Here is a 61,612-nt window from a genome sequence, read left to right as displayed (position 1 = left end):
CTCTTTTTCTCTTACCTGTTTATAATTGTTGCAAATATTGGCATTGCTGCTCTTGTTTTGATAGACAAAAACCTTCATCAGCCCATGTATCTGCTTTTTTGGAACCTGTCATTCAATGATGTGCTTGGAAACTCTATCATGGTGCCCCGTTTACTTGTAGACATGCTGCGTCCTCCCTCTGAACGTCTTATCAGTTACTATGAGTGTGTGGTTCAAGCTTTCACCATACACATGTATGGCACCTCTGCTCACACTGTGCTCATGATTATGGCCTTTGACAGATATGTGGCCATCTGCAATCCTCTGCGTTATGCCACCATAATGACCAACAGGATGTTAGTGAAGCTGACGGTTTCTGCCTGGGGAGTGGCCTTTGTTCTGGTCGGGATTCTGCTGGGTCTGACCATAAGACTGAACCGATGCAGGACTCTGATCAGAAGCCCTTACTGTGACAATGCTGCACTCTTTAAACTGGCCTGTGAGAGTGCATTTATCAATAATATATATGGCCTCACTTTCACTGTAGTCCTGTTCACAGGGTCTATAGGCAGCATGGTTCTCACCTACACCAAGATTACAGTAGTCTGTCTGACCAGTAAGAACAAGTCTCTGAACAGTAAAGCTTTGAAGACCTGCAGCACTCATCTGGTTATATATCTGATAATGTTGCTCAGTGGAATGCTGATCATTGCTCTCCATCGTTTTCCACAGTACTCAGACAGCAGAATATTTGCTGCTATTTTGTATCATATTATCCCTGGCAGCTTCAATCCCATAATTTATGGCATGCAGTCGAAGGAGATATGGAAATTTTTGTCCAACTTGTATCAGTCCAAGAAAGTTTAGTCTTTATAATAAATGGCTATATGAATAGTATCACCTCTTTATTCCATATTCTTGGGATTGTTCCTTGTTCTTAGGATCATTATTGTTGTTTTTCATGTGTTTTTCATTTAGATATTATTTTTAATGCTGAGGTTTCCTATGTGAGAGTTGTTTAATTTTGTAGGTATTTTTTGTAGCTTTGCAAAGTATCAATATTGATATTTAATAATTTAGTATATAAAATGTACTGGTTGATTTAACACTTCTTAAAGAACCCTTAAGGTGTCAATAGAACAGTGATAAAGACATGGACTGAGGATTGATTAATTATTTTCTTGTGGACTAACTATATTTATTTATTTATCTATTTTTTGTAATTACTTTATTTGCATCATTCTAATATACAACATATCAGACACAGAACCATTTTACATCCTAGATTTATTTCTATGTTCTCTGTTTCCAATGTCCTCCAAAGCAGACAAGGTCAAATGTATCATAGACATGCATAAAAAAATCTAATCCTCAAAGACAACATTAGTAGCTTTACTCATTATGAAGTAAACACTGGCTGATAAATGTAAAGGCTATAGAATAATGACACCACCCGTGGTTGGAATGGTTCCCATCAGCCTCAAGTTTGTGGAAGAATTAAGACTTGTTTCAATAGCACTCTTCCCAGCACATGAAAATATGAGCTGTGTTATCTGAGGGATCAAGGAAGAAGATGAAGCGTTGAGACAAGATTTTTCAGTTAATCTAAAAGAGATAATCACTTGATGGAGAAAGCTCTCGGATATGAGGAGGTTCAAAATCAATATTTGCAGAATTTCAACTAGATCATTTGTATTTTGCCAGACACAGTGGTTTGAGTTCTGTCCAAGAGTTCAAGTTCTGTTTCATTAAACCAGAGACTGCACTGTTAGCCTTTGCTGTAAAACCTACAGTTAAATACTTTAAAATGTCCAATAAAATACCTAAAAAACATTGAACAGTATAAAACTGTAACATGCATTGCATCATGAGAGTTTTGTTATAATCTTGAGTAGGGGTGCAACGGTACAGGTAGCCCACGGTACAATACGCACCTCGGTTTTTGGCCACGGTTCTCGGTACGGTTTCAGTGTGTGTTTTGTAAAGAGAACTTTTTTTTCTCCCAAAATAATGTTTAAAATTGTATTATTTCTAATATTAGGCTACTACTATTTATAGTATTTCCTTGTAGCCCTCCTCTCTCTCTCTCTCTCTCTCACACACACACACACACACACACACACACACACACACACACACACCTGAACTGTCTGAACAGCCCCTAGCTCCTCCCTCTGCACACTGCTTTAGTCTTTCAGTAGTCTTTCAATTATATATTTTTTATTATTTTTCAAAATGCACTCCAAAATCCCCACAACAAATATAGTCTTTCAGTAGTCTTTCAACAGAGATCGCGCTATATTGCCGTTGCTATGCTGGCAGCCACAGTCTCTCACTGGGAAAGAAGATGTTAGTCTATTGTGTTTTTTTTTTTAAACAGCCTTTACTACATCTCTGTCGGTTACATGCTGCTATTCCGACATGCCACTATTTCGACATTGTCGACATTGTCGGAATAGCGGCATTAACATTATTTTTCAATCGTCCCACTATTCCGACATTTTTTTTTTTCATTGTCAGAGTAGCGGCACTTTACTATTTTTCAAACATTCCGCTTTTCCGACATTGATTGATTACGTTATAGTCAGACGTGTCCTTCTGATTTTTCATCTGAGACACTGTTTCTCATACACAAATACATAGGCCTATAAGAGAGAAGAAAAAACAAACCCGCCAAGTTTAAAAACACACCGGCAGCAGCGCACACTGATCTGCAGCTACTGAGACTGTTTGTGTATTATTCTGTCACCTGAGTTAACGAGGTGCACGTGTGTTTGGAGCTGACGAGAGAATAAAGAGTGAGACAACGCGGCCCTGAGGAGGAACTGTGAAGGACTCAGCTGTAATGGAAAATGACCTAAACCGAGTCCAGTAGAGCTGTAACTGTGTAGTGGAAAGGCGTTCAAAGTAATGGTAACTATTGTCCTGCTTTGAATTGTTTTAACATAGGTAAAAGAAGAAAAAAAAGATTTTCTGGGATAAAGGGGCAGATAACATATGATTATTCTTCTTTCTGCTCCCTTTTGTTGAGATTTTTTGTTTTTATTGTAGCTTATTAAAATGCAAGATCATTTTTCTGACTGATTTATTGCCCGATGCCATGTATCTCGCCTTCTCCCCCCCCCACCCCCGCCCGTTGTCTTCCTTGTCACGTTGTTGTCACTTTGTAGCCGCTCCACAGGCCCAGAGCCCAGACGCTCACAGATGCAGCTTCTCCGCGGCGCTGTCCGTGGTGCTGGAGGTGACAGGTTAACTTGACAAACAAACTGCAGCATAGTTCTGTTTGTTTATCATGTGTGTCAGTTTTGTTTGCGACTTGATAGTTGAGTTGTTGAGATTAAGAACATCACTCCCTCATCAAACCAGTGATAGGCATGCTGAAAAGAAAAAAAAGAGAGACGCGCCTGGGTATCGCAGCTGTAAAAAAAAAAAAAAAAAAAAAAAATCATGTGTCGGAATAGCGATACCAAAAAGTGTCGGAATAGCGGCATGTCTAGATAGAGGGATGTCGTAATAGCGTGATGTCTAAATAGAGACATGTCGGAATAGCGGGATGTCTGAATAGCGGGCAGACCCCATCTCTGTCAGTCAACTCCTCCTGCTGGACCTCGGTGTTTCTATCGTGCGCCGACACGCGGGCACGCGACCGCCGACCACACACGTGCAGTGTGCATGGACAGAGTCCTGCTGGAACTCTAATAATAGCTAAATGTGCTAAATCGCGCTAATAACTAATTAATTTTCCCCACGACTGCTCATGCTGCCGCCTGTTTGTTTTCTTTTTTTTCCCCTCTTCTGTGTGTGAGCTGCTGCACTTTCAGTGTGATAGGGGGGAAGTCACTGTGAGTGTGTGGAGGCTCAACAGTGATTGGACATCAACTCGCGGGGGCGGGCTTTCGCCTTAAACGGCCAGGCACACACATACACGGCACAGCTGTCTGTAAAGCAGTAAGAACTGATGCAAGCTGAATCTGAAATACCGCGGTCCAAGAGCGTATTGCACCGTGCAGGCCGTACCAAACGGTTCGGTATTTTACCGAGAACCGTTGCATCCCCAATCTCGAGTATATTACTGTATAATTTCAAAAATGCAGTAGGATACTGTTAGCATGGGTCCTCCACAAAACAAAACTGTTATTTACAGGATTACTTACAGTAAACTACATTTGGGTATTTTCTAGTAAGGTACTGTAGTCTGGATTAGGCAGGACAAGTGATAACAAGTGACAAGTGATTTTCTGACTCAAGCACAGGTCAGCTGTTGTCAAATATTTCACAGACGGGACAGGCATGCTGTCCTTCAGCACCATGTCAGTCAGTGACAACAAATGACACCAATATTGGAAATGTGTGTGCAATAGCATCAAATTTGACAGTTATTAAGACATTCAATTCTACCACTTATATAATACACTGGGGATTTAAATGGTTGTAGATGCTGGGTTAAATCATCTGTCAAATGGCGCATTTCCACTAGCACGGCTCGGCTCGATACGGCTTGGTTGTGTTTCCATTACAACTGAGTATCACTAGTGCCTCCTCGACGTGGGCGGGGTCGTCATAACACGGCGCCGAGCAACGCTCTAAACTCTGTAAATATATAACTTTAGCAACATTTGAAACATTTTCAGGCGAGAAAGTAGTCGTTAAGATTCCCAACGTGTTTACAATTTTATTCCGACGAAGTCGGCGTCAGTAAAGCTAGCCGTAGTGAGCAACGCACGGTTATTTTCACAAAATAAATACCCGTTGCCTTTTATCATAAGGAAAGCCATTACAATAGAATTGGTGCTTTTACTTTGTAAACAGGAAGTGAACCTACCCTCGCTGTAGCTATAGCTTTAAACCGCCGTTTTGACTGCTCTCGTCCCGTTAACGGCATTTAACCGTTCAATATGCCTTACCGGAGAGTCTTGCCAGCTCTGAGATCGGCCTGGTTCATTGTAAAACATTTATTTATTGATGTAAATGTGGTGTTTTCTGTGCGTACAGACGCCAAGGCAGTGCTGCTCTTCTGTCTAACCATGTTTTTTTATTCAAACAAACTTCTTCTACAGCCACAATTGTTAGATTTCATCAATGAGACCAACATTTATCCGCTAAAAAGAGTTTAACCAGCCGGTGGTAAACCTCTAAAAGCCATCGGTTAAGTAAATTAGCGGTCGTTTTTTCCCCAGGGTGACGATCGTAGGCTGGCCGGCGTAGCACGTCAGGAGCCAGGCTGCTGCCTCTATGATGTCGCGGTTGCTGCTCGGATTTGGAGCTTCACTTCTCCGAAAAACATCGGGGCAAACTTCTAAACAGCCGTTGTTTGGATAAACTAACCGCACATTGGGGATCTAAACAGTTACTTTCTCGCATGAAAAAATATTAAAACTTAATAAAGTCACGTAATAACAGGCTTCAGCAGGAACATTTCTGTTGTCGGTGGTCGCGCAGTTATGACGCTTCCAGTGACGACACTCATCGGCCAATCAGTGGAAGGCAGTCGGCTGACGTCACGTTTTAGTTACGCTTCGGCTCGCTTGGAACCAGGGCTGAGGTGATACCAAAAGTGTACCTGGTTGCAGGTACTGCGTGCTAGTGGAAACACGCAAATAGCGCGCCGAGCCGAGCCGCGCTAGTGGAAACGCGCCAAAAGTCATTTACTGTGTAATTTAGCTCTGTGGTCTGTGGCCTCCTCTGCACCCCTGACCCATTGTTTTAAGTATTTGGTAACACTTTACACTAAGGTACACAAAATTAGAGTAGTTAATGAGTAACTAATGAAGAACTAATGAGGAACTAATGAGTAGTTAGTGAGGAATTGAGCTACACAAAATTACAGTAGTTACTGAGGAACTAAGGTACACAAAATTACAATAGTTACTGAGGAACTACTGATTAATTAACTATTAGTTAATGGTCAGTTCTTCAGGAACCCCTGATCAAATTTCAGAGGAGTAGTTAATGAGGAACTAATGCGTAGTTAGTTAGGGAACTGAGATACACAAAATTAGAGTAGTTACTGAGGAACTAATGATTAACTAACTATTAGTTAATGGTCAGTTCTTCAGGAACCCCTGATCAAATTTCAGAGGAGTAGTTAATGAGGAACTAATGAGGAACTATTAATGATCAGTTCTTCATTAACTCATGATCAAATTTCATAGAAAGTTAATCACAACTTGATGATTAGCGAACTAGTTACTTCATCAGTACAGAATCATTACTCAATAAAATGTCCAGTAGTTAACCCTTATGACCTAAAGTGACACATAATGAGTGGTTTTTCATTTCTTCATCTTCATCTTTACATTAGTAGTTCCTTAAAAAATCACAGACAGCAGGATTCTTTAGAAGATTTTATTCATTAATTTCAGACCACATACACATCAATATGACCATCCATGTTGCCTTCGAAATAAATATGATAGTTTGTCACATGTTTGGTAGACTAAATGAATGTATCATGGGGCTGTGTAGTACTGTATACTGATCACACCGTGGTTCACAGTAAAGTTGTTTGAGGTGCACAAAATTTAGAGTAGTTATTTACTATGAAACAAATTTGGAATGAATGAGGAACTCACTATTAGTTAATGGTGAGTTATTCAGTAACTCCTAATCAAATTACTGAGGAACTAACTATTACTTAATCATTAGTTACCCTTTTTGTGTACCTTAAGGTAAAGTGAGACATCAAAATGAGTAGGTAATGAGTACTGAATCATTACTTAGTCATTAGTTACCCTTTTTGTGTACCTTATAGTAAAGTGAGAAATCAAATTGAGTAGGTAATGAGTACTGAATCATTAGTTACCCTTTTTGTGTACCTTATAGTAAAGTGAGACATCAAAAGGACTAGGTAATGAGTACTGAATCATTAGTTACCTATTTTGTGTACCTTATAGTAAAGTGAGACATCAAAATGATTAGGTAATGAGTACTGAATCATTAGTTACCCTTTTTGTGTACCTTATAGTAAAGTGAGACATCAAAATGACTAGGTGATGAGTACTGAATCATTACTGAATCATTAGTTACTCTTTTTGTGCACCTTATAGTAAAGTGAGACATCAATATGAGTAGGTAATAAGTACTGAATCATTACCTAGTCATTAGTTACTATTTTTGTGTAAGGTACACAAACATTACAGTAGTTACTGATGAACTAATGAAGAACCAAAATAATCATTTGCCTCTATGTGCACCAAAATAACTTTTGTCTTCACGGGCACCAAAATAAGATTTTACCTGCACAGGTACACCAAAATAACATTTTTTTTATGTCCACACACAAGAAAATATGATAGAATGTAAAAAAAAATAATAATAAAAAGAGAAAGAAAAGAAAAGAAAAACCTTTGTAGCTTTCTTGTTTTAATAATAGCCTAATAAAAAATAACAAGTGTGTAGCGTCCCCAGCTAAATGATGGTCACAAATGATGAAACTGATGGTTCACATTCCTTCATTCCATGGACCGTATTCAGTTGCAGACACACCGTAAGAGCTATGAGAAGAAAATAAAATACAGTTACCTTTCCTTTTACATAAATGAAATTATTTTGAACTGCTTTTATCACATAAACAATCATAATAATAATAATAATAATAAATTTAATTTGTAATGCACTTTTCATCGGCACGATCTCAAAGTGCTACAATTGTTAAAACAAGGTAGGGAAAGTAGAGTTAAAAACAGGGTAGAAGGAAGAGTTAAAAATGTTAAAAACAGGGTAAAGGAAATAAAAACATGCTCAATGTAAGTTGACTCCCTTTTTATCTATTTAATCAAAAGACAATATCCAAATGGAGTGCTGTATTACCATGAAATAAATATTTTTAACCGTTTGTTTTTAATCCAATAAACTGTTTTTAACCTTACCAGACCACACATCAAACAGACAAAACAGTCCTGTTGCATTAATAAAACAATCAACGAGTTAGCTTAGCTTTATCTCACTTCAATGTATTGAAGTGAGATGGAGCTAAGCTAAGCTAACTAAGCCGAGCTGGCCAATGCTAATAGCTACCGCTAACCACAACATGTTCCATACATGAGACTATCAACGGCGACCAAACTCGAGCCGGACATAAATATAACATGAAAAGGTAACAAAAACAAACCTTGTGCCCCTTATTAGCCAGGTGCTAGGGCGTTTCATGTAAGTTAGGCACACTTTTAGCATTGAAGACACTCTGGCCTTGCAGAGTGCAGACACACTGCCGGTAAAATCCGTAGCACCGGAAGTTTATGAGGTCTCGGCGAGACGCTTTCAAAATAAAAGCACTGAATATAACGTCGGCTTAATATATAAGAAATAAAGCCCTGACCTTGACTAATGTTCAGAAATTAAATAAATAAACATAAAAACAACAAATGAAGTAATGTTCTTATCATAAAGGTCATTTACAAAGTGTCATTTGTCTTTTATTTTGGAAACGAGATCATCATTTCCTGTGCATCTTTACTGTGAGGAGCAGTGAATTCACTTGGCACAAGAGAAGCAATTGACCATGCCACAAGAGAAGCAATGGACCATGCAGGGAAAAGCAAAAGAAGGAAAATCCCATTTCGACGATATCTCGAGGATGAGGGTGTGACCGTACAGTGATATTTTAATGGTATCTGTCTTTTTTTTTTTTTTTTGGAAGATGTGTAAGATGACTCCTCAAATTTTACTATGCTAACTTTCTCCAAAGTGACCTAGCATAGCATCGATGCTATGGTCGGTTAACAGAATGTAGCATTGATGCTACACTTGCACACGTTGTACAAAACATTAAATAACCTGTTAACTGCATCTGAATCGCGGGATTCTTTGCTTTCCGAGGGTCCTTCAATGGTGCCTCTATGAAAGTATGCTCAAGTGTTGCATTGATGCTAGCTCGGTTTAGCTCTGTTCCCTTACCATGTGGTTACATGACGCATATCATCCCTTGTTGTCATAGGTGCACCATTCAAAAAATCCAGTGATTCAGATGCTGTTCACAACTCGTCTCTATCATATACGGTTCATAAGTTATTAAATATTGACAAAAATGTGCAACCTCAGCATCAATGCTATGCTCGGTTTAGCTTCTCTTCCAGTGTCACGTGTTGTCGTAGAGGCACCATTCAAGGACCCTCGGAAAGCGGATAACCCCCCCGATTCAGATGCTGTTCACAGCTCGTCTCTATCATAAACGGTTCATAAGTTATTTAATGTTTTGTAAAACATGTGCAAGCGTAGCATCAATGTAACGTTCGGTTAACCAAACTACGGTCGGTTTTAGAGGGCTAAATTCACTTTGGACAAAGTTATCTTACAGTAAATTTGAGGAGCAATCTTACCGAATTTGTATATATATATAAAAAAAAGAGAGAGATACCATTAAAATGTACTTATACTGTACAGTCACATCCTCATCCTCGAGATATAGAACGTCTCTGATATAGTTGAGATGGGAGCTTCTGCTCTTCCTTGCTCTGTCCATTACTTCTCTCATCGTCGTCAAATGAATTCACTGCTCCTCACAGTAAAGCTGCACAGGTGAGCCACCGGAATTGAAGATCTTGTTTCCAAAATAAAAGACATGACTTTTTTTAAGCAAGTAAGTTACACAGGTTTTTGTTGTTGTTTTACATTCTATGTCATTTTGGTGCACATGGAGGCAAATGATTATTTTGGTTCCTCATTAGTTCATCAGTAACTACTGTAATGTTTGTGTACCTTACACAAAAAAAGTAGGCTAACTAATGATTCAGTAATGATTCAGTACTTATTACCTACTCATTTTGATGTCTCACTTTACTATAAGGTACACAAAAAGAGTAACTAATGATTCAGTAATGATTCAGTACTCATTACCTAGTCATTTTGATGTCTCACTTTACTATAAGGTACACAAAAAGGGTAACTAATGATTCAGTACTCATTACCTACTCAATTTGATTTCTCACTTTACTATAAGGTACACAAAAAGGGTAACTAATGACTAAGTAATGATTCAGTACTCATTACCTACTCATTTTGATGTCTCACTTTACCTTAAGGTACACAAAAAGGGTAACTAATGATTAAGTAATAGTTAGTTCCTCAGTAATTTGATTAGGAGTTACTGAATAACTCACCATTAACTAATAGTGAGTTCCTCATTCATTCCAAATTTGTTTCATAGTAAATAACTACTCTAAATTTTGTGCACCTCAAACAACTTTACTGTGAACCACGGTGTGATCAGTATACAGTACTACACAGCCCCATGATACATTCATTTAGCCTACCAAACATGTGACAAACTATCATATTTATTTCAAAGGCAAAATGGATGGTCATATTGATGTGTATGTGGTCTGAAATTAATGAATAAAATCTTCTAAAGAATCCTGCTGTCTGTGATTTTTTTAAGGAACTACTAATGTAAAGATGAAGATGAAGAAATGAAAAACCACTCATTATGTGTCACTTTAGGTCATAAAGGTTAACTACTGGACATGTTATTGAGTAATGATTCTGTACTGATGAAGTAACTAGTTCGCTAATCATCAAGTTGTGATTAACTTTCTATGAAATTATATCATGAGTTAATGAAGAACTGATCATTAATAGTTCCTCATTAGTTCCTCATTAACTACTCCTCGGAAATTTGATCAGGGGTTCCTGAAGAACTGACCATTAACTAATAGTTAGTTAATCATTAGTTCCTCAGTAACTACTGTAATTTTGTGTATCTCATTTCCCTAACTAACTACTCATTAGTTCCTCAGTAACTACTCCTCTGAAATTTGATCAGGGGTTCCTGAAGAACTGACCATTAACTAATAGTTAATTAATCAGTAGTTCCTCAGTAACTACTGTAATTTTGTGTAGCTTAGTTCCTCAGTAACTACTGTAATTTTGTGTAGCTTAGTTCCTCACTAACTACTCATTAGTTCCTCATTAGTTCTTCATTAGTTACTCATTAACTACTCTAATTTTGTGTACCTTAGTGTAAAGTGTTACCAAGTATTTTTCCTGGGAATTTTGTTAATGCAGTAGTGCCCAAATTCTTGACATTTAGAAAAAAATTACTGCTGTTCATATTGCGTTTGTGAGGAAAAGTAATGTCGAGGTTTTATAGTTTTAAACATTTGTAAGCACTATGAAATATTTTTTACTTGAATTTTGATACTAAAAAAAAGGAGTATTTCAAAATTTGTACTGTTTTGTGTTTATGTTTTTTAAATAAAGAACTTCAATTTACTGCATATCACTGTCAATATTTTTATTTTACAGTAATCTACAGGCCACTGCAATTCAATAATATACATAAATATTAGACTTGAGCCGGATACTCGGCTGAAACGAGTATCCGGTACGGATAAAGCACTTTTGCCAAGTACGAGTATTAAACGAGTAATACGAGTCAATATCTGTGCTCGAAAAAAAAAAAAAGATTCAATGAAAATCCTAATTGGGTAGCTGACTGTGTCAGCGTTCTGTGATAGGCTACAGCCCCTCCCCTACACACATGCAGGTGTGTTGCTGTGTCCCGCTCTGATCACTCACACACAGAACAGCTGACAGCTGTCTGTCTCTCCCTCAGTCACTCAGGTTCGCCGGTCTTTTCTCTTAATGTTTAGTGTTTCTTCAGCTTCAGCTTTGTTATTACTTTAGTTACTTATGAACCAGTAGAGTTCTGGTAAACGTGGGTTCGTTCAGGAGTGGTGCCGACTCGCGTTGCGTCTCTGCCTGTCGGAGATTTTTTTTTTTCCACACACGCTCTCTCTCTCTCTGCCGGTCGTCGGAGTTTGTTTTGTTTTTTTAACCGTCAGCTGGCTCTAACCAGTTTTTTTAACTTCACGCACTGAGTGTCTGACACTTTCTTGCTGTATTTCATAAAAAATAGTAGTGGTATAAATTACAAATTAAGCTATTGTAAATAATAATAGCTATGTTATTCACTACACATAGATCATGTGACCATAGGCCTGCACATCAGCACACGTCAGAGCTCACATAGACCATCACAGTAGTCCACGCCTTGCATGCTGGGAGGGACCAAACCCACAGCGTGTAAGACGGAACAGAAACATACACAGACCAGATCGTTCTCAGCTCTTCCTGGTAACACTGTCTTTGTGTGCTGTATGATCTCCGCTCTCTGCAGACTGCGATTAAATACTTATCTGATTCAACCTTCGCCTCCTCCACTTTGTGTCTTGCCTCCCGACCTGGGTGAGATCCACACTAGCGGATCTCAACACTACACTCTCCCCCCCCCTCCCCTCTCTCTCTCATGATCAGTGATACAGAATAATGAGTGATACACAGAGAGAAGCTGACACTTAGCTGTCTCTGTCTCTCTCTTAGGCTACTCACTCACACACACACACACACCTGGTGTGGAAATAAAATTTAAAAAAAAAAGAAGAAAAATCACACTGATCATTAAAAAAAATGTAAAGTTAAAAAAAAAAGTTGTTGAGTATGAAAACTCTTGTTCATTACATTTTCCTTAATAATTGCAACGGCATGTGTTGTATTGTCCTGTAAACAGTTTTCTAATCAGCAATAACTATAACAATTTCTGATCAACCCATGTCAATTGCATGCTTAAAATAACATGCCGGTTAAAGCCTCGCCCATTTCAAGACAACCCCGACCCACTTCTGGGTTAAACCCCGCCCACTTCCGGTTTAGGCCCCGCCCACTCAGAGTAGAGATACAGATACAGATAATTCATATGGTTAACAGATACAGATACAGATAATGCTGTACTCGCTCATCCCTAATAAATATATTTAGTAATACATTTGTTACTGTAAACCATATTAACGGTAAAGATACTGTAAGCAAACAGTACCTTATTGGTAACACTGTTGCCTGCTTAAAGCAGAAGTAAGCAATATTTTTGTGTTAATATAAGTAACACGGGTCTCTCAGTCCCTCTGCTCTGCTCTGAGCCGAGGAGAAAACTTTTCTTGTATCCTACAATTTTTATCCAATGAGGAGAGAGAACAGTATGAAGGGCTGTGTGTGCAGCCAAGGGATGCGCGTGAATGTGGTGACGTAGGGACGAAGACCAATAGATCCATGATGAGGGCAGGGGCTGCTAACTCCATCGGCTGACAAGACGTTATGGCGCGTTCAAGGCAGCCCGTAACTCGTGTTTTTCCGACCTGTGAAGTCGACCATAACAAATAAAGCTGAAAACAAATAAACTATCATCTCTCACAGCAAACCACAATCAGCCTCGGCATCAGATAGTGAGCAGATATTCACATCTCCCATCTCAGGAAAATTCTAAAGAAAAAAGAAAAAGAGAGACGCTCCGTGATGCCTCCTTTACGCACAGCTGTTTGTTTATGTTGTGATCTGTGCACACGGGTTTAAATATAGGTTACTAAATATGAGTGTCTTTATTAATGGAAAAGGGGTGTGTTTGTGTTTTTTTGTTTAGTTTTTTTTACTGGGCAACAGCTCTCAATATGTCAGAGCAAACCTGGATAACAATATCAGTAACCTCCTCCCAGACTACTTTTGCATCATCAGCCCGTGAGGTCTGTTCGCGCGACCATACTGTATATTCGGACACTGCGAGCTTGGACCGGACCAGACCTAGAGACTTCATTAAAATTCTAAGCTGTAGACAAACTTTTTAAGTGCTTTAGAAGAGTGGTGACATCGTCAGCCAGAGTGGAGAGAGCCAAAAAAAACATTCTAGAATTTTTCTGGCTAAACTGTCAGCACGGCCACAAATTAAACTGTAGACACATTATTTTCTCCAGTTTTGTAGCCACACTTGTCTTCTTGCTAAAAATCTCGTCAAAAACACAAAGACACTTAGAGAATAATTTAAAATATTTGCAATGCATTTTTTTCACAGCAGCAGTAGAAGGAGCTCAACTTTGTAACTTCCTGTTAATTGTTTTTTAAGTCGTTTTAATTCACCAAAAAATAGTCACAGGTCACAAAAAAGTCCTCTTCTTACTTGGTGTGGCTAATTTCTGCACTTTTCCTTACTTTTTTTTTAAGCAGAAGCCAGTGATCCTCTTATTAAAGGTTTTCTTTTGCCCCACACATACTAACTGTGGCTTTAGCCAAGTGGGTAGCTCACTGGGCTGAAGACCTGGAGGTTGCTGGTTCAAATCTTGCCTCAACAACAATTATAGTGAATTATTTTCCCAGTCGACTTGCTTCATGTTGAAACTGCTGCTCTCATCCTGAAATTCACAGAAACTTTCATTGTAAGTCATTCATAAGTTCTGCTTGACTCTCAAGCTTTCTTGGTGTTGACAGTGTGTTTCCAACAGGTGCAGCTTTGGGCTCGTTAACTTCAGAGTGAGACAGAGTGCAGCTCATTAACAGACAACAGTCTTTGCAACTGTGGCATTATACTTTGTTTAAATTCACATAAAATAGTCACACCTTGCACAGAAGCCCTCAATTTGTACTTCTTGCTGTTTTTTCTACTATTCTGCATTCAGCTATCATTAAATGATCTCACATTCATCAAAGTCCCAACCCACGCAAGTGTTGGCTTAGTCCAATGGTTAAGGTACTGGCTATCCAACTCCAAGATCTAATCGCCCCTCAGCAGTTTTGTTAGTGTTTCAGTCTCTTCTAACTTTAAAGGGATAGTAGCATTTTTTTTTAAAGTGGGGTTGTATGATCTACAAATAGCCCCCAAGTACTTTAATTGCAGTAGAAGACTCTCTGCACTCCTCCCGTTAGCCCATAGCCCTGCCCAGATATTTACAACATACATTGTTGTGAATGGACCCAAAGAAACGGCCTATTTTCGTGGCCTAAAAGACCTGAAAAAATAATACACAGTTCCATTGTTCGCTATAATATAATTTTTTCCAGCACGTCAAAGTGCAGGAAAAACGCAGTTTTTATTTGGAGCTAACCAACTACTGATCGGCGGGCGTTAACCCTGGGCGGAGGGATACGTAAGTTGGTTAGGTCCAAATAAAAACTGTGTTTTTCCTGCACTTTGAGGGGCTGGAAAAAATTATATTATAGCGAACAATGGAACTGTGTATTTTTTTTCAGGTAAAACCTCTTTTAGGCCACAAAAATAGGTCATTTCTTTGGGTCCATTCACAACAATGTATGTTGTAAATCTCTGGGCAGGGCTATGGGCTGGCGTTGCTAACGGGAGGAGTGCAGAGAGTCTTCTACTGCAATTAAAGTACTTGGGGGCTATTTGTAGATCATACAACCCCACTTTTAAAAAAAATGCTACTATCCCTTTAAAGTTAGAAGAGACTGAAACACTAACAAAACTGCTGAGGGGCGATTAGATCGGTTACACCCCGCCTTTCCGAAGCCCCGCCTTTCCGACAATAGACTTCCATTCATCGCAATAGCGGGGTTTTCTATTTTTTCTAAAGACCCCGCTATTCCGAAAAGGCTATTGGGGAAACCCCTCCATTTCGACCCCCCCCCACTCCGAACGGACACAATCAGAAAGGAAACGGAGGCTGCGCATTTATCCTTTTTTCCTTTGTGGGTTCAAATAGATCATCTATAATCTTAACCGCAAAACAAGCAAATAGTCTACTTCATATAACGCTCATTATGCTTCAGCTGATCCAATGGCTGGTTATGTTGAAATTAAATTACTTGATCATGCTAAATATCCGAAATTGTATGAAAATTGCTCCAATGCGTTATACCGATCTTCGTGCATAATCACACAGCCTGATCTGAGCAAATGTGTCTCTTTTCTCCCCCGGTCTGTTGTCAGCAGGAGCGGGGGCTGCAGGCTCGCGCCTGGGTGAAGTGGGTTCAAGCCAGAGTTCAGTCGCGCTCGAGCCGAGCAGAGAGAAAAAAATGTTTTGCTCTGTGGGAGATGTCCCACAACAGAGTGGATGAGAAAGCAAGTGGGACAGATCTGCCCAGCAAACACCAGAGTGCAGAGTGCAGTCTACTTTATCTGTCACCTCAGCACCCTGGACAGCTGCCTGCGTAACTGGATGTGGGAATGTGATGCATTTGAAGCCGCAACATTTGGTCAGAAACGTCACATTGTTTCAAGTCGTAAACAGTTCTGTAAGTGGAAGAAATAAGAATCAATTAGGCTATTAGTCTTTCTTAGGTGTTGTGTTACAGTCGAGATTGTGTGTGTGTGTGTGTGTGTGTGTGTGTGTGTGTGTGTGTGTGTGTGTGTGTGTGTGTGTGTGTGTGTGTGTGTGTGTGTGTGTCGGCAGATCGACAGTTTATTTCAGCACAGGGATTTCAGCACCACTGATAGCGTCTGTAAAAAGATTTGACAAACGTTTAAATGTGTTTGATACAAGCGAAAATATACATAGCTAATAGGCTAAATGAAGATAGTGACATAAGCCTATTAGCAATAAAAAAACAAAACAATGAGTTGCATGAGTGCGGCCGGTGAGCGGACTGCAGTGTTTGAAGTAATTTGAACTTGAAAATCAATTTCGGAGCCGCGGTGTTTCTGGAGAAGGGTCGGAACAGCGGTGTTTCGTAGTGGGGGTGTTTCGAAATGGAGGTGTTTCGAAATGGGGGTGTTTCGAAATGGAAGGCTGTCCCCGATTAGATCTTGGAGTTGGATAGCCAGTACCTTAACCATTGGACTAAGCCAACACTTGCGTGGGTTGGGACTTTGATGAATGTGAGATCATTTAATGATAGCTGAATGCAGAATAGTAGAAAAAACAGCAAGAAGTACAAATTGAGTCAACCCCACTTTAAAAAAATGCTACTATCCCATTAACTAATACCACTTGGTCTGGCATATTTTTAAATCTTGCGTACTAATGCATACAATGACAACATTCCTATGTGTGTGCTCTCTGTGGCAAAGCGCCAGAGTAAAGATTTAGTGATTATGATGTCATGGGTTCGATTCCTGCCTCAGTCATGTCACAACTGCTTGCCTTTTGATTCCAACTAGAGGTCTTCACGGGTCCAATTTGACGGACCCGAACCCAAATGGACCCGTGAAAATTGGACCCGGAGCCGACTAGCCCCGAGCTATTATTGTAAATATGAGTTCCGAGCCGAAATGGACCCGTGAAAATTGGACCCGGACCCGACTGGCCCCGAGCTATTATTGTAAATATGAGTTCCGAACCCGAGCCGAACCCTTAAAAACCCATGGACCCGAAATGCCCGAGTTGCTTTATGATGTAATACAAGTTGTCTAGCGTTAAATAAGACTTGTTTTTATTAGCTACTACTTTATGTTTCTTACCTAAACGTAGTCTTCTTCTACCTGGTTCCGGCTGCGGCCGCTGCCAGCCCCCACCCCTGGCCATAACGTGATGTAAACAGAAATAAATCCACATCGTCATTTTCTTGTTTAGATGGTCATTGTAATCCTTCTTCTTAGCCATTGCTAACGCCAATCCACCGCTCATTTCCTCTTGTTTAATTAACGTTATCATTTTGGAGTTTCCATGTGCTTTGCGGAGCGTACCGCGGTAACAACACGCTACGGCAACTCGATTGTTTAACTATTTTGAACCATTAACCATAACGTTACGTTAATAAACAAACTTTTTAACTGCCCCGAGTCCTGACCTAGGCTCTAACTTTAGCTTGAACTGTCACCTTTGACGTCATCATCAGAGTCGTGTAGTTGTTTTGATCACGTGACATAAGTCACACAGGCAGCTCGCAGCCTCGCATTGGACGGAAGGGGGAGGGCGGGGGTGATTGACAGTTGTGACAGCCAATCGCCGGGTCCTCTCAGGTAGTGTAGGACCCGGCCTTTCACAATAAGAGACCCGAGCCCCGAGGCAAACTCCATCGGTTCCGACCCGGCCCCGGCGTCACTTCTTGTGAGTGGACCCAAACCCGAGCCGGGTCGGGTCGGAACCTCGGGTTTTCGGGTTGTCGTTTTTTTCCGAAGACCTCTAATTCCAACTATTCAGCTGTCATTGGTAGGGATGGGTATCGAAAACCGGTTCTTGTTGAGAACCGGTTCCGACTGTTTTGATTCCTTGGAATCGTTTGCCAGTTTTGCAAACGATTGCATATCGATTCCGAGCGGGCGCGAATGATGTCACCACGCACGTTGCGTAGCTTACGCAAGATAGGTACGCAACGTGCGTAGCGACGTCCAGTGCAGTGCAGCCGGCAACATGGCACCCAAGCGGTACAAACGCTCGAAAGTGTGGTTACATTTCACGAGAAAGGGTGACAACAGGGTAACTTGCAATATTTGCAAAGTGGAGATTTCATCAACGGGAGGAAATACTACCAATATGCAGAAACATTTGCGCACACAGCATGCGATAACTTTGAATGAATGTCGCGTTTTCGATACGCTCCGGAGTGATTCTCAACCCAGCAGCAGCAGCAGCAGCAGCAACGTTAGCATGTCCTCCTCTGCTGTTAATACCGCAGGTAACAACACTGCCTATCATGTTAGCGCCATTTGCCTCGTTGTAAAACCTGCTATTACTAACAGTTAACATTAAATGAATGCCTTCTTCTCATGCATTTAATTTAGAAAATGACCGTGACAAGGGGCTGACTGGCTCAGAGGCTGGCAGTGCATGTCTACCTGTAGCCCCTCTTTTCACGGAGGCAGGGAAAGCTATGACCCAGGCGAGGGTAGATGAATGTCACCGAGCAGTGACAAAGTTTGTTGTCAAAGGCTTGCACCCATTTGCCACAGTAGATGCCCCTGAATTTCGGTAGGTGTATGTGTTCAATTGCATGCTAAGTCAGAGAATGTCAAAGTTGAATTTTGTCCTCTAACCAGATGTTTCACTCAGTCATTCCCATTATATATTTTCTAGGGAGATGACAAAGATTCTCAACCCTAAGTACAAACCCCCAAACAGAGACATCTTAACTAACAACTTGGTCCCTGCTTGGTATGCTGTTGAAAAGGGAAATCTGATCTCTGAGCTGAAACATGTGTCGAAGGCAGCCATCACTGCTGATGGCTGGACAAGTTTTAGTCAAGATCATTACCTCACAGTGACGCTGCATTATGTCAGGAATGGCCAGGCTCAAGAAAAAGTCCTGAAAACCAAAGCAGTGTACCAAGCACAGACAGGGACAGCTGTAGCAGAGGAGATTGATGAGATCTTGGAGGAGTATGGTGTCAGACAGAAGGTTGTGGCAGCCACAGTTGATAATGCGGCAAACATGGATGTAGCTGTGAAAAAGTTACAGATTGTCAAGTTTCCATGTTTTGCCCATACCCTGAACATTGGAGCTCAGAAGCTGTACAAATGCACTGCAATTTCCAATTGGGCAGCAAGAATTCGCTCTGTGATTGTATGGATGAAGAGGTCCCACATGGCAAAAGTGGTCCTTAAGGAGAAGCAAGAACTACTCAGTAAGATACTTTCTTTACATTGCAGGCAACATAGAAATGTATACATGTAAATTATTAGATCATGATCAAATTAAATTCATAATATTACATAAGCATTTAAGTTGTGTATGTGTTACCCTTCAGAGCTGCCCAAGCACATGCTCCTCCTGGATGTTAAGACCAGATGGAACTCTCTATATTTGATGATTGAGAGATTCTGCGAGCAGTTTCCTGCCATCCAGGCTGCAGCCATAGACCCACGGATAAGAAAGCCCATGGAGAAGGAAAGGTGAGAAATATTGAAAAATAATGATAATGTGGCTTATTTTAAACTTGGACTCAGGTTTTGTTTTTGTTTGTTTACGCAACATATATCTTTTGTGTTTTTGTTTTGTTTATATTGCAGACTGGCCAAAATGGGCAATGAGGACTTAAGAAAAGCAGAGGAGTTTGTGCTGCTCATGCGAAAGCATTACACTTCCACACTAGCAGTCTCCAGTGACAAAAGTCCAACCTGTGGTGAGATTTTGCCCATCCTGCAAAAGCTACAGCAACACTACACCGTGCAGGAAGATGACTCTGCCTTCATAAGGAGCATCAAGGAGAACATTTGGAAAGATCTTTCCAAACGCTACTAGGTACAATTGATGATTTATTTATCATAAATAAAATGACAGTTATAAATACTTAAGGGTGATGATATATTTTCCTCCTTTTTGAAATTTAAGGAAGCTGATATCCAGAGATTCCTGGAGGAGGCAACCATCTTAGACCCCAGATTTAAATCCAAAGTGGATAAGGATGAAGCCTGGGACAGGATCAAGGAAGCAGCAGTGGCAGCAGCAGATGAGGTATCTGAATTTGACAATGTCGTTGATTGTAGCACATTTCCATTGTGAGAGTGAGACCTTTCAGCTATGGCTCTGTCGTACTAAAAGTTAATTGTCACTTTCTTCTCAAGCTCCCGGAGCAAGGAGAGACACAGAGGGAGGGGTGCGAAGATGAAGAGGAGAAGGAGGAAGAAGAAGAAGACTATGTAAGTTTAGCTCATTGAGATGATCATTTAGATGTCATGGATTATTGAGTGATTTTTTCCTTTTATGTCCATTTAATTTCAGGCACCAGTAAAGCAGAAAAAGACAGCCTTGGAGGAACTCTTTGAAGAGGAGGACAACGAGCTGCAGGCATTCCAACAACGACAGCCCCTTCTTTCCCTGGCCCAGAGAGTGGATCAGGAGCTCCAGCTGTATAGAAGCCTGCCCCCCGTTCCCTGCAAAGATAACGCCACCCTATGGTGGTGGAACAAGAGAGACACTCTGCCCCTGCTGTCAAGACTGGCCGAAGGGTTTCTGTGTGTGCAGGCGTCCTCCACCCCGTCTGAGAGGGTGTTCTCCACAGCTGGAGACACCATAAGTCCTGAGAGATCACGCATTCTGCCTGAAAAAGCAGACATGCTCATTTTTCTGCAGAAGAATTGTTAATACGTCATAGCTGTAATAATGCACAGTTCCATTGAGTTTGACTGAATTCGTCACTGGCTATTAGAAAAATGTTACTGGATGTTACTGGCCATTCTTGTATTTGCCACAGAATAACTTATCTTGTATTGTAAGTTGTTCATTTCTACATACAAGAATATTTATTTTATTATTATTATACCTCAAGACAGTTTGTAAAGTCATCATGTTACTTCTAACTGAACTAAAGTTGATTCTAATTGACCTGTTTGTTCTCCTTTTTTCCAAATGAGAATCGATAAGAGAATCGATAAAGAACCGAATCGTTTAGCAGAATCGAAAATGGAATCGGAATCGCAAAAATCTTATCAATACCCATCCCTGGTCATTGGACAGTCCTTGATTCCTCATAGTATAAAGCTCATTGTAACTCAGGTCCTCTGTGGCTATACGGTTAGTGTGTCAGGTTACCAGTCCTGAAGTTGTGGGTTCAATTCCTGCCTTGGACATGTTTGTGTGTCATTCAGCATGTCTTTGTCAATTTATTCAGCATGGTTCAGCAATGGCTTTCAGCATTCACACGTATTTCCTTCAGGAAATACCAATTCTAGTTAATCCTATTATTTATTTTCATGTTTCGTAGACATGAAAAGTGTGGCAATAACATTTAATAAAAGCCATTATTACTGAAAATAAAAAATGTATTTAGATTTAAATTTAGCATTTTTAAATAATATTCTTTTGCTGTACCTCATCACAGTCTTCAGTGCCCAGACTGCTCACAATCTCAGTGGTGAGGTCACTGTATGTCCTCTGGCATAGTGCAGGGTCCATGTGAGACAGGGACTTGAACCTCACGATTTTACTTGAATGTTTAATTGTTTTACTTTTTTGTATTGTATTGTAAATTAGGCATTTGTATTTGCTATGTTCAATGCCTTTGGCCCAGATCATCATTGTCAATGAGAACTTGTTCACAATTAATTTACCTGGATAAATAAAGGTTACTACTACATTTGTCACAAATTCAAACTACAACTACAAAAGTGAAGGGGTTTGAATGGTTTCTGAAATGACTTTATTATTATTTATTATTACTTTTATTCTCTCTGTTGAGTTAGAGGGGTGGCCCCTTGAAAATGGGAAAGGATCCAACAGGAGGATAACCCTAATTTGTGTTACCAAGAAGTGAGACACTTTAAACTGAACAGCAAGTAGGTACATGTGCTTCTAGCAAAGGTCCAAGCAATGCTGCTGTCATGACCTTTCTGCAAAAGCGAGATATCAAGTTCATCCTTATTTATGGGTTAGAAGAGTGTCATTTACTGTGTTTCTTATTGGACTCTTGGGTTGAGAATTACAAAATGCCATTAACACCAAATATAAACCAATATTATTTGCACTGATGTTAAAGAAGAGTAAAAGTAAGATGCAATGCTTGAGCCAGTTTTTCTTTTCAAATGTCTGGCCAGCAGCATCAAGATGGTTAGAGACAGAAACATGGGAGAGACTCAGCCTCAGTCCAGCCAGACCTAGACTAAGATGAAGAGTTGCAAGCCATGAACAATAACATGATGTCATAATGTTGCATTACAAACAATGACAATGAATGAGGCCCCTGAGAAAAGAACTGTGACTATATAACATTTCAACAAAGGGAGACATCTTCTTTGTTGGATATCAACTGCCAATAAAGACACGAGATAGAAAAGAGAAGGGCAGATGAACCAGAGGACTCAGAGAGCAGGTATTAATGAATGACAATATACAGTATAATGACAATCTTGTTACTTCTGTTTGTGACATCTACTTTCATTGAGCATATTGATTATCTTTTATGTTTGTTCTTTCAGAAGGATGGAAAACTACACTTACAACAGCCTCACTTTGCAGCTGGAGGGGTTGAACGTGTCGAAGGACTCTGTGTACCCTGTCTTTCTCTTCTTGTTCTTCTCCTATTTGTTTATAATGTTTGCGAATATTGGCATCGTTATTCTAGTTTTTATTGACAAGAACCTTCACCAGCCGATGTATCTACTTTTTTGCAACCTGCCATTCAATGACATTCTTGGAAACTCTATCATGGTGCCTCGTTTGCTCATAGACATGCTGCGTCCTCCCTCTGAACGTCTCATCAGTTTTTATGAGTGTGTTGTCCAAGCTTTTACCTCACACATGTTTGGTACTACCACTAATACAGTGCTCATGGTCATGGCCTTTGACAGATATGTGGCCATCTGTAATCCCCTGCGTTATTCCTCCATAATGACCAACAAAATGGTGATCAATCTGACGGTTTCTGCCTGGGGAGTGGCCTTTGTTCTGGTCGGGATTCTGCTGGGTCTGACCATAAGACTGAACCGATGCAGGACTATGATCACAAATCCTTACTGTGACAATGCCTCTCTGTTCAAACTCTCCTGTGAGAGTGTGTTTATTAATAATGTCTATGGCCTCACTTTCACTGTGGTCCTGTTTACAGGGTCTATAGGCAGCATGGTCCTCACTTATACCAAGATCACTGTTGTCTGTCTGACCAGTAAGAACAAGTCTCTGAACAGTAAAGCCTTAAAGACCTGCAGTACTCATTTGGTTGTGTTTCTGATTATGGTGTTTAGTGGAATGTCACTCATTGCTCTGCATCGATTCCCAGAGTACACAGAATACAGGAAACTCAGCAGCATTTTGTTTCACATCATCCCCGGCAGCCTAAACCCCATCATTTACGGTGTGCAGTCCAAGGAGATACGAAAATTCTTGACAAAGTTGTTTGAGCCCAAGAAAACTTTGCCATTATAATAACAAACACTGATTTTTATATTGGATGTTTTTTTCTCCTGCAGAAATACTATAACCAAAGTGTAAATTATGTCACTGTGAATTGAGTTGATCTGATCTGGCTGAAGAACTTGATTGGACATTAAATGCATAAAAAGATAATGAGATTTATTTCTTTGGAGATTTAAATATCGACTGGAATATGCCCTTCTGTCCGCTTAAAGAGAAGTTAATGTCAATAACTAACGCAAGTAACTTAGTACAAATGGTTGATAAACCGACAAGAATATGTATGAGGAGAGATGGAACTAAAAGTTCAACTCTTATCGTTCATACATTTACAAATAGGAGTAATTTATGTTCCAATTCACTATCGATTCCAGTCGGGTGTAGTGACCACAATTTGGTGGTGCTTGTCCGGAAAGCAAAGGTTCCAAAAGTGGGGCCTAAAGTAATAGTTAGGAGATTAATGAGTCATTTTTGTGAAAGGTCCTTTTAAGATGATGTCTACAACATGTCTTGGGAATGTGTATTACATGAGAACAATCCAGATAATGCACTTCAAATTTTTATTGAATATTTTTTTAGTGTGATTGAGAAAAACACACTGTCAGGAGTTGTAAATCACCCTGGATATATGTTGAATTAAGACAACTCATTAAACACATGGAGGATGCAAAAAAGGTAGCAGTAGCATCATGTTATAAGTCAGACTGGCAAGTGTATCGGAAAATGCGAAATTATGTGACAATAGTCAACAGAAAGAAAAAAAATCTTGAGTTGTTGGATTGTGTATTTGATGAGGAAAACCAAAAAAAAAAACATGAGCGTCCATAGAGAGCTCTTGGCCCTGCTCAGCCATTCTAAAAATAGCTTGCACCGACAATTAAAGGTAACAAACCTACTGCTATGATTATGGCAATAGGCCAATATGTCAAAATGTTGAACTATCCCTTTAACTGGGAGTGTCATGCCCTAAGTTTGCCGCCACACAGTGGCTCGGTTTTTTGTTGTTGGACTCTTAGTTTCTGTGTTTCCCTGTTTAGTTTAGTTGCTGTTTTATTTTGAAGTTCTGTGTTGTGTCATGGTCTGTGTCTTCGTCCTAGTTTCCTGTTTTATTTTGAAGTCCTTGTCCTGTCTTCCTGTGTGCTCCCTGCCCTTGATTACCTAATGTGTCTCACCTGTGTCTAATTGCACCACCTGTGTCTCGTTCCCTCATGTATTGAACCTCAGTGTCTCCCTTTGTCTTTGTCGGTTCATTGTCTTTCGTCCACGTCCTCATCCATGGTGTGTTTCCCTCATGTACCTCATGGTCCTGTGTCACGCCAAGCTAAATAAAGCCTGTGTTCGTTAAAAGTCTGCATTTGGGTCCTGCTTCCCTGAAAACCTGACAGGGAGTAATGCAACATTGTTTTTTTGTTTGTTTTTTTAAGTGTTTTATTTCACACCAGTACACAGTAACCAGACAGAACAAACTCACACATCAAACTCAGACAGCAACAACACAAAAAACAACAACATCTAACAAAGTAATTCTTGAGCCAGAAGCACCCAAATCAATGTTGTTTCACCTCAAAATACTCAAAGTATGTGACAAGGTAGACATGTGTAACAACAAAAGGGTCAATATTTGAAATTATTACACGGCTCTATTGAATGTTGCTCTCTGATTGGTCCATCGCTGTGTTCTACGGTCCATTATTTCTGTATAACAGACCGTCATCAAGTAAAACAGACTGTTGCAAGGGATGCCGCTTTGATCAGGTGTAAAAAATTAATCAAAGTAAAAATGCAGCATAGCCACAGGAGAAATCCTGCTTAGTTCCTCTTTAAGATATGCTTTCTTTCAAACTGTGCCTGAAAATCGGCAGTACGGCATCAACACAGCACCAACACGACAGTAACCTGCCTGGTTAGAAAATAAAACACTGCACCAAAGTGAGAGAGTGCCCCCCGGAGGACGTTAGTCAGTAAAAATCTATAAATTAACCGCATTGTTGTATAGGCCGCAGGGTTCAAATCGTGTGAAAAAAGTAGCAGCTTATAGTCCAGAATTTACGGTAATATTGATTTCTCAGAGCAACATGATTAAAGGGACTAAAGGGAATGTATAACCTTCTTGGCCCTGCCCTTAATCTCAGCAGAGGGAGAGGTTGCCACCAGGTGGGACATAAGCTGCAGTGTAGCAGCATACTGCCGCTGTCTTCCTGCTCTTCTCCACCTTATTTGAGCAGAACATGCAAGGCTTAACAGTAAACCAAAAACAATACTGTCAACTCAAATTACAAACACCATTCACTTAAAACTAGTATGACCAAGACGGTCACAGACCATCTGGGTTTTTCTTTTGTAAATGACTTTTGTTACATTAAAACTACAGGTCAGGCTCCGGGGCGCTGCAAACTGTGTTACCCAGTTTTGTTGTTTTTAACTTTTTATTCGCTTCTACTGTGTCGAGTGTGTGTTTAATTCCTATTTGCGGTTGTTTCTACGTCCGGGACTCAGTATGTGGACCAAGAACTCGGTTGCACAGTTATATGGACTTCTATGCGTGATAATGCTATCGCTAGCTCTCTTCTGGCAAGAGGTGGCTCAATGGAACACAATGGAAGACCCAGCAGCCGCGTCACTCTCAGCTGAGAGCGCCTTCTCTCCATGCGGACCTCCACCAAGGGAGATATACCGGTGGAATTCCAGCTGAGCTGATGAGCTGTGGTCACCGCACAGTCCGGATAACACACTCGCTGACCCCCCGCTGGAAAAGAGGAAGGAGAGGTGGTGTGCAGTGGAGACTGAAAAGGCTTTGCTTGGACAACCGTTGCCGGCTTCCTCTGCTGCCTACCGTCCTACTCTCGGTTACACCCCGCCTCTCCGAAAATAGACTTCCATTCATCGTAATAGCGGGATTATCCATTTTTTCTAAAGACCCCACTATTCCGAAAAGGCTATTGGGGAAACCCCCCCACTCCGAACGGACAGACGGACGTAATCAGAAAGGAACCGGAGGCTGTGCAGTGCGCAATGCGCATTGATCCTTTTTTCCTTTTTGGGGTCAAACGGATCATGTCCATAATTAACTGCAAAACAAGCAAATACTTCATATTAATGACATAATGTTAATTATGCTTCCAGCCTGTCTAGCCTCTACCTGGTCTTTTTACTAAACTTAACCAACTCCTTTCTTCATTGCCTAAGCCCAACCAGCATCTCCCTCAGTCAGCTGTCAGCAAGAATGGCGGCTGCAGCAGCCTCGCGCCCCTGTGAGCTCAAGCCGCGCTCGAGCGGAGCGGGGGGGGGGGTGTATTTCTTTTACTGTGTGGGAGATCTCCAACAACAGAGTCGGGGAGAAAGCAAGTGGGACAGATCTGCCCAGTCTCTGAACAGCGCATGTTTCACAGACAAGCCGCAACACAGAGTGTAAACAACGTCACGCGGTTCAGCACCTTGGACATTGGACAGCTGGGGGGGGGGGGGTGTCGGAACAGTGGTGTTTCGAAGTGGGGGTATTTCGGAACAGCGGGGTGTCGGAGTGGAGGTGTGTCGGAATGGAGAGCCGTCCCCCCCTACTCTCCAATGTTCAGTCAATGATTTTCTTGACTTCTTTGTCAACAAAATCCTTGCTCTGTGGTCAGTACCGCCTCCTGTTGCACCTGACCCCTCTGCCCCCCGTTGTGCCCTGCCATTTTTGACCAGTTTAAACCTATATCACTGTCTCAGCTGTTGGATGTAGTGCAGAAACTATGTCCCACAAACTGCCTTTCAGACAGCATTCCTTTGGGAAACCAGGGTTTTTGAGCCAGTGGAGTGATGAGGTGATGGGTTGCAGCTGTGTCCCCTGCGCACCTGTCGCCAAAGGGAGTCAGTCAAAGGGAGAGGGAGGGACACACTGGGTCAGAAGTAAGCTGTTTCTCTAATAGCTTAATTTTCTCTTCCGTTTCTCAGCTTAATTTGTTTTTTGGCCAGTTCAATTTTCTTAAGAGGCTCCATTTTGATTTCTCATAGGCATCCTCATCACAAGCATGTCTCTTCCGTCTCCGTCTCTCTGGCGCTGGCTCTGGCTCTGGCCCACGTGCCTCATGTGGTGGATCGGGTGGAGCAATGCTGGCACTTGTTGATGGTTCACCAGCCTCCACAGGTGTGAGAAACAAATACTCAGCTGAGAGGTTGAGTGGCTCGTCTGGCTCCCCAACACCGGCTGGCAAAACCCATGGAGGGCATGGGGACATTTGATATAAGACATGTGGCTCATAATGCTTCACAAAAGTGACATGAAATTAGTACATTTGCCATTAATGTAACATAATATGGGATATAAGTGCACTGTAAAAAAGGGAAAGTATGAAAACTCACAAACTTAATTAGGAAACTAGCTGTACAGCCTTATTGAGTTCACTCAATTGGTTGTGTGCAGGGGCGATGCGTGGCGCAGTGGTTTTCAGTCAACTCCATAAGGCTGTGCAGCTGTTTTAAATAGCCTAAATTGGTGACAATTTAATACCTGTAGATATTGTAGATATGTGATATGTGATATTACATCATAATTTAGAAGACAGACAGTTAAGTCTTACCTTTGAAGGGCTTGTTCCCAGTTTGGGGGTTTTTCGCCTCTGGCTGGTCCTTGGTGGCTTTTTGTTTTAAATTCTTCCATCAAAGGTTCACCTGCTCCACCGACCTTAGTTGGCCACTGCCAGTGGCATTTATTTGTGCTGTGATAGCAGCACAAATCTCTCCTTTACCTTTCGCAGACACACTGGTCTGTGCCAAACAAACTATTGTAATGTAACCACACCCCATCGAGCAATGCATGGGTTTCAGCAGCCATAAAATTCAACCCCTTACTTTTTTGGGCCTCCATGTTGTCTGGAGGTTGGTCAACCAGTCACTCTTGTACACAGACACTGACACCGACAACAAAGGAGAAGGTATAAGCCACGACACTATGCTGAGCGCCCAAACCTGCTCGAGCATTACTGGTGCTATTTAGCATAGCCATTGTTGTTTTTCCGGTATGAATTTTTCCAGCCTTGTGATTAGCTGAAATGGCCTTCCTGTTAGGAGTGCTTTCGCCACCTACTGCTTTGGCATGTACATGACATTGTTTGAGGCGGATTTTGCGGTTTCATGTGGACGGAGATATTTTTAACATACCCATGGTGTGGACGGGATTTTTTCTTTAACCGGGGGCCATAAAAGTTTGGTTTCAAAAATACCTGTGTTCATGTGGACTAGCCCTAAATAACCTTTCAAAATGGCAAACCTTTTTTCAGGTTTGGAATGGCCCCCTTTTTCAAAGAAAATTAAGGGCCAGCATTCCAAAACATGAAAGTAAACATTCGGAACAGCAATAAATAAATAAATGTTTTACAATGAGGCGATCAATTCATCCGTGGTCAGTTTATCCAAACGACGCCTAAGGAAAGGAAATTTGCGCCGACGTTTCCAGCGGCTCCTCAGAGAGGCAGCAGTCAGTGTGCTGACCTGCCCGAAACACCGCTGTTCTGAGCGTCCCCCCGAAACACTGCTGTTCCGAACGTCCCCCCGAAACACTGCTGTTCCGAATCCCCCCTGCAGCTGTCCATGGTGCTGAACCGGGTGGCTTGTGCCCACTTCACAGGCGCGAGCTTGCTGCAGCCACCGCTCCTACTGACGGCAGACTGGGGGAGGAAAAAAACATTTCTTTGCTCAATGGTTTGGTTAGGTTTAGGCAATGAAGAAAGGAGTTGGAAGACCAGGTAGGGGGCGGTGTTTAGCTCAGTTGGTAGCTCAATGTGTTGAGGCTATACTGCCCTACAAAGCAAAAAGGCAGTAACTGCATTTTTGGTCGAAATTTTCATGACATTCAAGGCATCCTTTGTTATGTGACAAAATATCTTATCTCAAATGTGTGTCGTTTAGGAGAAAAATGGTAGTCGTTTTTACAGTAACTGCAAAAAGCCCTAGTGAAACAAAGCAAGAAGACAGTAACTGTCAGTTACTGTACTTTTGCTTTGTTTTACTTAACGTAAAAACAACCGTGTTGCCACAGAGTGAAGTTACTGTTTCCATGTTTCCCATACCCCGGTTTCCTCTTCAGAATATAAAAATATATTTATGATTTCCAATATTTCCTCATTATCATTACTCAATCAAAATTATTTAGTTCTGCCCTGTTGAATTGGAGTTAGCCTAACTTGCCTATATTGCTTCAAAGTGGAGTTGACAGTGCTTTAAAGTTAATGTGATTTGTTGTAGATATAGGCGATACGTTAGATAAACACACCCAGATACACATTAATCTAATATTCACACATAAGAATGTGGTACTATTCAAAATAAATTGTGGAGCCTTGATACAGCTTAGGAATGTGAGACACTTTAAGCAGCAATTTTAGCACCAGAATTTCCGGGTGGAAAATATTGGCCTAAAATGGTCAGATTACTTTGGGTTTGGTATATCCATGTTCAGGGAAACAAATTGTTCCAATTAGTCCAAATACAGTGTATCTAACACACCTAGAGCACAAGTTGTGACAGAATAGTTTTTGAAGAATCTGCAGTTACTGCCTTTTTGCTTGGTATGGTGCCACATTTTTGGCAAGTAATACAAAGCAAGAATACAGTAACTGCAAAATAGGGGTAAAACATCAAATCAAATATGAGAATTAATATGTACAAAGAATAAGCTAATACAAAGTAACAAAACTGCCTCATGTCCAATAATCTACCTACAACTACTTAGGCTGGACAACAGGATAACTTTAAAGTCATTTTTCTCAGTTCAGAACTCTGCGTAGTTACTGCCTCTTGCTTTTTTTAGGGAAGTATAGTCCTCACTGCAGACAGCCCCGGTTCGAATCCCACATCAAGCGGCCCTATCCTGTGTGTCACTCCCCCTCTCTCTGCCTCCCATTTCCTGTGTCTCTCTCAACTCTCCTGTCCATTAAAGGTGAAAAAGCCCCCCAAAATATACTGTCCTTTCAGAGTCGGGGGGTTTCGGAATAGAGGGTTTTCCCCAAAAGCCTTTTTGGGGTCTTCAGAAAAAATAGGAAAACCCGCTATTACAAAGAATATAAGTCTACGTTTGGAAAGGCGGGGTGTAACTGCTGATCGCATTGCCTGGTCAAACTGGGGAGGAAATGAGGCGAATCAGTAAGACATGTGGAAATTTTTTTTTTTTCATACTGCAGATTGTGCTTTTGTTTGCATACTACATACTATAATGTGACCAAATCAGTAGGCTATGTATTAGCAGCATAGTGTGCTATTTCCAATACAGCCACAGTGTCAAAGCATCAGCTGCAGTGCTGTGGAGAGTTCATGTGCACTCCCACACCAGCTTGGCTAATGGCTGCAGTTACCCTAATGGCCACAACAGTTGCTGTGTCTTATTTCTTGATCCTGCCCCAAGTTTCTTTAAAGATATATGTATATTATTACATTATGTATTGTTTGTGTTTTGGATGACTTCCATAGATGTGCATTTGAGAGAGGTAGGTTTGCTTTGTATACCAGTCAGCCTGTTATGAGCCAATTGCCATAATATGTACCCATTTCTCAACATAGTCTTATGTCAAATCATACAATTAAGTACAAGACAAAACATAATAAATCCCTGGAATATGGGTGAAGCTTGCCTTCTGATACATGTAAATAAACATTACAACTACCATGAGCAAAAGCATGTATTTATATTGTACAGTACTTCCTTCAATATACCTAAAACGATTAGTAAGTCATACCTAATATTTAATGAATTGCACAGAAAGTTGCTGCGAGCTATGCTATAAGACTGAAGAAAGTTGGTTGGAAATGACCAGGAGTTACACTGGAAGTCCAGGAGACAGGAGGTACACTCTAAGACGCGACCCAGTTATACAATTCTATTAAAGTCTCATGGGGGCCCGGGTTGTTAGCGAAGCTCCTCCACAGTGCTGACCGGCCCCGGCAGATTATGGGATGTGGGTTATGGTTAGGATTAGGGTTTGCTTAGGGACAATAATGTTGTATTATGTATCAGATATTGGTGGTTCGGGTTAAAGTTAGAAACATTGAGATTTCGGAATCTGAACGGGACGTCAGAACAGTGGGTTTAATATGGTCGGGACAATGGGATGTCGAAACATTAACATCTCGGAATATTGTCCACATGCCCACCAAGCACACAGCTGATGCAGAGAGCCCTCCTTCCCCTCACCAAGAGCAGACCAACTGTACAACCAATCCACCTCAGAGATTATTCTGAAGAATATTCTGGACAGTATTTGTCCTTTGTGCAGATTGTTGCAATAATAATCAAGATACATTTGCAAAAAGCAAACATTTTTGTCCACTCACATATTGATAAGAGTATTAAACACGTGAAAAATATCCCTCTTAAGGTATATTCAGAACAGATAAAAAATGTGCGCTTAATCCTGATTAAATATTTAAATCTTAATCATATATTAATATACCAGACAAAGAGAGAAAGGGTGATGAGGCACAGTATTGACGGAGTACGTGTGAATATATGGTTTTAAGTGAGGGGAGAAAAGCCAGCACACTCAAAAATCCTTTAGGAAGGTTTTAATCAGCAACGCCACTCCACCAAGGTTACACATTAAAAAAGACTTGTCGAAACGTCTGTGTCCTGCCTGTCCTGGTGCTCTGCATGAAATGGAAATGTTACTTTAAAACTTTGGAAAAAAATGTATTTGACTCGAAAAACTTTGATAAGAATTTTCGAATCTCTTTTGACTGCACACCATAAACAATTGGGTTTAAACTGCTAGGGATGATTTGAAACAAAATGCTTGTAATTTTCCTGTACTCTGCATACTGTGGGAAGCGATGTAAAACAACCATAAACAGTCCACAGAGCAACATTATTGTATACACAAGCAGATGAGTGCTACAGGTCTGCAAAGCCTTTCTGTTCAGGGACTTATTCTTACTGGTCAGACAGACTACTGTAATCTTGGTGTAGGTGATGACCATGCTGCCTATAGACCCTGTGAACAGGACCACTGTGAAAGTGAGGCCATAGATGTTATTGATAAACACACTCTCACAGGAGAGTTTGAACAGCCCAGCGTTGTTACAGTAAATGCTCTTAATAAGAGTCCTGCATCGGTTCAGTCTTATGGTCAGACCCAGTAGAATCCCGACCAGAACAAAGGCCACTCCCCAGGCAGAAACCGTCAGCTTCACTAACATCCTGTTGGTCATTATGGTGGCATAACGCAGGGGATTACAGATGGCTACATATCTGTCAAAAGCCATAATCATGAGCACAGTGTGAGCAGTGGTAGCAAACATATGTATGGTAAAGGCTTGGAATACACACTCATAGTAACTGATGAGACGTTCAGATGGAGGGTGCAATATATCTATAAGCAAACGAGGAAAAATGATAGAGTTTCCAAGTATGTCATTGAGTGAAAGGTTCCAAAAGAGTAGATACATGGGCTGGTGAAGGTTTTTGTCTATGAAAACAAGGGCTGCAATGGCAACATTTGCAACAATTATAAACAGAAAGGAGAATAAAAGAATAAGGAACACAGGGTAGATGGAGTCCTTGGTGACATTTAAGCCTTCTAACTGGAGTGTGAAGCTGTTGTAAGTGTAGTTTTCCATCAACCTGTAAAAAGCAGCATAAAGACCAAAAATAAACACACAGTGCTTGATTGCTACGAGCTAGCAGATAGAAGTGAAGGTGTTGTACATTGCTTTCCATAGTTTGTCCGTTATCAAAGGTTCCACCTACTTTGAGTGACTCTGCCTTCAATCTTTTGTCTCCCCTTTCCTGTATCTCCCTGCTCATTGTTACTCACCAACTCTAATCCAGAGCTTCTTTGTTGCAAGGTTTTATAAACATGCTTTTATCTTCAGGGGAATCAATGTTCTATACGTGTGATGTGACACATGTAACAACACTGAACTTTTGAACTTTCAGCAACTTTATCAAAAAAGGGAAAATTGATTGAATAGATGAAGTGAGGTCACACTGACCTGGAGGAGGAGGAAGGAGCAAGCTATTTGAATGAATGAATGTCTTTATTTTCATTGCACAAGTACAATGAAATTGGGTGCAGTCCTTAAAGTGCAAATTAGCAAAAATATAAACCTAAATAAAACATCTATAATAAATAAAATCAATTAAAAGAAAAGAAAGAAAAAAAACAGCAACAACATGTATTCACATTCTGCATGTTTACATGCTGGCCATGTTAAGTGCAGCTATGGCTCTGGCATAAAAACTGTTCTTGAGCCTGTTTGTGCGGGTTTTTAATTATTTCCGGCCGACTTGCATAGTACCACTTTAAGACCATCACTAATTATGACACATCTAATCTCTATCAATACTTATTCCTATATCTCCATACTCACTTAGTATGGAAAGCCGTTTTAGTCATAATGAAATAAATTAATAAATGCATAAATAACTAAATATAGCCATGAAATGAGTCCCGAATTAAATAAATAGGATGATAAATAGATATAAATGAAATATAAATACATATATTTTTATTTTAAAAACAACATTTTTATTTTTCCAGGAGACTTTTATTTTTAACGCCTCATTTATTTATTTCCAGATACTTTTATTTCCTAATGTCACATTTATTTATTTCCGGTTACTTTTATTTCATAACGTCACATTTATTTATTTCTGGGGACTTTTATTTCATAGCATCACATTTATTTATTTCCGGCGACTTTTATTTCATAACGTCACATTTATTTCTCTCCTGCAATATTCAAATGAGGGGGCGGGGTTATCTGGACCCTTTCAGAGTAAAACATCACACGACGGCCTATTCACCTTATTTTGCGCTGGATCTAGTGTGTGGAAGTGCTGTTGTTGTGAATTGTTGAACAATCCACTTCCCTATCCACTGAGCTATGTGTTAGTAGCCTACTGGCACTCTGGTTGAGAAGAACAAGTAGTGCGTATCCAAACGACGGCTGTTTTAAGTTTGCCCCGATGTTTTTCGGAGAAGTGAAGCTCCAGGTCCGAGCAGCGACCGCGACATCATAGAGGCAGCAGCCCGGCTCCTGACGTGCTCCGCCGGCTATACGGTCCTCGCCCAGGTGGAGAAAACGACCGCTAATTAACTTACCCGATGGCTTTTAGAGGTTTACCACCGGCTGATTAAACTCTTTTTAGGGGATAAAACATCGGGGCAAACTTAAAACAGCCGTCGTTTGGGTAAACTAACCGCACATTGGGGTTCTAAATGTTGGTCTCATTGATGAAATCTAGCATAAGTTTGTTTGTGGTTAGACAGAAGAGCAGCACTGCCTTGGGGTCTGTACGCACAGAAAACACCACATTTACACCAATAAATAAATGTTTTACAATGAACCAGGCCGATCTGAGAGCTGGCAAGACTCTCCGGTAAGGCATATTGAACGGTTAAATGCCGTTAACGGGACGAGAGCGGTCAAAACTGCGGTTCCAAGCTAGCTACATCGAGGGTAGGTTCGCTTCCTGTTTTCAAAATAAAAGCACAAATTCTATCGTTGGGGTTTTCTATATAGTAAAGGGCAACGGGTGTTTTATTTTGTGAAAGTAACCGGAAGTGCGTTGCTCACGACGGCTAGCTTTAGTAGCGCCGAAATCGTCCGAACAAAATTGTAAACAGCTGGTATTTAGACAAATTAACGACACACTGCTGATCTAAACGGCTACTTTCTCGCCTAAAAACGTTTGAAATGTTAATAAAGTGATATATTTAAAGAATTTAGAGCTAAAATGAAATCAGCTTTAGCCTGTTGATTTTGGCTCGGGTAGGAGCGCAATGCATTATGGGTTATCATGTAGTATGCTGCAGTGTAAACGCTCTGCATACTGTCTGATTGATGAGTATGTAGTATGGAGTATGGGCAGTATGCAGTATGGAAGTATATAGTATGTAGAATGCGGTTTCGAACACACCCAAAGAGACTGTTTCTGTTTACGTAGCTACACCCGGTAACGACTTAAATATTTTCATTGCAGTTCATTATATGTTTTCTTTGGGAGGTGGGTGCAGGTTGTGCTAGCCTGCTCCACAATATCCCTGCCTCTCCACTTTGTGTTCGAGACACACTGCCGTCTGCTCTTTACCCAGTTGCTGTGGCAGGGACATAATGCTAGACATAGCTAGCTGGTTAGCTACGCAGCACACTTAAGCATGGATGTATTATATTAACACATAAGGCAGAGAGATGTGTAACAACAACAGAAACTAGAAAAAACGAAATATGTTTAAAACACTATTCTCCTCCCCAAGTTATTGATCAAGTTGCTGAGTAGCCGTCAACAATTAACAACAACAGCACTTCCGCATGTGATGTTTTACTCTGAAAGGGTCCAGATAACCCCGCCCCCTCATTTGAATATTGCAGCATGAAATAAAAGAGGAGAGAAATAAATGTGACGTTATGAAATAAAAGTCGCCGGAAATAAATAAATGTGATGCTATGAAATAAAAGTCCCCAGAAATAAATAAATGTGACGTTATGAAATAAAAGTAACCGGAAATAAATAAATGTGACAATAGGAAATAAAAGTATCTGGAAATAAATAAATGAGGCGTTAGAAAATAAAAGTCTCCTGGAAAAATAAAAATGTTGTTTTTAAAATAAAAATATATGTATTTATATTTCATTTATATCTATTTATCATCCTATTTATTTAATTCGGGACTCATTTCATGGCTATATTTATTTATTTATGCATTTATTAATTTATTTCATTATGACTAAAACGGCTTTCCATAACTTAGACACAACATGCCTTTAAATTCAAACCTCCCTCAAACTGGAACATTCTGCCCCATACCAAAAACCATTAGGGTAAGGGTCAGTTTTTTTTTCTATTCTGGGTGAAATTCTCTCAACTGAATGTTAATTATAAACCTATGCATATCGCAGAGTTTACACCATCGAGTGAATCCCTATTTGATGTTAACTATTGTTTAATCTTGTCCCTCATCACTCTCACATTTCATCTCCTTTGCTTCCTTGCAGAACCCTTTTTTATGTGTGCTGAGTAATTTATTTGTTCCACCCTCACTGTTTCTGTTTGGTTAGTAAATCATAGCACAAATCTTTCTGGAATATTTAATGTAGGCATAATTGCATTGTGCAATTGGGGTTTCTAGGGAACACATCATAACACTTATGTTGTCATTATTCCATACCCACACACTGTCAATCAATATTTACACAGTCATGGTCAGGAATGGTGTTACTTGTTGTTTTTATGATATGAGTTCTTTAATGGACGTCCGTGATTCATTTTACCTCATCTGCTTTCAAAGTCTCAGAAAACACCAGCAAACTTAAGGGATCTCTAAGAACATATGAATCAGTGTATTTGTAATTATATCAATGGTGCTATTTGCATCAAAAATCAGACCACTGGCACTACCACTTTTCAAAGCAACTATAAATTGACCTGCTAATACTACCATATGAGACAATTTGGTATTAAATATGAGAAATCTTAAATGTTTTTCATAAAATAGATCAACTGTGGGATAATGTGTGGTCTCAAAAACAGGGGACAATCACAAGAGTATGGAATACATATGCAGTGCTATTCACATAGCTCTTTATTATGATGAAAAACTGTCTTGGACTGAAACAAGTTGGATAAAAATTTCCGTATCTCCTTTGACTGCATGCCATAAATTATGGGATTGAAGCTGCCAGGGATGAGAAAATACAAAATAGCAACAAATTTTCTGCTGTCTGAGTACTGTGGGAAACGATGGAGAATAATGACAATCATTCCACTGAGCAACATTATCAGATATATAACCAGGTGAGTGCTGCAGGTCTTCAAAGCTTTACTGTTCAGAGACTTGTTCTTACTGGTCAGACAGACTACTGTAATCTTGGAGTAGGTGATGACCATGCTGCCTATAGACCCGGATAACAGGACCACAGTGAAAGTGAGGCCATAGATATTATTGATAAACACACTCTCACATGAAAGTTTGAACAGCCCAGCATTGTCACAGTAAGGGGTTCTGATCAGAGTCCTGCATCGGTTCAGTCTTATGGTCAGACCCAGCAGAATCCCAACCAGAACAAAGGCCACTCCCCAGGCAGAAACCGTGAGCTTCACTAACATCCTGTTGGTCATTATGACAGAATAACGTAGGGGATTACAGATGGCCACATATCTGTCAAAAGCCATAATCATGAGCACAGTGTGAGCAGTGGTACTGTACATGTGTGTAGTAAAAGCTTGAACCACACACTCATAGTAACTGATGAGACGTTCAGAGGGAGGACGCAGCATGTCAACAAGTAAACGAGGCAAAATGATCGAGTTTCCAAGTATGTCGTTGACTGACAGGTTCCAAAAGAGTAGATACATGGGCTGGTGAAGGTTTTTGTCCATGAAAACAAGAGCAGCAATGGCAATATTTGCAATAGTCACAAACAAGTAGGAGAATAAAAGAAAAAGAAACACAGGGTAGACGAAGCCCTTGGAGACATTTAAACCTTCCAGCTGGAGTGTGAAGCTGTTGTAGGTGTAGTTTTCCATCAACCTGTAAAAAAGATACAAGTGCAAGTGTTGTACAAGACTGTGATCACAGATTATGTCTTCTCTTGTGTGTCCTATTAGTTTTCCATCAACCTGTAAAAGGGCACTATCAAAAGACTATTTCATTATAGAATTAAGGCTTGTTTCACTGCTAGAATATACAGAAAGAAACCAAGTGTATGTGTTTTACATCTCCTTCTTATACAGCTTGTTTGTGACCAGAACTTCTACAGTACCTACTATTAGGGTCTCTACCTTGAATCTATTGTTTTCCCTTTTTTGTGTCTCCCTGCTCATTGTTGACAATATCCACCAGCTCCATCCATCAAGTGCTCCATTGTTGGGTGGTTTTATAAACATGATTCCACATTGTCTTTTGAGGAATCTATGATCCTTACGTCAGATAATGTGTGATGCAACACTCATGAATGATTAATGCTGAATCACAGGTTAGCCTGTCGCATATTATTCTTACCTTCATTCCACCAAAACTTTTTACTCCTTTAGGGTTTTTAGTTTTGATGCATTGTAGTTACAAGATAAGTCATCAGTCATTCACTGGACATTGAGGAGTTACTTCAATTTGGAGGACACCATTCTTGTTGTCAGTAGTATTATTCATCATTATATGAGCACAATTTAGCCTGCATTCAACATCTGATGTTGCCATATACTGTATGTCATCTTTAAAAATGTAGACTGGGTGACACACTAATTAAACTTTTTATGGCCACTACCAGGATTTTAACCGCAGTAACAAGTGTTTTTAACAAGTAACAAGGTTTTTCCTCTGGAGAAACAGCACTCAGCAGTGGACCCCAACATCCCACCACAACTGTGGCTTAGGCAGCACAGCAACCATAAACACTATGTTAATTTAAATGGAAAAATATATTGTTATTGATTTAAAACAGCAGGATAATTCACATTTGTAATTAATTGTCATAGCAATCCGCTATTTTTGTGCTGGATCGCTATGGTGATGAGTGTTGTAAGGTTGTTGTTGTTGTTTTGCGTACGGTTGTTGTCATAGAACACTGTAAAGATTTTCGCTGTGAATTTACAATAAATAATTGGATAAATTTTGCATGACTTTCACAATAAGGTTACTGTGAAATATACTCACAGCAATTTACTGTAATTTTATACCTGTGATATTACAATGCATTGTTGTAAAAGCACAGCTGTATACTGTAACTTCACAGCTTCAATGACAAAGCTTTACTGTGATATTACAGTACATTACTGGGGAATTACAACCTTTTGCTGTACATCATTACAACAAGACCCTGTACTTTTACAGTGTGTACTGTGAAAGTAATGTACAAATTGACAATAATTTACTGTGAATTAACAATGTATACTGTGGAAATCATGCTAAAATTGTCTAGTAATTTACTGTAAAAGTAATGCAGATGAAGCTTCCACTTACTGTGAATTTACAATCATTGTACAATTAACCCCCTCCCACCAACAAACAACTCTGAGGTAAAGCCAATATTAGCCCAATGGCATATTTATTAACAATAAATATTTTTCAATAGATGGCATATGTCAAGAAATTCAACTTTTTAGTCAAAAAAATTAAAATCCAGAAAATGCAGAGACATTGTGCAATTCAACTCACACAATTAAAAACACTGTCACAATTCAAAAACAACTGTGTGGAGAGGATGGGAATGAGGCCTTCATGGCGAGAGGAAGGGAGGGAGGGAGAGAGTGTTGAAAGGATGTTATAAAGGGGTCTGGCGCTCCTCTCAGTCTCAAACATTATAAAACATTGTACACAACAGCATTGTGTACAAATCTTGTCTTGAACTAGGCTAAAAAACTGAGCCTGACAACTGAAAAAACAAAACAAAAGAAACTATGATGCCCATTCAAAATCAATCAGCTTCCGCAAGAGGGTGCTCACGTGAGGATTCACTGTTTTGCGCTTCTGGCTCTTTGATCCTCTCTCGGGATTGATGCCCAGGAAGCACCTGTTAATAAGCAAAGATAGTTTCAGTTTAAGTGTTACTTATAGACTTACAGTATGAATTGCAGGCAGCACTTATCAAGGTGTTTACCCATGCTTTTCCCTCACATCAAACCCTAATAGATTTATAATCCAAACTTGTTAGATGTTACTCTCACCATAATATTTTAGCCATGTTTAGCTAAAGTACTTCAGGTTAGCCTGTGCATATTCTCATTTGTCCAGGTCATAGTATTTCAAGGGACTTTTAAATCGAACGCAACTCCCAGACAAATAACCAAGTCCAGTTGCGTTCGATTTAAAAGTCCCTTGAAATACTTCAGGTTAGGTTTGCCTGAGGCAAAGTGGTTGATTATTAAAACTATGAGAGGCCATATCAACGTGCGCTGCCACTGAAATGCATCTTCGTGCCATTGGCCAGTTGGTAAATTAAACCAAACCTTTTTACCCAGGGGGCATAGTCCCATTTTTTTTGGAAAAACGACACGGAGCGTTGTAAAAGGTTTGACACCAGAAATTATATCTAGGACCTTCAAGGATTAAAACCTGGGTGGACAACCCGGTCAACAAGCTGCAGGAAAGCTACGGGGTCCAAAACCCGTCTTCTTGGGTCATTTTGCTAGCGAAAGTATGTAAATGCAAATATTTAGTTACTACGACGGCATAAATAGTCATACAACTCTAGAGAGTATCTTGACACATAGGGGAAGGCAAGAAAAAAAGATTCTGGGGTTTGTTACAACTTGACTTTAAGATATCACCCTCAGCATCCCAAAAAAGACCAAAAAAACTACGGTTCGCCTGACAAATTCTCATGACAATTATTATTTTTCAGCACTTAATGGTAAACATCTATGCCTAACATATATATATAGACCTAATCGCCTTGTTGTTTACATTCTACTTCCGGGTAGAAAACCAGCACGTAATTTGAATGGGAGTAGTAGTAACGAACGAGAGTTTAGCTATATAAATCATATTTTTCAGGCCCTGTCATCTGAAATCATTGAAGAAACATTACTATTTCTGTGTATGTGTGTGTTTCGTGTTGCCATGTGTTGTATTTATTCCGTTTGGGGGAATCGCAGTGTCTATAAAGCATCAGTGGCTGCAGCTGACAGGGACAGCTACCGTTGGTAGCAACGTTAACGGCGGTAGCTAAGCTAACAGCAGGACGTCAGCTGTTAAAACCCTCCCGTCGTCGGACACGACATGAAACTACTCCAGTAGCTCAGTCATGTTGTAACTCAGATATCCGCTGGAGTTTTTTTTTTAATGGACCGTTTATTGAGTCACTGGCTTATTAAAGTTAAACAGGTAACCGCTATCCCAGCTAATCTATAATAACCATGTTTAATTACAAAAAGTGCACACATAAATAGTAATGTTTAAGTCCAACAATTGGTTTTATAGACTTTACAAACATCAGATTACTCTAAACAGCGATATATTTACATGAAAAAATAGCGAAACTCCCGTCCGTCATTATTGTTCGAATTCCTTTAATCCATAAGCTTCCATTTGAGTCCAAGCTAGCCTTTCTATCTCAAAAGCCCCACTTGCTGTGGCCGACAGTCTTCTCTCTCTATCTGTTCACTTTGGGGAGATCCAGAAATACAATGTATTCTAATAGGCCAGTTAACATGGAGTTTTTCCACAATAGGTGTTGCATTGTTTGGAGACAGCCTGTAGCTTTCCAGTAGCTAGTAGAAAGGCAAGCTTGGACTCAAATGGAAGCTTATGAATTAAAGAAATTTTCTATATACATGTTAGGTATAGATGTTCTCCATAAAGTGCTGAATAATAATAATTTTCATGAGAAAATTGTCCAATTAAAAAATATGTCAAGAAACAAAAATATGTAAATACTCCATGGTTAACAAAAGGACTAATAAATGCTTGCAAAAAGAAAAATCTTCTATAGACAATTCATCAAAGTTAGAACTAAAGATGCTGAAGCCAAATATAAAACATATAAAAATTAATTAATATCATTAGGAATTGTAAAAAGGATTACTATACTACATTACTTGAAAGTAATAAAAGCAATATCAAGGGTTTATGGAAGGTGCTCAATACATTTATTAGAAACGGATCAAAGGAGGAGAACTATCCGGATTATTTTGTTGATAAAGACAAGACCATTAGCGCATGCTAACTAGTCACCTACTTAATCTCTCCTCACTCTTAGCCTGACACTGAACAGGATGGTTAACCTGCCTGACACTGAACAGGATGGTTAGCCTCGCCCTCTGATGACCTACAGTAGAAAGAAAAGAAAAGAAAAGAAAAGAAAAGAAAAAGGAGAAATTACACAAAGGCAACCAACATTACGAATTTCAGTTTGAATGCAGATTATCATCATAGTAATTTAATTTTAGCTCTATGTCAAAAATGACAGTGGTGTATATTGTTTTTTTCTGTAGCACGTTGAGATTGCTCACTCAATGTAAAGTGCATTTACAACTTTTTACAGTTATTCATTATAAATACCATTAATTAAACAAAACACCCAACACCCACAGGAATGTTTGTGATTGAAATATTAAATACCTTAGTTGCACCAGCACTCAAACAGGAACTACCAATTTCTTGGGGGTGACACGGGCACACCAGGATCTACAGTAGATTTCCAATCTGGAATAGAGGCATAATCAAGCCATCATATGGTGGAAGTTTGACATTTTATGTCAAACGGTAGTATGGGAATACTGGTAATGTCAAAGAAACACCGCTAAAGAAACCCTGCTGCAAATAAAATAGACACTGCAAATTAAAAGAAACGCAGCTGCAAATAAAAAAAAAAAATCAACGAATGATGCAAATAAAAAAAAAGCCACAACATAAGTGAATTACTGGGTTTATGAGAGAAGATGAAGAGGGAGAAATAAGTAGAAAAACGAACAGGAAAGTGAGTGAAAAGGTTGGTGTTTAATTTCACTACGTGTACTTTTCAATGTGTTATGGTTAGGTCCTGTAGCTGAACTGAAGGATGTTGTATTATTAGCATCGGCTAACACGGAGAAATACAGTGTCTAGGTGCAGCAAGACCACTCATAAGAGGAGAATCCATCGATGAACTCGGCAAATTTACTCGAATATGCAGCAAAGCACTTACATGTACCGCCGCACGCTCTCACTCTCGAGCAGACTAACCCCCGCGAACGGTCATGACCAACAACAGGTAGTACTGAGTCTGGAACGAGTACACATCCGGCGGCTAACTGACCAGCATCCTCCAGTTCAGCTTCAAATCAAACCTGGGCTATACGGCCTAACCATAAAACACATTGAAAAGTACACGTAGCGACAATAAACAATAACCTTTTCACTTACTTCCCCATTCATTCTTCTTTTTTTTCCCCCCTCTTCTTATTCTTCTAGTCTTTACTTCTCTCACATAGCCTGAATCGACTTATCGACTAACTACTTCCAGCTTAACAACAAGACAAGTGCTAAGTAGCTAAGCTAACGGCGGAAGCTAAGCTAACAGCGGTAGTTAAGCTAACAGCGGTAGCTAAGCTAACAGCGGTAGTTAAGCTAACAGCGGTAGCTAAGCTAATGGCAGTAGCAGGCAAGACGTTACCTGATAACCCCCCCCCCCTGATAACCCCCCCCCCCTTTTATAAACTTTATCAACAACATTTTTGTCTAAAGGGTGATGGTGACATAGCGAAACTCTCGTCATTACTAACACTACTAGGCTATTAGCAAATGCTGTAAGATAACTTTGAACAATTTCGGCACTTGCCAACGAAGTATAGCCTATGTTAACTGTCATGCGATAAACGTTCATTTGAAAATAAATATCATTATCATATTAAAACAACATGGGTGTAGAGTGCTGCAAACATGCATCCTGCTCACCTTCTCCATTCAGCCCGACCGGAAGAGAAGTGGGACACGGCGGCGCCTTCAGTTTAAAACAGCTCGGTTATGGCATGTGACTTTCCCGGGCTTCAATACAATATTTTACTGTAATTCATGCTGTGAAATCCTTTTTTTTTTTTTACTGTGTTGCTGTGATATTACAGACCTTGTTGTGATATAACAGCAGGTTTTAGATTGCAAGATTTTACTGTAAAATAAGAGTTAAAAGCTGTAAAATCCAAGGATACTGTAGTTTTTACAGGTATTCATTGGGATATTACAGGAAAACTTAATTACAATAAGTTACTGTAAAATAATATTGTTAATTATTGTGAAATGCTGGTAATTTCTAACAGTGAATGGATCTGTGTGCTCCGTTGTGGCCTTCAGTGGTATTTAGCTCTTTGCTGCTCCCTCCTTGTTCTCTCATTTGCTCTGAGCTTGGTTTTGTCATCTTCTGACATGGGATATTGCATTGTTCATTTAGACTTGTGAAATTGCTATAATGCATGGATCCCTGATGAACAAATCATTAACAAGAGAAAGCACTGTAGTTTTTCTGGTGTGCAGCCTTTCTATTAAAAAAAAAAGATGGTGCCCCACCTTTTTCTTTACATGTAAAAATGCCACTGCATAAGGATCATGACAGAGACCTGGCTGAATCAACACTTTTTTTTCAATTTATTTCACCTTTTTATTTCACCTTTATTTAACCAGGAAGGATCCATTGAGATTTAACAATCTCTTTTTCAAGGATGTCCTGGTCAGGAAGTACAGATACAAGCAAACATACACAATAAGATCAAGGTAACAAGAGACATCAAACATCAAACGAGCAGCACAATTACAGAATTAAACTAATCGTCACAGGTGCAGCTGGTGACTAAAAAAAGATTGTGTGTTTGAAGCCAGAAAGAGGGATGAGAGAGCCCAATCTCATCCTGGCTTGTAGGTCATTCCACGACCATGGCCCAAAGTGAGAGAGGGTCTTCATCCCTAACTTGGTCCTCATATGGGGGACCTTAAATCGCAGCCAACTGTTGGCTCTAAGATTGTGTGTCAACTGGACAGCAATAAACTTAGAGCAGATGTAGTGTGGCAGCCTGCCTAAAATAGCCTTGTAGATTAAGGTGTACCAGTGCAATAACCTTCGAGTATTAAGGGAAGAAAATCCTGTTAAGTGTGTATAAAGTGCAATGGTGGGTTCTGAAGGCTGAGCCTGTTATGCATCTCAGAGCAGCATGATACATGGGATACAGTTTTGCTAGGGTGGTCGGACAAGCAATCCTATAGATAGTATCGCCTTAGTCAAGCTGTGATAAAAAAATAACTATTGACTAGACGCTTACGGGCAGTAACAGAAAAGCAAGATTAAAATCTGTACAGAAAACTCACAATGAATTTCAGTTTTTTTGACAAGTAGATGTGACGCTTGAAATTTAAGTCCTTGCCTAGCCGGATGCCAAGATATTTATGTGAATCCACTACCTCTATGATGGTACCATCCAATGCCGTAAATGAGGGCAGGATGACTGTGGAGTAGTGATGGAAGAACATCATTTTGGTTTTATTAGCATTTAGGACTAACTTGGCATCGAAGAGAGCATGATGCAAAGAAATTAAATCAGCTTGCAGGTTGGCAAATGCTGCTTTTTAAGAGGAAGCAGAGGTGTAAAGAACAGTGTCATCAGCATACGATAAGAGGAGAATTGCAACTGATCACAGATATTGTTAATATAAAGTAAAACGAGTAATGGCCCTAAAACTGACCCTTGCGGGACCCCCTTATCCAGAGTGATATTACTGTAATTGGAGCCAATTGGTTGTTAACACATCTCCCCTTTGCTGTCTCGGTGCACCTTTCTAGTATAAGAATTTGAGTTTTACTGTTTGACCCTTAGAATTGAGGTGGCCTCACACACTTATGTTGTGTTGACGACTCTTCTGTTGTCCTCGATCGAGCCTAAACAAAATCCATCAGCATAGATAGATAGATAGATAGATAAATACTTTATTAATCCCGAAGGAAATTCATCTGTCAGCTGCTCCAAACATTCCGAAAGAAAGCACTCAGCTAATGTAGACAGCTGTAGCAATAATATAAAAGAATAAAATAAAATATAAAATATACCTATATATATACACATATACAAACTATCACCTATACATATGCATACATATATATGTACACATACACACACACTCTCATATAAAATAAATACAGTTCATAAAATGTCAATTAGTGTAGATGTTGTGCCCGTCCCACCATCCTCCCCCCCCTGCTGTTGTACAGTCTGACTGCCCTGATTATCCATTATTAACTCATTGGCTGCCAGCCATTTTCAGAGCAGAGAGCCCCATACTGCCAGCCATTTTAGAGCATTTTGAACGATCTTATAAGACCCACAGAATATTGTGTTCTATGACTATATAAACACCGAAACTACCAAGAGAAAAGTAGACTCTCTTTGTTCAATAGGAAAAAAAAAGTTTGTTTCTACCTTTTTCCGTTCTTTTGTAAACAGCAGTAGAACGTAGGCTGGTTTCGCCAAAAACAGCAGTTTTTGACCAAAACACTGAGAAAACGAGCTTTTTGTGGAAAGAAACATGTCAAGCAGATCAGTGACTTTGACGTTGATATTTTTTGCTTTAGTGACACCTCACACATCTGAACAGTGTTTTCCTTCTATAAAACAACAATAACAACACTGAGAAAGGACTTTTGATGGCAAAATAATAATTTATTTACAAATATCAGTAAAAATGCATGAACTTTTTTGTACGTTTGTAGCTGTCACATGACCTCTGCCCCATGGTCGACCACTGCTCGATCCACCACCTGTAAATTATAGAAATATATAGAATTACCATAAAAATACATCTCTTAGATGTAGTCAAGTGTGATGTGGAGTTTTTTTTTTTTTTTTTAACCTTTCTGATCAAAGCGATCCGCCCTTCTCTAAGCAGTAAAAGTTAGCTCGCTAGCAAGTTAGTTTATTTTATTATTTTTACCATTGATGTATTATATTATTACCTTCATGTCTTTCTGGAGCGTGGGGACGAGTCTCTGCTGCTCCTGGTTGATCCGGACGGAATCGCTCGGGTCACGTCCACCGAGCCGTCAGTTGAGCTGAGCTCTGGTCTGTGGTGACGCACCGTCAGCTGCTGATTCTCACCACTCGGCCCGGCTTGATCGCCGGTGTCCAGCGTCGGTGTCGGTCGTCGGTGTCTTTTTCAATGATCTCCGTCATTTTCTCACGATCGCGACCCTCTTCCTCTCCGAACTACCGCGACACCCACGGTACAATAATGTGCCGACGTGCGGAACACATGCATAAGTTTCTTTAGCATATCTCTTGTCATCTCGCTTCTTCTTCTCATACCGTAATACATGCTGATCTCTCATCCAAAGAGGGCACTGCTGCCCCCTACAGGCCGCTACACATCTTTACACTAGTTTACAAGCCTGATATTGATGGACAAGCTCCGCCAGACCGTCCTCCAGCCCTTCCCGTTGAAAAACGCAATTGACGTCTATCGACGTCAATGGCAGTGAACGGTTGTAATTAGATTGACGTCTATAGACGTCAATGGCAGCCAATGAGTTAATTGGCGATAAATCTCTACTAAACCCGGCTGGAAAGAAAATCGCCGCGGGGACAACTACGTTTTGACGGCGATGTGTTTTGATATTAGCGTTAGCTGTTGTTAGCCACGTAGCTCAGCTACTTAGCTTCAACTGTGTTTATATTGATTACATAGCAGATAAACAGATGTAATATGGTATCGATAACGTCTCTGTATGTCTCCACGCTGGTCCTGTTGCTCCGGTGCTAATCAGACATGGGCTCCGAACCAGAACCAGCACTGGAAGCAGCTGGGTGGAAAAGCTTGTAGCTAGTAGCAAGCTAGTATGAAATGTTTATGTGTTGCCTGGCAACAGCCTTGTCTCCCTTCCAGTTGCGGAACTATTTCTGTACTTAAGCAATATCACACGAGAGGGAGTGCTGTTGTACTGTATATCGGCACGGGTGTGATTATCTGCGGCACTCGGCCGCGTGCTGATATACAGTACAACAGCACTCCCTCTCGTGTGATATTGCTTAAGTATAGTCTTGAGTAGTAAGTGTGAACACAAAACTCATACTGGGCTTGAGAGGGAAATACTCCAGTTAGTCTTTATTATGATGAAGTCTTCTGAGACTTAGACAAGTTTAACAAAAATGTACAAATCTTGGATAACATGCCACAAATAATGGGATTATGGCCTCTGGGATGTGGAACAATATGGATAGACAGTTCACTGGGCAACATCATATAGATGAGTGCTACACATCCTCAGGGCTTAACGTATGGCTGGACTCCTGTATTTCCTTGTGCTACATGAAAATCTCTACTTATGCGAGACAGGATACTGAGACATTCTTATTCATGTGGCCTTTTTTTCAAAGTGGAAATGTTACTTTTAAACTTTGGAAACTTTCTTCGACTCCAAAATCTTAAATAAGAATTTCCGGATTTCTTTGGACTGCACACCATAAACAATTGGGTTTAAGCTGCTAGGGACAATTTGGAATAAAATGCTTGTAATTTTCCTGTACTATACATACTGTGGGAAGCGATGTAAAACAATCATCAACATCATCACAATATACACAAGCAGATGAGTGCTGCAGGTCTGCAAGGCCTTTCTGTTCAGAGACCTGTTCTTACTAGTCAGACACTAGTCAGTGTTTGTTATTATAATGGCAAAGTTTTCTTGGGCTCAAACAACTTTGTCAAGAATTTTCGTATCTCCTTGGACTGCACACCGTAAATGATGGGGTTGAGGCTGCCGGGGACGATGTGAAACAAAATGCTGCCGAGTTTCCTGTACTCTGTGTACTCTGGGAATCGATGCAGAGCAATGAGTGACATTCCACTAAACACCATAATCAGAAACACAACCAAATGAGTACTGCAGGTCTTTAAGGCTTTACTGTTGAGAGACTTGTTCTTACTGGTCAGACAGACTACAGTGATCTTGGTATAAGTGAGAACCATGCTGCCTATAGACCCTGTGAACAGGACCACTGTGAAAGTGAGGCCATATACATTATTAATAAACACACTCTCACAGGAGAGTTTGAAGAGCCCAGCATTGCTACAGTAAATGCCCTTGATCAGAGTCCTACATCGGTTTAATCTCATGGTCAGACCCAGCAGAATCCCCACTAAAACAAAGGCCACTCCCCAGGCAGAAACCGTCAGCTTCACTAACATCCTGTTGGTCATTATGACAGAATAACGTAGGGGATTACACTTACTTACTTACTTATCCCCATTACGCCGGATGGCGCATAGGGCAGCAACAAAGTCCCTCCACTTCTGTCTGTCTTTGGCCATCTTCTCGATGGTTCCCCAGCTCTGGTGGTGCTGTTGTAGTTCCTTCTCTATAGTCCTACGCCATGTCATTTTAGGCCTCCCTTTCTTTCTTTTGCCCTCTGGGGTCCAATGTAGAGCGACTCTTGGGATAGCGTTGGTGTCCATCCTGAGGACATGGCCAATCCAGGACCATCTTCGCCTTGTGATTATATTGTACATGTGGTCTTGTTGGGTAATGTTGAGAAGTTTATTGTTTGAGATGGTCTTGGGCCAGAATATATGTAGGATTTTACGCAGGCATGATGTGTGAAAAGTGGATAGTTTATGTATGTCACTTTCTGTGGTCTTCCAGCATTCCGCACCGTACAGTAGTGTCGACAGTACGCAGCTTTGGTATATCCTTAGTTTTGTTTTTGTTTTGTATTGGCTTGATTTCCAGATTTGCTTGAGTTTTATGAAGGCTGTACGTGCCTTATTGATCCGGTTTTTAATATCCTGGCTTGTTCCTCCATCGTGGTGGATGATACTTCCAAGGTAAGTGAAGTGATCTGTATTTTCCAAGATCTGCTCCTCTATTTTTGTATGTGTTGGTGTATTAATGTTGATAGCCATGATTTTAGTTTTATTGATGTTTATGATTAATCCAACCTGTTGACCATAATGTTGCAGTCTGTCTGTCTTTTCCTGCAGATGCGTGTGCGTATGTGATAGAAGGGCTAGATCATCTGCAAAGTCAAGGTCTTCAATGTTAGAGTGGAGGGTCCATCGAATCCCTCTTGACTTGTCTTCTGTTGTTTTCCTCATGACCCAATCTATAGCAAGATTGAAGAGTAATGCTGACATCACACATCCTTGGCGGACTCCGGATTCTACCAGAAAGCTGGTGGTGTTAGTTCCTACTGTGCATGAGAAGCCGTTATAGAATTGTTGGATAATATTGACTATGTGGGAGGGGATGCCATAACTTCTCATGATCTTCCAGAGACTATCGCGATGGATGCTGTCAAAAGCCTTTTGGAAGTCAATGAAGTTGATGTAAAGCTGCCGTTGCCACTCACTGCACTGCTCAATGATGTTTCTGAGAGTGAAGATCTGGTCAACACATCCCTTTCCTTTCCTAAAACCAGCTTGTTCATTTCTCAGTGTTTTGTCGACAGCTGCTGTTATTCGATGTATAATGATTTTGCTGAATACTTTGCTGGGAACAGAAAGAAGTGTAATGCCCCTCCAGTTGTTGCAGTCAGATAATGCGCCTTTCTTTGGGACCTTAACGATCACTCCTTTTGTCCAATCATTTGGTATTTTCCCTTCCGTCCAGATGCTGATGTACAGTGGGAGGAGGATGTTTGCAGCTACTTCTGGATCCGCTTTAAAGAGTTCTGCGTTTAGGTTGTCAGCGCCTGGGGACTTTCCATTTTTTAGAGATTGAATGGCTTGAATGATTTCCATTTTTGTTGGTGGGTTGGTACTGATGTCTAGGTCTTCTGAAGCTTCCTGTATTTCTAATGGGTGAATTGGGGGGTCTCTGTTGAGGATCTCTTTGAAGTGTTCAGTCCAGCGATCTTCTTGCTCTTTTACCGTGGTAAGTAGTTGTCCTTGTTTACTTCTGATATGCTCACTGTTTCTGAATTTTCTTCCGCATATCAGGTTGGTGATTTTGTAGACTGTTCCTTGTTGGTTATGGGAGGCTGCTTCTTCGGCTGCGCTTGCCAGTTCCTCCAGGTAGGCTCTCTTATCCCTCCTTAATCGCCTTTTCACCTGTCTGTTGGTTTTTTGGTACTGGGCTTGTAGTTCGTGTCTGATCCTGGATGATTTGGTGTTATTGATTCTTGTTTTCAAGTTCCTTCTGTCTTCGATAATCTTCCATGTGTTGTTGTTGATCCATTCTTTGTGTTGTTTTTGCCTGTATCCAATAATTTTCTTGCTGGTATCTTTGTAGGTTTTTACAATATTTTCCCAATTTTTGTTGATGTCGATCTCATTGGCATCGTCGTCGGTTGTGGCATTAGAGAGAGCTTCGTATGTATTCCGGAGTTGTATTGTGAATTTCTTCTTTATGGATGGATCTTTCAACATGCAAACATCAAATCTTGGGGAACCTTTGGGTGTCGGTCCTGTTCTTTTCAACTTGAGTTTAATGTCCGCTGTTACAAGGTGATGGTCGCTGGAGACATCCGCTCCTCTTCTCACCCTGACATCTCTCAATGAGCTTCTCCATTTCCCATTGATCATCAGGTGGTCAATCTGATTCTGGTCTCTCCCATTTGGTGATAGCCATGTCAGTTTGTGGATGTTCTTGTGGGGGAACAGAGTGCCTCCAATAACCATGTTGTTTAATGAACAGAATTCAGCTAGTCTCTCACCATTGTTGTTTATTACTCCACATCCATGTTTGCCCATAGTTCTCTCATAATTGCTGTTGTCGCTGCCCACCTTTGCATTAAGGTCGCCGCTTACTATGAGGAGATCCTGGGCAGGTGTTCCCTGGACTTCAGATTGGAGGATGTTATAGAAGAGGTCTTTTTCTTCTTCTTTGGCATCATTGGTGGGAGAATAGCATTGGATGACTGAAAGGTTGTTGTGTTGTCCTTGGAATCTGGCTTTTATTATTCTATTGTTGATGGGTTTCCATTCAATGAGTGACTTCTCTATACCCTTTTGGAGAATGATGGCAACCCCTTCATGATGCCGGCCATCATCTCGTCCAGAGTATAGGACTGTCTCCCCAGTGCTTGTTTTGAGTGACCCTGAATCTGTCCATCTCGCTTCGCTTATCCCGAGGATATTAAGGTTATAGCGTCTCATTTCATTGGTGATCTGTGCTAGCTTCCCAGCTTCAAACATGGTTCGGACATTCCAGAAGCCAAACTTTAGTTTGGTTTTGGTGTTCAGTGCCCACCTCTTCGCGCCACCAACTTCCCTAGGGCTTTCATTGGAGGCGGTCATGCGAGTTTGATACTCATGTGGGACTTCACATCCAGATGTTGAGGTTTGATTTGTTGCCGTTTCCGTAGCATATATAGTTTTTTACAGAACAGGGTTGCTAGCCCTATGTCCAACCAATGACCATTACTGGCTATTGGAGGGGGGGTGGAGTTGATTTGTTAGTCCTCTCCCAGAAACCTACTGTCTTCCAGGCAACGGATTACAGACTCACACTACATGAGACCAGACAGGTTTAGGGTCGTGTACAAGCTGCCCCGGCACGCCAAGCCCAATCAACTCCCGCTACCATGTAGGTGGCAACTGTCCAGCAGTTAGCCACTACTGGTAACACGAGGCAGAGGGGATTACAGATGGCTACATATCTGTCAAAGGCCATAATCATGAGCACAGTGTGAGTAGTGGTGCTGAACATGTGTGTAGTAAAAGCTTGAACCACACACTCATAGTAACTGATGAGACGTTCAGATGGAGGGTGCAATATATCTATAAGCAAACGAGGCAAAATGATAGAGTTTCCAAGTATGTCATTGACTGACAGGTTCCAAAAGAGTAGATACATGGGCTGGTGAAGGTTTTTGTCTATGAAAACAAGGGCTGCAATGGCAACATTTGCAACAATTATGAACAGAAAGGAGAATAAAATAATAAGGAACACAGAGTAGATGGAGTCCTTGGTGACATTTAAGCCTTCTAACTGGAGTGTGAAGCTGTTGTAGGTGTAGTTTTCCATCAACCTGTAAAAAGCAGCATAAAGACCAAAAATAAACACACAGTGCTTGATTGCTGCGAGCTAACTACTGTTTTGAAGAAGAAGAAAAAGGCTTATTTCACAGCTAAGTAAAAAGAAATAAAGTAGATAGAAGTGAAGGTGTTGTACATTGCTTTCCATAGTTTGTCTGTTATCAGAGGTTCCACCTACTTTGAGTGACTCTGCCTTCAATCTCTTGTCTCCCCTTTCCTGTATCTCCCTGCTCATTGTTGATAATACTCACCAGCTCTAATTCAGAGCTTCTTTGTTGGAAGGTTTTATAAACATGCTTTTATCTTCAGGGGAATCAGTGTTCTTTACGTCCGATGATGTGTGATGTAACACATGTAACCACACTGAACTTTTGAACTTTCAGCACATTTATCAAAAAAGGGAAAATTGATTGAATAGATGAAGTGAGGTCACACTGACCTGGAGGAGGAGGAAGGAGCGAGCTATTTGAATGAATGAATGTCTTTATTGTCTTTGCACAAGTACAATGAAATTGGGTGCAGTCCTTAAAGTGCAAATTAGGAAAAATATAAAAAATAAATAAAACATCTATAATAAATAAAATCAATTAAAAGCCGCCGGCTCCTCCCCAGCATGATGATCTCGCACCGCGCTCCGTGACTGATAAGCGCGGTAGAAAGGTGGAATTGTTTAATAATCAGCCCATCTGCAACAATTTCAATGAAAATTTTTGCACTTACCCAAGTTGTGTATTTCTTCATGTTTGCAGTGCATGCAAGGATGTGCACCCTCGATCTGTGTGTCCCCGGCGGCTGATCCCCGCCTGCCTGGCCCGCTCTCGCCAAGCGAATCGGCGCGGCTCTCAGTAATATTAAAAGATCACCCATCTACTCCCGTTAATGTGAGGGCTCTGGCTCTCGAATTGTCCACTCATCCTGACACTGTTTTCACCAATCACCTGCTCACGGGTCTTTCTCAGGGTTTTCGAGTGGGAGTTGTTTCTTCCCTGGACTCTTGCTATGTTGCAAAAAATCTCCAGTCGGCGCTCAAAGAGAGCCTCTCCCAGCTGCTAGGGAAAGAACTTAATAAAAATTACTTAATTGGCCCCTTCGACTCCCCTCCTTTCTCTGTGTTTCGCACTAGTCCAGCAGGTATCGCCACGAGGAAATACTCAGGGAAGAAAAGACTGATTTTCGATTTGTCCACTCCTCGTTCAGGCCCCGTTATGAGCGTTAATAGTCTCATTCCCCCGGTTCCGTTTTCACTTCACTACGCCACAGTCGACAACGCAATTAAATTAATTAAACTCGCCGGGCAGGGAGCTTGGTTGTCCAAAGCAGATATAACAGATGCGTTCAAGATCGTTCCCATTCATCCGTCGCAGTGGCATCTTTTCGGCATCAAGTGGGAGTCAAAGTTTTATTTTGCAGTGAGACTCACCTTCGGCTGCAGGAGCAGTCCGTGCATTTTTAATATGGTGTCAGAGGCTCTGCTGGATTCTGCTCAATAATGTCAAATTTCCTTCAGTGCTTCATCTGTTGGACGATTTTTTGCTCATCGATTCCCCTAATGATAGCTCGGGTTCCTCGCTGGAAAAATTAAAGCGCCTGTTCAGCCAGCTCGGCATGCCTCTCTCAGAGGAGAAAACTCTCGGCCCTGCAACATCCCTCGAGTTCCTCGGAATCCTGCTGGATACTGTGGAAATGAAAGCTTCACTCCCAGAAGAGAAACTGACCAGAATCCGTGAAATCAGCCAGGCATTCATGTCAGAAAAGTCAATCTCAAAGCAACAATTACTTTCTCTTCTGGGCCATTGCAACTTTGCAATGCGGGTTATTCCTCAGGGTTGCTCGTTCATCTCCAGGCTGCTCGATTTAGCGTCTTCTGTGTCGAACCTGCATGACCAAATAGTCTTAAATGAAGGTTGCCGCTCCGAAAAGTGCTGGTCTCTGCTTTTAGAAAAGTGGAATGGCGTTTCTTTCTTTTATGATGATGTCGTGCATTCCTCCGATTCCATTCAGTTTTTCACAGATGCGGCTCCATCTGTGGGTTTTGGGGGGGGTTTCCAGGGCCAGTGGTTCGCAGAACGCAGGCCCCCAGAGTTGTCTGAGCAGGACTTCTCTTCCGCGCTCTACGAGATATTCCCCATTGCAGTAGCCTGTCACGTGTGGGGTCACTCCTGGCAACGCAAAATAATTGCCGTTCTGTGATAATAAAGCGGTCGTTGACATCATTAATATAGGTCGCTCCTCATGCAGCACTATCATGCCTTTCATGAGACGCATCACCTGGTTAGCAGTTAACCTCAATTTCATCCTCACCGCTCGCCACATGCCCAGTCATTTCAACATCATAGCTGACTCTCTGTCCCGTTTCAACTTCCAGGTGTTCAGGAATCATTGTCCGGATGCCTGCACTCGCCCCACTCCCGTTCCTCCTCTGAGCGAGCTCACTCTATTCTAGCTGCTCCTCTGAATAATTATTAAGAGTCTGCTAGGGCTTACATGAGGAAAGGGTTAGCTGCTTCCACGATAAAAACCTATGACTTTGCCTGGTTTACTTTCGCCACTTTCTGTGCCTCTCTCAACATTCCACTAAAACCTGTCCTTATTAAATCTGTTTGTGCATTTATCACTTATTGTACCCATCGATTAAATTATTGTTAAAGGGAATCTCTAAATGTTTCCCTCAGCCACATGATAACAGACGCATAATCACTCTTTCTATTCTGCACAATATGGTGTCGGTTCTCCGTAAAGGTTTGTTTGTTTTTCCTTCCTGCTTTGCTTGAGTGCAGACGCTTCACTCCTTTGCTCTCCGCTTCACTCTCTCTTTTTTTTCCATTGCAATCTTTTCCTTTTGAAATTTATTTGTATTTTTTCCTGGATACCTACATATCACTGGGAGCCTAATTTATGATAGTTACTGGAGGCTACGACTGTTTTTTAAACTGTTTTACCCTGAGAGTGTGGCTTATCAGCAGCACAACCCGGCACTGTCGTGACCGGGACTGAGGAGCTCAGCTAACAGAAGCGAATTAGCAACAAGATGCCTCCTTTTTCCACGGAGGACTACCACAAACTGCTCCAGAAGATAGCAGTACTGGAAACAAAAATGCATCGGCTCGAAGTGAACGTGGAGATAAATGGACAATATGGAAATGATACTACTCTGCCGATATTCCAAAACAGTGAAAGGGAGCAGGCAAACACAAGGCTAACGGGCACAACCAAGGCACAGCCGGAGCCAGGTGTAAATGGGAGTAAATCAAACAGTCCTCCCTGGAACTCTCTTGGTGCAAAGCCAAAGCACCACAAAATACCTCCCTCAAACATGGGAAGACAATTATCAGGCAGAACTCAGCACCCGGAGATGGATTACGACACCGAGTGGCCTGCACTGCCATCACACAGGACTGTCTCTTCAACCCCAAAACCACGGAGGAAACAACCACGGACCAAGGCTACGAGCAAACTGCCCCAAGACACAGGGATTCTACTTGTGAACAGATTTGCTCCACTTCCACAGGACCCAGACTCCCCAAAAGAAGGCTCATCTCCCAGGACCAGAGAAAGGTATGAGGCTAAATCTGATGCTAAAGGGCTACAGAGAGAGCTAACCACTGGGCCTCAAACTCTGATAGTGGGTGACGGAGCTGTGTATGACATAAAACGCTTTTGCACCAAGGTACTGTGTTTTCCCAATGACATGGTGTCTGATGTTTCAAAAAAGATCCTGAAGATTGTTGCTGAGCATCCAACATTGAAATCGCTCATCATACACACAGGAGCCCTTGATGTTGTGAAGCAACAATCAGAGCTATTAAAACGAGACTTCATGGAACTGATAAACAAAGTTCAGTGTTTAAATACTGAGGTGTTTTTCAGTGGACCTCTGCCAACAGTTCGGCGAGGAGATGAGAGATTCAGCAAGCTGATGATGCTTAACAGATGGCTTAAAGATACATGTACTGCTCAATCACTGAACTTTATTGACAACTTCAACATCTTTTGGGAATGCAGGCACCTCTTTAAGGCAGATGGATTTAGCCTTAACAAGTCAGGAGTACAGCTGCTAAGTGCCAACATCTTTTACTTTTTGCGTCAGGCACCAGCAGTCCCTGTCAAGGACAAGAGACAAGACAATCCAAAACAACAGATAAGACGGCGCTCTGGTGAGGGCGCTGAGTTAAGGATTGACAACGGAGGACAGCAGACTCAGAAAGAACCTGCAACATCATCATCTGCACCCCAGCAACTGGATTATCCACCAGCCCCAACAGCGTCATCATCTGCACCCCAACAAGTGGATTATACACCAGCCCCAACAGCGTCATCATCTGCACCCCAACAAGTGGATTATACACCAGCCCCAACAGCGTCATCATCTGCACCCCAACAAGTGGATTATCCAACAGCCCCATCAACACAACACGAGGAGTCCCCAAAAGCCCCAAAAGGGGAGTCTCCCCCGGCCCCAACAGGAGACTCCCAACATTCAACCCCCCGGACCCCATCCAGCCCCCAACTCTCTTCATCTAGTCCTGACTCCCCATTTCTGGATTTCCCTGACAGGATGAAGAGCTTTCTCACTACTGGAATCCAACTAACACCACGCCAGGGTCTCATATTTTCCCCCATTAACCCCCCACATCGTCCACCCCCTCGCATTCCACCACGTCAGAAACAACCCTCGACCAAAAGCAACCGAGCCCCCCCACCTCCTCTGAATCATCATATCATTGAGTCTGAATGATATGTGCCGGGTCCAGGCTGCAATACTGATATCAAGAATGTTCTTTCCCAGGAAAAGTCAGGGCCCTATGGAGTTCAGGCAGCTTTCTCAATCCCTGTGGTGACGGGTAACAGAAAAGTGATCAAACTGGTGAGAAATAAAAAGGGTTCAATTAAATCTACCAATCTAGTGAGTATAGCTTGTCAACCTCGAAACTCACCAGTGTCTCCTGTTATCTCCACAAGGTTAGCTCTACTTAATATAAGATCACTAGCCAACAAATCCTTGTTAGTAAATGACATCATTATGACCTATAATCTAGACTTCTTACTTCTTAGTGAAACATGGCTGACTGAATGTAGCTGTGCTACCATTCTCAATGAGGCTGCACCAACAAATTTCAGTTTTATGAATAAGTGTCGAAGTGGTAAGAAAGGCGGGGGAGTTGCTGCCATTTTTAAATCTGTATTTCAGTGCAAGGAAACTATATTTGGTGATTTTAGCTCTTTTGAATATCTCTGTTTTTTAGTAAAGGGGGATCCAAAAGTTCTCTTCCTAATTATTTACAGACCACCAAGATACCCAGGAAAATTATTTGATGAGTTTGCCGAACTGCTGTCAGTTATCTGCACTGACTACAACTTTTTTATCATAACAGGGGATTTTAACATTCACATAGACAATAACATGGACACAAATGCCAAAGAACTTTGCTCTCTTCTTGACACTTTTGGCCTCTCCCAACATGTGAAAGGGCCCACACACACCCGAGGCCACACTCTGGATCTGGTTATCTGTAGAGGTGTTGACATTACTTCTGTTGATATCAAGGACTTGGCTCTTTCTGATCATTTCTGTGTGTTCTTTGACTTACAGATAACTCCGGACATGCAGTTATCCTCTGTATCTGTTAGGAAAAGGTTCATAAATGAGAATACCAGTGTTAAGTTTATGGAGGCTATAGTCATGTCACCAAATGTGAGTGCAGAGACAGTTGATGAACTCCTGTATAATTTCAACTGCAAAATCTCAAATGTCATTGATACCATTGCACCTATTAAAACTAAGATGACCTTGACCAGGCAGAGAACACCATGGAGGAACACGTTGATGGTAAAGGCTCTGAAAACAGAATGCAGGAAAGCTGAGCGTAAATGGAGAAAAACTAAACTTCAAATCCACCATGACCTCTACAAACAAAGTCTTTGTAATTTTAACCATGGGTTATTCAAGGCTAGACAGCAACACTTTACTGAAATGATTAATAAGAACATCAACAACACTCGTGCTCTGTTTGCTATGGTTGATAAGCTTACAACCCCCCCAAAAGAGATAGCTTCAGAACTCTTTTCCACAGCAAAATGCAATGAATTTGCTTACTTCTTCAATGAAAAAATCAAATCCATAAGGCTAAATATCAACACAAATCAGCAAAATAATACAATGATGCAATCCCTAAAATCACCTAGGAATAAATCAACTGTAATGTCAGAGTTTAAAACAGTTGACCAAAAAACCTTAGAAGAAACAGTTCAGCATCTTAAAACATCGACATGTTGTCTTGACACAATACCATCTGACTTTTATTAACTATTATATTATAAGCTTTGTCCAAACAGATCTGCAGCAAATAATAAATTGCTCACTTCAATCAGGCACATTTCCTAAACCCCTGAAAGTAGCTGCCATCAAGCCACTCTTAAAAAATAGAACATTGGATACTACCATTTTAACCAATTACAGACCCATCTCAAATCTTCCCTTTATAGCCAAGATCGTTGAGAAAGTGGTTTTTAATCAACTCAGCAACTTCTTGAACTCCAGTGGACTCTTTGACAAATTTCAATCAGGCTTCCGACCTCACCACAGTACAGAAACAGCTCTTATTAGAGTGTTAAATGACATAAGGTTGAACACTGACTCAGGCAAGGTGTCAGTTCTGGTCCTGTTGGATCTCAGTGCTGGGTTGTGGATCACAGTATACTGCTGGACAGGTTGGAAACCTGGGCAGGACTCAGCGGGACAGTCCTAAAATGGTTCAGGTCCTACTTAGAGGAACGGAGTTATTTTGTGACCATTGGTAGTTATCAATCCGATCGAGTGGCTATGACTATGTGGAGTTCCTCAGGGGTCAGTCCTTGGACCCCTTCTGTTTAACCTGTATATGCTGCCTTTGGGTCAAATTCTACAGAATTCTAATGTCAACTATCATAGTTATGCAGATGACACACAGATATATATTGCACTGTCTCCAGATGACTGCAGTCCAATAGAGTCATTATGTCACTGTTTAGAGCAAGTCAAAAATTGGATGAGCCAAAATTTCCTTCAGTTAAATCAAGAAAAAACTGAGGTCATTGTTTTTGGAAATAAAGAGAAGAGGGTTGCTGTCAGTAGACACCTTGAGTCACTGTCTTTAGAAACTAAAGACCAAGTCCGAAACCTTGGTGTGCTGATCTGATGAGACTCAGATCTGACCTTCAACAGCCATATCAAATCAGTCACCAAATCAGCCTTTTATCAATTTAAGAACATATCCAGAATTAAGGATTTTATGTCCCAAACTGATCAGGAGAAGTTGATTCATGCTTTTATCTCCAGTAGACTAGACTACTGTAACGGTCTTCTGACTGGTCGCCCCCAAAAAAGTATCAAACAGCTGCAGCTCATTCAGAACGCTGCAGCTCGAGTTTTAACCAGAACAAAGAGATCAGATCACATCACCCCGGTTCTTAAGACCTTACATTGGCTCCCAGTCAGCTACAGAATAGATTTTAAAGTTCTGCTACTGGTTTACAAATCACTGAATGGTCTCGGTCCAGAATACATGAATGACATGTTAGTAGAGTATAAACCCAGTAGAGCTCTGAGATCTACTGACTCAGGTCAGATAGTGGAGCTCAGAGTTCAGACCAGACATGGTGAAGCAGCATTTAGCTGTTATGCTGCACACAACTGGAACAAACTACCAGCAGAACTGAAATCAGCCCCAACTGTCAGCACTTTTAAATCCAGGTTAAAAACATTTCTCTTTTCATGTGCTTATAGCTGAGAACTTAAAACTTTATCTATTTTATTTTATTTTACTTTTATTTGCTCTTGCTTTTAACTCTGTTTTCAGTGTTTTGTTTGTTTTTATTCTGTCTTATGCTTCTTTTTTTATGTTTTGTCTTTATGTAAAGCACATTGAGTTGCCTTGGTATGAAATGCGCTATATAAATAAAGATGCCTTGCCTTGCCTTGCCTTCTCCGTATATTGATTCTCTTCTCATCAGTGTTTTTCTGTTAGCCTTCTACGGGTTTTTGCGGATTAGCGAGTTCACCTCCTCTTCTAACACATTTGACCCAGTTAAAGATATTTGTTTTTCAGATCTGTCATTTCATCCTTCTCATCATTGTCTGTCTCTTAAACATTCCAAGGCCAAAGGAGCCTGCTCCATAGTTATAGCTAGCACCGGTTCCTCATTTTGCCCCTATAGAGCTATGCTTAGATATTTGCGTCTTAGATCATCTTCCATCTCATTACCTCTCTTCCTGACACCAAGAAATAATCCAATGTCAAAAGCATGGTTCCTGCAGCACACGCAAAAAGTCCTCCTCCAGTGCCATCTCTCACCTCAGCAGTACTCAGGTCACTCCTTTAGAATAGGTGCTGCCACCTCTGCTGCCATGCAAGGCATCTCCTCCGCTTCTCTCCAACAAATGGGACGTTGGTCTTCTTCTGCCTATGCCTCCTACATTCGACCAGACTCCGCCTCCATCCTCGCTGCTCAAAGGAACCTGAAACCTTGATATCTTGGTAAGTCATGCATATCTCTGGTGGTGGTATTAGCATTCTCCTGCATCATGCAAGCGCTTCTCTGTCAGCTCAGCCATTTGCATGGCGTCCATTTGCATGGCTTTTCATCAGCATCATTTAATCATAGCTCAGCCATTTGCATGGCGGTCATTTGCATGGCCTTCCTCAGCTGCATTTAAATCAGAGCTCAGCCATTTGCATGGCGGTCATTTGCATGGCGGTCAT

The 61,612-nt window shown here is 40.9% G+C and overlaps 5 protein-coding genes across 5 annotated transcripts in view; 2 read left to right on the top strand and 3 right to left on the bottom strand.

Annotated features, from left to right (window-relative positions):
• The window catches only part of LOC310997248 (olfactory receptor 8G17-like), a gene marked incomplete at both ends in the record, with an annotated part of 933 nt that extends 87 nt beyond the window's left edge, over window positions 1-846 (top strand). The window contains one exon of the mRNA XM_083986924.1: window positions 1-846. This exon is cut by the window's left edge and continues 87 nt beyond it. Within this exon, the coding sequence (XP_083843050.1) occupies window positions 1-846 (846 nt within the window).
• A 21,696-nt stretch (window positions 847-22,542) lies between these two features.
• On the top strand, window positions 22,543-23,490 carry LOC310997246 (olfactory receptor 8G17-like; the record flags this gene model as incomplete). Its single annotated transcript, XM_083986922.1, has 1 exon — window positions 22,543-23,490. The coding sequence occupies exon 1, from the start codon at window positions 22,549-22,551 to the stop codon at window positions 23,488-23,490; it is 942 nt and encodes a 313-aa protein (XP_083843048.1). The 5' UTR covers window positions 22,543-22,548.
• Window positions 23,491-32,112: 8,622 nt separating this feature from the next.
• Window positions 32,113-33,063, bottom strand: LOC310997245 (olfactory receptor 5H19-like; the record flags this gene model as incomplete). Its single annotated transcript, XM_083986921.1, has 1 exon — window positions 32,113-33,063. One exon carries the CDS (start codon window positions 33,061-33,063, stop codon window positions 32,113-32,115), a length of 951 nt encoding a protein of 316 aa, XP_083843047.1.
• Window positions 33,064-37,015: 3,952 nt separating this feature from the next.
• On the bottom strand, window positions 37,016-37,990 carry LOC310997244 (olfactory receptor 5AC1-like; the record flags this gene model as incomplete). The annotated part of the gene is made up of 1 exon (XM_083986920.1): window positions 37,016-37,990. Exon 1 carries the CDS (start codon window positions 37,973-37,975, stop codon window positions 37,016-37,018), a length of 960 nt encoding a protein of 319 aa, XP_083843046.1. The 5' UTR covers window positions 37,976-37,990.
• A 10,573-nt stretch (window positions 37,991-48,563) lies between these two features.
• LOC310997243 (olfactory receptor 52N5-like) lies at window positions 48,564-52,863 on the bottom strand (the record flags this gene model as incomplete). Its single annotated transcript, XM_083986919.1, has 2 exons — window positions 48,564-49,132; window positions 52,482-52,863. The coding sequence occupies 2 exons, from the start codon at window positions 52,861-52,863 to the stop codon at window positions 48,564-48,566; spliced, it is 951 nt and encodes a 316-aa protein (XP_083843045.1).
• Between the last annotated feature and the right edge of the window lie 8,749 nt (window positions 52,864-61,612).

Source organism: Trachurus trachurus, assembly GCF_905171665.1.
Source record: "Trachurus trachurus genome assembly, chromosome: 14".
Classification (NCBI taxonomy): domain Eukaryota; kingdom Metazoa; phylum Chordata; class Actinopteri; order Carangiformes; family Carangidae; genus Trachurus; species Trachurus trachurus.
This window is presented reverse-complemented; position numbering and strand designations above follow the sequence as displayed.